The sequence below is a fragment of the Eptesicus fuscus genome, chromosome 1 (genome assembly GCF_027574615.1).
Source record: "Eptesicus fuscus isolate TK198812 chromosome 1, DD_ASM_mEF_20220401, whole genome shotgun sequence".
Lineage (NCBI taxonomy): Eukaryota > Metazoa > Chordata > Mammalia > Chiroptera > Vespertilionidae > Eptesicus > Eptesicus fuscus.
The window spans coordinates 59,616,460-59,688,548 of NC_072473.1; positions in this window are offsets into that span (position 1 = coordinate 59,616,460).

Here is a 72,089-nt window from a genome sequence, read left to right on the forward strand (position 1 = left end):
TCATGTGGCATTTATCTTTCACTGACTGGCTTATTTCACTTAGCATAATGCTCACCAGATCCATAGATGCTGTTGCAAATGGTAAAAATTCCTTCTTTTTTATAGCAGCATAGTATTCCATTGTGTAGATGTACCACAGTTTTCTAATCCGTTCATCTGCTGATGGGTATTTAGGCTGTTTACAAATCTTAGCGATTGCAAATTGCACTGCTATGAACATAGGGGTGCATATATCCTTTCTGATTGATGTTTCAGTTTTCCTGGGATATATTCCTAGAAGTGGTATTACTGGGTCAAATGGCAGTTCATTTTTAATTTCTTGAGGAAATGCTATACTGTTTTCTTCAAGTGGCTGCACCAGTCTGCATTCCCACCAGCAGTGAAGGAGGGTTCCTTTTTCTCTGCATCCTCTCCAGCACTTGTAATTTGTTGATTTTTTGATGATAGCCTTTCTGACAGGTGTGACATGTTACCTCATTGCTGTTTTGATTTGCATCTCTTGGATGATTAGTGACTTTGAGCATGTTTTCATATAACCCTTGGCTATCTGAATGTCCTCTTTAAAAAAAAGTGTTTATTTAGGTCATTTGCCCATTTTTTGATTGGGTTGTTTATCTTCCTTTTGTTAAGTTGTTTGAGTTCCTTGTAAATGTTGGAGATTAAAGCCTTATTGGAGATAACATTGGCAAATATATTCTCCCATGCAGTGGGCTTTCTTGTTGTTTTGTTGATGGTTTCTTTTGCTGTGCAGAAGCTTTATATTTTGATGTAGTCCCATTTGTTTATTTGCACCTTAGTTTATTTTTCCATTGCCCTAGGAGCTGTATTGGTAAAGATATTGCTAATACAAATGTCTTCTATTTTGTTACCTATGGATTCTTCTAAGATTTTTATGGTTTCCTGACTTACATTTAAGTCCTTTATCCTTTTTGAGGTGTTTTTTTTTTGTTTGTTTGTTTGTTTGCTTGTTTTTTTTGTGTGTGTGTATGGTGTAAGTTGCTGGTCTAGTTTCATTTTATTGCATGTATCTGTCCAATTTTCCCAAGACCATTTATTGAAGAGAACGTCTTGTCTCCAGTATATGCTCTTGCCTCCTTTGCCAAATATTAATTGAGCATAATGGCTTATGTCGATTTCTTGGTTCTCTGTTCTGTTCCACTGGTCTATGTCTGCTTTTGTGCCAGTACCAGGCAGTTTTGAAAACAGTGGCTTTGTAGTATAGCTTGAAATCTGGTATTGTGATCCCTCCAACTTTATTCTTCTTTCTCATGATTGCTGCAGCTATTCGGGGTCTTTTCTTATTCCAGATGAATTTTTGGAGAATTTGTTCTAGTTCTTTGAAGTATGCGGTTGGAATTTTAGTGGGGACTGCGATGAATTTATAGATTGCTTTGGGTAGTATGGACATTTTAATGATGTTGATTCTACCAAGCCATGAACATGGTATATTCGTCCATTTCTTCATGTCTTCCTCTATCTCTTTTTTTTAGCGTCCTGAAATTTTCTGAGTACAGGTCCTTTGTCTCCTTGATTAAGTGTATTCCTAGGTGTATTACTTTTTTTGTTGCAATGGTAAATGGAATTGCTTTTTTAATTTCTCTTTCTGTGAGTTCATTATTGGTGTATAGAAAAGCCATAGACTTCTGGGTGTTAATTTTGTATCCTGCAACATTGTCCAATTCATTTATTAAGACTAGTAGTTTTTTGATGGAGTCTTTGGGGTTTTCTATGTACAATATCATGTCATCTGCAAATAAGGACAGCTTTACTTCTTCTTTTCCAATTTGGATGCCTTTTATTTCTTCTTCTTCTCTGATCGCAATGGCTAGTACTTCCAGTACTATGCCGAAGAGGAGTGTTGAGAAATGGCATCCCTGTCTTGTTCTTAGGGGAAATAGTTTTAGTTTTTTCCCATTGAGTATGATGTTGGCTGTGGGTTTGTCATATATGGCTTTTATTATGTTGAGGTTTTATCCTTCTATTACCACATTGGTGAGAGTTTTTATTAATAAGGCTGTTGGATTTTGTCAAATGCTTTTTCTGCATCAATGGATATGATTATATGGTTTTTATCTCTCAGCTAGTGTATGTAGTGTATCACATTTATTGATTTTCGGATGTTGTACCATCCTTGCATCCCTGAGATAAATCCCATTTGGTCATGGTGTATGATCTTTCTGATGTACTGCTGGATTCTATTTGCTAGAATTTTATTGAGGATTTTGGCGTCTATGTTTATGAGGATTATTGGCCTGTAATTCTCTTTCTTTGTCTTTATCTGGTTCTGGGATTAGGGTAATACTGACTTCGTAAAAAGAGTTTGGAAGTGCTCCTTCCTCTTGAATTTTTCTGAATAGTCTGAGGAAGATTGGTTTTATTTCTTCTTTGAATGTTTGATAAAACTCCCCTGGGAAGCCGTCTGGTCCAGGGGTTTTGTTTGTTGAAAGTTTTTTTTTTTTTTATTACTGCTTCAATTTCCTCCATAGTTGTTGGCCTATTCAGATTTTATTATTCCTCCTGGTTAAGTTTTGGAAGGTTGTATATTCTTAGGAATATGTCCATTTCTTCTAGGTTGACCAGTTTGTTGGAGTAGAGTTGCTCATAGTATTTTTTATGATTCTTCGTATTTCTGTGGGTTCTGTTGTTATTTCTCCTCTTTCTTTTCTGATTTTGTTTATTTGGGTCCTCTCTCTTTGGTTGTTGTGAGGCTGGCTAGAGGTTCATCAACCTTGCTTATCCTTTCAAAGAACCAGCTCTTGGTTTCATTGATCTTTTGTATTGTTTTTTGGTCTCTATGTCATTTATTTCTGCTCAGATCTTTATTTTTTCCTTCCTTCTGATCACAAGGGGCTTTTCTTGTTGCTCTCCTTTTGTAATTCTTCATGTTGAGGTGTTAGATGGTTTATTACCAGATTTTTGTGTGTTTTTTTGAGGTAGGCCTGTAATGTTATGAACTTCCCTCTCAGGATTGCTTTCACTGTGTCCCAAAGGTATTGAATTGTTGTATTTCCATGGTCATTTGTTTCCAGGTTTTGTTTTATTTCTTCTTTGATCTCTTTGGCAACCCACACATTGTTTAATAGTGGGCTATACAGCCTCCAAGTGTTTGAATTTTTGTGATTGTTTTTACTGTAGTTGATTTCTAATTTTATGCCATTGTGATCTGAGAAGATGCTTGATATGATCTCAATCCTCTTGAATTTGGAAAGACTTTGCCTGTGCACCAATATGTGGTCTATCTTTGAAAATGTCCCATGTGCTCTTGAGAAGAATGTATATTCTGTAGTTTTGGGGTGGAATATTCTAAAGATGTCAATTGAATCCATCTTATCTAGTGAGTCATTTAAGATTGAAGTTTCTTTGCTCATTTTTTTGTCTAGAGGACTTATCCAGTGTTGTTAATGGGTATTAAAGTCTCCTACTATGATTGTGTTGCTGTCAATCTCTCCCCTGATATCTTCCAGAAGTTTTTTTTTATGTATTTGGGTGCTCCTGCACTAGGTACATAAATGTTTACCAGAGTTATATCCTGTTGTTGTATCAATCCCTTTAAATTATGAAGTGGCCTTCATTGTCTCTTGTTATGGTCTTCACTTTGAGGTATATTTTGTCAGATATAAGTATTGCTACCTCAGCTTTTGTTTCTTTTCCATTTGCCTGATAGATATTTTCCCATTTCTTCACTTTTAGTCTGTGTGAGTCCCTTGTTCTGAGGTGGGTCTCCTGTAGACAGCATATATATGGGTCATGTTTTCTTATCCATTCAGTCACTTGACGCATTTAATCTATTTACATTTAATGTTATTGACAGGTACTTGTTTATAGCCATTTCTGTACTTTATGCCTGTGTTTCTTCCTCCCTTTCTGTTTCTTCTTTTTAGAGCATTCCCTTTAGCATTTTCTTGCATTGATGGCTTGGTAGTGATATACTCCCTTAGCCTTTTTTTGTCTGTGAAGTTCCTGATTTCCCCTTCAATTTTGATTGATAGTCTTGCTGGATAGAGTATTCTTGGATTTAGTCCTTTGCTTTGTATCACGTTGTATACCTCCTTCAATTCCCTTTTAGCTTGATGTGTTTCTGTTGAGAAATCATTTGATAATCTAATGGGGGATCCTTTGTAGGTAACTCTGTCTCTCTCTTGCAGCCTTTAAGATTCTCTCTTTGTTGTTAATATTTGCCATTGTAATTATGATGTGTCTTGGTGTGGATCTTTTGGGATTCATCTTGCTTTGGACACTGTACTTGTGTAACCTTTTTCTTCCCCATATCCAAGAAGTTTTCTGTCATTATTTCTTCAAATAGATTTTCTAACCCTTGCTGCTCTTTTTTTGTAATATTTTATTGATTTTTTACAGAGAGGAAGAGAGAGGGATAGAGAGTTAGAAACACCGATGAGAGAGAAACATCGATCAGCTGCCTCTTGCACACCCCCTACTGGGGATGTGCCCGCAACCAAGGTACATGCCCTTGACCGGAATCGAACCTGGGACCCTTGAGTTCGCAGGCCGACGCTCTATCCACTGAGCCAAACCGGTTTCGGCACCCTTGCTGCTCTTCATGTCCTTCTGGCAGCCCTATTATATATATGTTATTTCATTTTGTGTTGTCCCAAAGCTCCCTTAGGCTCTCCTCCTGCTTTTTAAATTTTCTCCATTTGCTGTTCAGATTGAACTTGTTTCTCTACCTTATCTTATAACTCACTAATTCAGCCCTCTGCTTCTTCTAGTCTACTGTTGAAACTTTACATGGTGCTTTTGATTGTAGCTATATCACTTTAGATTTCTTCCTGACTTTTGCATAGGTTATTGATTTTCTCATCCATCCGGTGTATGATCTGTATGGCCATTACTCTGAATTCTTTTTCTGTCATCTTTCATGCTTCCATTTCACTTATTTCCTTTCTTGGCGATTCCTCATTTTCTTTCCTTTTGGAATTGTGTCATCTCCCCATTGTGACTATCACTAGAAAGTTCAAACGTCGAGTTGCATGTGTCTGGGCCCTGTGCAGTGGGAGCTTTGCACAACCCGGGTGTCACTGAATAGCTGAAACACCAAGATGTGTGGCTTCCTTGGGTTGGTGGGAGCCATGCTCACCCTGGATCAGAGTCACCGGCATTCAGTGTGGCCTCGTGCATGCACCTAGAATCAGGGACCCCGCCTGTGCCGTGCTGAAACTTAGACCCTGCTGGTCTGTGCCAAAAATCAGAGCCCCCTAGTGAGTTCCAGGAGTCAGAGTTCCCCTGTGCCCACACCAAAAATTGAGTATCAGAGTCTCTGTTGCTTGGTGTGGCCTCACACCAAGAATCAGGGTCCCTGTGTGTGCATGCACCAAGAATTGGAGTTACTGGCTCTTGGTGTGAATGCACTGGGAATTAGGGCTCCCTGCATACTTGATGAGAAATGAGTCAAGTCACTGGTGCTCAGTGCTGCCTCTTGCCCAGAGAATCAGGGTCTCTGGCTGCTTGGGGGACCGGGTTGCACAGTAGCACTGTGTCGGCAGGAGGTCCACTCCTGCACTGCGGAAAACAGACATCCTTGTGCGCCTGCCCAGAATCGAAGCCAGGTGGCACTGCCACCCTGCGTGGGCATGGGGTTTGGTTGCCAAATTGTTTTGCAGGGAACAGATTCCCAGTGTCCACGAGCACCCAGGTGTGCTCTCTGTGCCTGCGCTGGCTGCCCCCGGAATGTCTGCAGTGGCAATGGGGCTCTGCCATCTAAGACTGCCCATTTGGCAGCCCCTTGGAAGTCCTGCAGGATCTAACTGTCCCTAGCTCATACACACTCACACCACAAATGTCCACACACTCCTATATTGCTCCCTCACTCTCTCACACTCTTTCCCTCCCTACCTTCCTGCAGGTTGCCATCTTCCAGCCCAACTATTCCTACTCTCTGGTTCTATTTTTGTTCATCAGTTTATGTTGTTCATTATATTCCACAAATGAGTGAGATCATGTGGTATTTATCTTTCTCTGACGGGCTTATTTCACTTAGCATAATGCTCTCCATCTCCATCCATGTTGTTGCAAATAGTAAGAACTCCTTCTTTTTACTGCAGCATAGTATTCCATTGTGCAGATGTACCGCAGTTTTTAATCCAGTCATCTGCTGATGGGCACTTAGGCTTTTTCCAAATCTTAGCTATTGGAAATTGTGCTGCTATGAACATAGGGTGATTGGTGTTTCTGTTTTCTTGGGATACATTCCTAGAAGTGGTATTACTGGGCAAATGGAAGTTCCATTTTTAATTTTTTGAGGAAATGCCATACTGTTTTCTACAGTGGCTGCACCAGTCTGCATTCCCACCAGAAGTGCACAAGGGTTTCTTTTTCTCCACATCCTTGCTAGCACTTATCATTTGTTGATTTGTTGGTGATAGCCATTCTGACAGGTGTGAGATGGTACCTGATTGTTTTTTTGATTTTCATCTCTTGGATGAATAGTGACATTGAGCTTGTTTTCATATGCCTCTTTGCTTTCTGTATTTCCTCTTTCAGAAAGTGTCTATTTAGGTTCTTTGCCCCTTTCTTGACTGGATTGTTTATCTTCCTTTTGTTAAGTTGTATGAGTTCCCTGTAAATTTTAGAAATTAAACCTTTACGGTAGATGACATTGGTAAATATGTTCTCCCATGCAGTGGGCTTTCTTGTTGTTTTGTTGTTGGTTACTTTTGTTGTGCAGAAGCTTTTTATTTTAACGTAGTCCCATTTTTTTAATTTTCTCCTTAGTTTCCATTGCCTTAGGTGTTGTATTGTTAAAGATATTGCTACGAGCTATGTCTGATATTTTGCTGACTGTGGATTCTTCTAAGGTTTTTATGGTTTCCTGTCTTATATTTAAGTCCTTTATCCATTTTGAGTTTATGTTTGTGTATTAAGAAGTATTTTTAAATAGGAATTCATGAATGGCAAAAGTTTCAGGATAAGCATGTTATACACCCAAGTGAATGAATGTGTTATGTGTTGTTTTTTTAAGTATTTTTTATTGATGTCAGAGAGGAAGGGAGAGGGAGAGATTGAATCATCAATGATGAGAGAGAATCATTGATCAGCTGCCTCCTGCATGCCTCTCACTGGTGATAGAGCCTGCAACCTGGGCATGTCCCCTGACCCGGAATTGAACCATGACTTTCTGGTTTATAGGTTAATGCTCAACCACTGAGCCCTGCCTGCCAGACTGAATCTGTTATTTTAAACCCTGCCTGAATCCATCCAGCTTAAGTGCAATATTTTATGTTTTGTCACTCCTATTTTAAGGTGTATTATATTTTAGATATGATGACTAATGATCAGAAGATAATAGGACTACTATTGCCTTTGCCATAGTAACACATTTTTATTTAAAAATTATCATCTAGTAATAGTATATATGAACCTTTCATTTGCATCCATTTATTTAAAGAATATAGCCTTATGTAAAAATTATTTTTTTCTTTAATTTTAAGTTATAAAACTCAGTAGACTACTGCTAGACCTGTATTCTAATTTACTCTAAAACAATGAACAAATAAACAGTTCATAAATTTTTAGTCACAGGAGTTCATATTTCAAGAGTTCATATAATAGTGGCATTTTCTCAGGAAATTTGAAATATCTAAACTTGACAAAATATAAATACCATAAAGACACTAAAAAAGCAAACACATTCTGCTTATAAGATTTCATTTTAACACAATGTATTTTTTAATTTGGTTTGGTATGATTTATGTTTTTGTATCTAAAATTATGGAGTTAACTAGAATTTTTAGTTATCATTCCAATTAACACAGTTAACTGGAACTCTTCTTACAAGTTGAAATACTGTGCTACTTTGACTGGGAAAACTGGAAAACTGGGCCTATGAATGTACAACAAAAAAGACTAAAAAACATACAAAGTACAAGTTATTTTATTGATTTTTAAGTCTATAGTAAAGTGACAAAATTGTATTTTATTATAATAGAAAACATTTCAACAATGTCTTCTCAGCTATATTTGTTTTATTTTTTCTTTCTTTTATTGTTTAGAAACATCTATGTGATGAGTCATGAGAGTCCTTCCCTCCGCTATTTCAGAGGGGTTATTTAGTTTGCAAGGTTAAATATCAAATCTTAATCCCTTTGGTCACTCTAAGCATGCTGCACTGCCCAACCAAAACCCTAACAAATTATTACCTCTTTCCAATAAACAGGATGCTAGTTCTAAGAAGCATTTAATGACATTACCAATTAAAAGCCTCACCTAAAAATCTGTTTATGAAAGAATTAGCTTCATTTATGGGTTTGTCACAAAGTCACTCTTAATGATGTTCTCTGGAAGAGATTAGAGGTGAAAAAGGAAGTGAATTTAAAAAGGAAAACAAGCATAAGAACAAACAACCCTCTACCTTTGATTCAGTTTTTCAGGTCAGTAGTTGTCCTGACAATTGTCATAACTTTCCCTGAAAGCAAAGGTACTTGGAGATTCAAAAAGAAAAGCATAAGATTGTTCACTTCTCAGATTTTCCTCTGCTTTTAGGAAGAAGTAGGCATAAAGCTATAGAGGGAATTGCCACTAAGTCACAGTGGATCTCCATATATTTTTTTTAAAACAACTGCATTAGTTTTCTATTGCTATTATATCAAATTGTCACAATCTTAGAGGATTAAAAAAATCAACTTTTTATATTTTTATTTATTTCAGAGAAGAAGGGAGAGGGAGAGATAGAAATATCAATGATGAGAGAGGATCATTGATTGGCTGCCGCCTGAACACCCCCAACTGGTGATTAGATCCACAACCCGGGCATGAGCCCTTGACCGGAATGGAACCTGGGACCCTTCAATCTGCAAGCTGACTCTCTATCAACTGAGCCAAACCAGCTAGGGCAAAACATTAATTTTTATCTCATAGTTCTATAGGTCAGAAGTCCAAGTGGACATGACTGGATTCTCTACTCATGGTGTCACAGGGCTGAAGTCAAAGTGTTTGTAGATCTGTGCTCCTTTAGTGTATATTTTGGGGAAAAAATACACTTCTAAGCTCATTCAGTTTGTGGGCCAAATCCAGTTCCCTGTGGTTGTAAGACTGAGGTTTCTGGATGTTGGCTGGGGATTATCTGCATTCCTTTTCACATGATCTCCTCCATATTCAAAGTTGGAAAAGGGACATTGAATTCCAGGTGTACTTGGGATCTCTCACTTTCTCTTGATAGAGCCAAATTACTGTGCTGCCCCTCCCTGTAGACTGCAAGAATGTAACAGTTGCATGTACCTGCCAATAGGAATGTAGAGAGATAGACTCAGTCCATTTTAGGCAAGCTGCCCAGTGTGCCCCTGTGTAACTGGACCCCTCACCCTACCCCTGACCAATCATGGGGGTCATAAACACTCTCCCTGCCCACTACTCGAAACCCCCTTAAAGTCTTTGTGTTGGCGAGAGAAGTTCTCTTTGTCCCCGGTGAGCGCTGGAGATGAGAGCTCGTGCTAGCACGAATAAAGGTTCTCTTGCAGTTACAGCGGGTCTTGGCTCCTTCCTGGGGGGTTTTTGGGGATTCTGAACACTGGGCATTACACTCTCTTTTGTGACCAGCTGTAGAAAACTCCTTACTTTTAAATATGTCACATGATTAGGTTAGGCCTACCTAGATAATATCTGTATTTTATGGTCAACCGACCTGGGACATTAATTATATCTGCCAAACTCCTTCATGATAGTACCTAGATAAATGTTTGATTAAAAAACTGGGGCATGGAAATCGAACAGTTTAGAAGTGGAGGAATCTTTGAAATTCTGTCTGCTACAGGACTCCTTGTTCTAAGAAGCAAAACTTCCAAGATGCATAAGTTCAATTTAAGCCCCCAAATATAAATCCCTTATGCTGTGAACAACTGCACAATCATACACAGCACTATTGAGCTATATCTTCTAGGGGTCAAGAGCCTTTGTACTAACCCTTTGGTTTCTTTCTCTCCTTAAAACTTTTCCTGTCTCACCCAGACCTATTTCTTTCATTTTTTACAACATATTTCCTTCTCACCTTCTCCTAAACGCTAATTAATATTATCCTCTGTTTGAAATTTTTAATGTGAATTTAATAACAATTTGTACATAATTGTTGATCAGGAATACATCTCTAAGCATAATTTATTTCTACTTTGGGAGGAATATTTTTCTCCAATGGACTGTGTCATTCAAGTGGTCTTCTTCAATAATTTCTTATTTTAATTTCAACTAAATGAAAGGCCATAAGCTTATGAGAGTAGCTTATATGTTTCTTCATTTTTTACAGGCAAAAAACGTAGCTTTTCAATTCCAATATAGACAATGGTCAATTGAGGAATATATAATTGTGCTGCTAATGTTATTACCTGAGATCTATGAAATCACTTTTTTTGTTAATCCTCACCCGAAGATATTTTTCATTGGTTTTTAGAGAGAGTGCAAGGGAGGGGGAGAGACAGAGAGAGAGAAAAACATCAACGTGAGAGAGACATATCAATAAGTTGCCTCCAGCATGGGGCACAGACCCTCACCCCCCCAACATTGCAGGGGCCTGAACACTCACCCCTTCTGAGGGAGGTCTCCTGCCCCATGGCTGCTTCATGCTTCCCATGCCCAGCTCAGATCAGGACCCAGGTGACCAACAGAGACTTGGCCTACAACAGCTGCCCTCTTACTCCAACAAAAATTGTTTGAGTTGTCTTATACCCATGGTGTGGGGAAGTGGGTTTACGATATCTAAATCCAGCCTACCACCAGGAATGCTCAGGACCTACTCAAGAAGGCAAATAATCCCTTCCACTAATATCTACAGGGTAAAATAAGATTGTTGTTAGAGTAACAAATTTGACAGTAAAATAGTAGTCAAGTTTTCAGGCTAATTTAAATTGGCTAGTTGAAACAAGCGAATATTCTAGAAAAATTAATTGTACTGGACAAAAAGGTGTTCCTAAAGTGTTAACTAAAATTTTTATTGGTACTTCATCCCATGATAAAATTGTGCACCATGTAATGAACCTAAAACAGTAATACTATAGAGCAAAAAATTAAAATGTAAAAGCCATCAAGACTACACTATAAAATTTTCAAAAGCCTCCTAACATTTAAATCAAAAAAGGAGGGTATAGTAGAAGAATATCATGTAAGGAAAAATAACCTGTAAGTAAATTACATCTAGAAAATTATTACTTTAGAAAATTAATTTTAAGGCTAAAAGCAAGACACCCATGAAAAACACACAAGGTTACAAAACAAGCCAGAGGAAAATCATTTGGGCAAAATATGAAATAGGATCCCAAGTCAAATTTATAGAAAATATTCTTTTATTAACTTTTGGTCGAGTATATGTTTGTATATTTTCAGAAAACAACTCCGAGACCATGTGGATTCCAGCACAGAGAGGAATCGACAGGACTACTCCAGCCATGAAGACAGAAGAGAAGCAGTCCAGAGATGGAAGACGCTGACTTGGTCTTCCCATACTAGCAGTTAGCAGCTGTGCATCACTGCAGGTTGCCCAGGACCAAACCAGAGAGAATCGTACCTGCATTACCACCATTTCTTCACCATCCAGAACTGTAATGTCAGTGCTGACATGGACACATAAGGAACTGTTGGACATTGTAATTGGATCTCAAAAGAACTGTTGGCCCAGTAAGAAACTCACTACAGACTGATTCATTTCCTGTCATCATAACCATTATTGCTTGTCTCATTTTCGGTTCTTATAAGTGTATTTCTAATAGCACATGATCTCACTCATCTAGGGGAAATAATGAACAACATAGACTGATGAACAAGAACAGACCCAGAAACAAGGAGGCATGGATCAGACTGTCGGGCCTCAGAGGGAGGGTAGGGATGGTGGGGGTAAAGGGGAGAGATCAACCAAAGGACTTGTATGCAAGCAAATGCACCTAACCAGCGGTTGGGGACAACAGGGGGGTGAGGGCATGTGTGGGGAGGGGTGTGGGATGGGAATGGGGGCATGAGGACAAATATGTGATACCTTAATCAATAAAGAAATTAAAAAAAAATAAGTTGCCTCCAGCAAGCATCCAAGGTACATGCCTTTGACTGGAATTGAACCTGCTGAAATAGAACCTTCAGTCCACAAACCTACGCTCTATCCAGTGTGCCAAATCAGCTAGGTCACTAAATCACATTTATTTTGCAAGTGTAAGCTCTACCATTAAAAGGCATCAGATATGACAAAATAATAAAAATGGAGTACTGATTCTCAGTGTGAGGCCACACCAAGCAACAGAAACTTGGACAATCAATTCTCAGTGCAGGCACAGGGGAACATTGACTCCAGGAATGTGCTAGGGGACTCTGATTTATGGCACACGACAGCGGGGTCTCTTTATCAGCACAACACAGGTGGGGTTCCTGATTCTAGGTGCATGTATGAGGCTGCACTGAACACCAGTGACCCTGATCCTGGGCAAACATGGCTCACATCAACCAACTGCAGCCATATGTCTTGGTGTCAGAGGTCTTCAGTGACACTTGGGTGGCGCGAAGCTCCCACTGCACATGGCCCAGGCCCCCACAACTCAGTGATTGAACTTTCTGGTGATAGTCACAATGAGGAGACAATGAAACAATCCCTAGAGGAAAGAAAAATATGAATCACAAGAAAGAATACAAGTGAAACGGAGGCATGCAGCATGACAGAAAAGGAATTCAGAGTAATGGTTGTACAGTTCATACACCAGATGGACGAGAAAATCAACAACCTGTACAAAAATCAGGAAGAAATCAAAAGTGATACAGCTACAATCAAAACAGCATGGACAGTTTCAACAGTAGACTAGAAGAAGCAGACGACTAAATAAGTGAGTTAGAAGATAAGGTAGAGAAACAAGCCCAATCTGAACAGCAACTGGAGAAAAAAATTTAAAAGCAGAAGGAGAGCCTAAAGGAGTTTTGGGACAACACAAAATGAAGTAACATACATATCATAGGGCTGCCAGAAGGACAAGAAGAGCAGCAAGGGTTAGAAACTCTATTTGAAGAAATAATGACAGAAAACTTCCCTTGGAAAAGAAAAACGTTACACAAGGACAGAGAGTCCATGCAAGATGAATCCCAAAAGACCCACACCAAGACATGTTATAATTACAATGGCAAATGTTAACAACAAAGAGAGAATCTTGGAGAGGCAGAGAGTTACCTACAAAGGATCCCCCATCAGATTATCAAATGATTTCTCAACAGAAACTCATAAAGCTAGAAGGGAATGGAAGGAGGTATACAAAGTGATGCAAAGCAAAGGACTGAGTCCAAGAATACTCTATCCAGCAAGACTATCAATCAAAATTGAAGGGGAAATCAGGAGCTTCACGGACAAAAATACGCTAAGGGAGTTTATCACTACCAAGTCATTAATGCAAGAAATGCTAAACGGAATGCACTAAAAAGAAGAAACAGAAAGGGAGGAAGGAACACAGGCATAAAGCACAGAAATGGCTATAAACAAGTACATATCAATAGTAACATTAAATGTAATTGGATTAAATGCTCCAATCAAAACACATCAGTGACTGGATGGATAAGAAAACATGACCCATATATATGCTGTCTACAGGAGACCCACCTCAGAACAAGGGGCTCACACAGACTAAAAGTGAAGGGATGGAAAAAAAAATCTACCAGGCAAATTTAAATGAAAAAAAAAAAGCTGGGGTAGCAATACTTATGTCTGACAAAAGAGACCTCAAAGTGAAGACCATAACTAGAGACAAGATAGGCCACTTTAAAATTCTAAAAGTATCTATAAAACAAGAGGATATAACTCTGGTAAACATTTTATGTATTTGGGTGCTCCAATGCAAGCCGCCAAATACATCAAAAAACTTCTGGAAGATATCAGGGGAGAGTTTGACAGCAACACAATCATAGTAGGAGACTTTAATACCCCATTATCATCACTGGATCAATCCTCTAGACAAAAAATTAGCAAAGAAACATCAATCCTAAATGACTCACTAGACCAGATGGACTTAATCGACATATTTAGAACATTCCACCCCAAAACTATAGAATATGCAGTCTTCTCAAGTGCACATGGGACATTTTCAAAGATAGACCACATATTGGGACACAGGCAAAGTCTTTCCAAATTCAAGTGGATTGAAATCATATCAAGCATCTTCTCAGATCACAATGGCATAAAATTAGAAATCAACTACAGTAAAAACAATTACAAAAATTCAAACACTTGGAGGCTGAATCACATACTATTAAACAATGACTGGGTTACCAAAGAGATCAAAGAATAAATAAAACATATCCTGGAAACAAATGACAATGAAAACACAACAATCCAAAATCTTTGGGACACAGTGAAAGCAAACCTGAGAGGGAAGTTCATAGTTTTACATGCCTACCTCAAAAAAAGAAAAAAAAAATGGTAATAAACCATATCACTCCGCAACTTGAAGAATTAGAAAAAGAGAGCAACAAGAAAAGCCCAGTGAGATCAGAAGGAAGGAAATAATAAAAGATCAGGGTGGAAATAAATGACATAGAGACAAAAAAACAATACAAAATATCAATGAAACCAAAGGCTGGTTCTTTGAAAGTATAATCAAGATTGATGAACCTCTAGCCAAACTCACCAACAACAAAAGAGAGAGGACCCAAATAAACAAAATCAGAAAAGAAAGAGGTGAAATAACAATAAAACCCACAGAAATATGAAGAATCGTAAAAAAATAATATGAGCAACTCTACTTCAACAAACTGGTCAACCTAGAAGAAATGGATATATTCCTAGAGAAATATGACCTTCTAAAACTCTACTTAAAGGAATAAAAAAATCTGAATAGGCTGATAACTATGGAGGAAATTGAAGCAGTAATAAAAAAAATACTTCCGGAAAAAAAAGCCCTGGACGACACAGCTTCCCAGGGGAGTTTTATCAAACATTCAAAGAAGAAATAAAACCTATCTTCCTCAGACTATTCAGAAAAATTCAAGAGGAAGGAACACTTCCAAGCTTTTTCTGCAAAGCTAGCATTTCCCTAATCCCAAAACCAGATAAAGACAATACAAAAAAAGAGAATTACAGGCCAATATCCCTCATGAACAAAGAAGACACAATCCTCAACAAAATTCTAGCAAATATAATCCAGCATCACATTAGAAAGATCATACACCATGGGGTTGTAAGGATGGTACAATATCCACAAATCAATAAATGTGATATACCACATAAAAAAAACTGAGAAATAAAAACCATATCATCATATCCATTGATGCAGAAAAAACATTTGACAAAATCCAATACCTTTTCTTGATAAAAACTCTCAGCAAGGTGGGAATGGAAGGATCATACCTCACCATAATAAAAGCCAAATATAACAAACCCACAGCCAACATCATACTCAATGGGGAAAAAAACTAAAATCATTTCCCCTAAGAACAGGAACAAGACAGAGATGCCCACTCTCAGCACTCCTGTTCAACATAGTATTGGAAGTACTAGCGATCAGTAAAGACAAAGAAATAAAAGGCATACAAAAAACTGTTCTTATTCACAAATGACATGATATTATACATAGAAAACCCCAAAGAGTCCATCAAAAATCTACTAGACTTAATAAATGAATTTGGAAATGTAGCAGGATACAAAATTAACACCCAGAAGTCTATGACTTTTCTATACAGCATTGATGAAGTTACAGAAAGAGAAATTTAAAAAGCAATCCCATTTAACATTGCAACAAAAATATTAATATACCTAGGAATAAACTTAAGCAAGGAGACAAAGTACCTGTATTCAGAAAATTTCAGGATGCTAAAAAAAGAGATAAAGAAACCATAAACAAATGGAAGAATATACCATGTTCATGGATTGATAGAATCAACATCATTAAAATGTCCATACTACCCAAAGCAATCTATAAATTCAATGCAATCCTCATTAAAATACCAACAGCATACTTCAAAGACCTAGAACAAATTCTTCAAAAATTCATCTGGAATAAAAACAAACAAACAAACAAAAAAAAAACAACAACACCCCGAATAGCTGCAGCAATCTTGAGAAAGAAGAACAATGTGGGAGGGATCAAAATACCAGATATCCAGCTATACTACAAAGCCACTGTTCTCAAAACTGCCTAGTACTGGCACAAGAACAGACATCTAGACCAGTGGAACAGAACAGAGAATCCAGAAATCAATACAAGCCATTTTGCTCAATTAATATTTGACACAGGAGGCAAGAGCATACAATGGAGACAAGACAGTCTCTTCAATAAATGGTGTTGGGACAACTGGACAGATACTTGCAAAAAAAAAAAAAAAGAAACTGGACCACCAACTTACACCATACACAAAAATAAATTCAAAATGGATGAAAGACTTAAATATTCAATGGGAAACCATAAAAATCTTAGAAGAAGCCATCAGCAGCAAAATAACAGATATTTGTCATAACAATATATTTAACGATACAGCTCCTAGAGCAATGGAAAATAAAGAGAAGATAAACAAATGGGAGTACACAAAATAAAAAAGCTTCTGCACAGCAAAAGAACCCATCAGCAAAACAACAAGAAAGCCCACTGCATGGGAGAACATATTTGCCAATGCTCTCTCAGATTAGGGTTTAATCTCCAAAATTTACAGGGAACACAGACAACTTGACAAAAGGAAATAAACAATCGAATAAAAAAATGGGCAAAGGGCCTAAATAGACACTTTTTGAAAGAAGAAAGAAGGAAGGCCAAGAGACATGAAAACATCCTCAAAGTCACCAATCATCCAAGAGATGCAAATCAAAACAATAGTGAGGCACCATGTCACACCTGTCAGAAAGGCTATCATCAACAAACTATAAGTGCTGGAGAGGATGCTGAGAAAAAGGAACCCACCTTCACAGCTGGTGGGAATGCAGACTGATGCAGCCACTGTGGAAAACATAATGGCGTTTCCTCAAAAAATTCAAAATGGAACTGCCATTTGACCCAGTAATACCACTTCTAGTAATATAGCCCAAGAAAACAGAAACACTAATCAGAAGGGATATATACACCCCTATGTTTTTAACAGCACAATTTACAATAGCTAAGATTTGTAAACAGCCTAAATGCCCATCAGCAGATGAATGGATTAGAAAATTGCAGTACATCTACACAATGAAATAATACACTGCTGTAAAAAATAATTAGGAATTCTTACTATTTACAGCAGTATGGATGGATCTGGAGAGCATTATGCTAAGTGTAATAAACCAGTCAGTGAAAGAAAAATACCACATGATCTCACTCATTTATGGATAATAAAGAACATTATAAACTGATGAACAAAAATAGATACAGAGGCAAGAGAGAGGCAGAGAGTCAGCTACAAAGGATTCCCCATCAGATTATCAAATGATTTCTCAACAGAAACACATAAAGCTAGAAGGGAATAGAAGGAGATATACAAAGTGATGCAAAGCAAGGGACTGAATCCAAGAATACTCTATCCAGCAAGACTATCAATCAAAATTGAAAGGGTAATCAGGAGCTTCACAGACAAAAAAAGGCTAAGAGAGTTTATCACTACCAAGCCAGCAATGCAAGAAATGCTAAAGGGAATGCTCTAAAAAGAAGAAACAAAAAGGTAAGAAGGAACACAGCCTCAAAAAAAAAAAAAATGGCTACAAATACCTTTCAATAATAACTTTAAACGTAAATGGACTAAATGCTCCAATCAAAAGACATCGAGGGTCTGAATGGATAAAAAAAAAATGACCCATATATATGCTGTCTACAAGAGACCCACCTCAGAACAAGGGACTCACACAGACTCAAAGTGAAGTGATGGAAAAATATCTTTCAGGCAAATGGAAATGAAAAAAAAAGCTGGGGTAGCAATACTTATATCCGACAAAATAGACTTCAAAGTGAAGGCCATAACAAGAGATAAGGAAGGCCACTCCATAATACTAAAGGGATCCATACAACAAGAGGATATAACCCTGATAAACATATATGCACCCAATGCACGAGCACCCAAATACATAAAAAATCTCCTGGAAGATATCAAGAGAGAGATAGTCAACAATACCATCACAGTAGGGGACTTTAATACACCACTGACATCACTGGATAAATCCTCTAGACAAAAAATCAGCAAAGAAACATCAATCCTAAATGACTCACTAGATCAGATGGACTTAATTGACATCTTCAAAACATTTCATCTCACAGCCGCGGAATATACGTTCTTCTCAAGTGCACATGGGACATTTTCAAAAATAGACCACAAGCAAAGTCTCCCCAAATTGAAGAAGATTAAAATCATATCAAGCATTTTCTCAGACCACAATGGCATGATATTAGAAATAAACTACAATAAAAATAATCCAAAACACTCAAACACTTGAAAGTTGAATAGCATTTTATTAAATATTGATTGGGTTAACAATGCTATCAAAGAACAAATTAAAAAACATCTGGAAACTAATGACAATAAAAACACAACAATCCAAAATCCACGGCACACAATGAAAGCAGTCCTGAGAGGGAAGTTTATAGCTCTACAAGCCTACCCCAACCCCCCCCCAAAAAAAAGCTAATAAATCATCTAACACTAAAACTCAAAGAAGTAGAAAGAGAGCGACAAGAAAAGCCCAGATGAGCAGAAGGAAGGAGATAATAAAGATAAGAGCAGAAAGAAATGACATAGAGACCAAAAAAACAATACAAAAAATCAGTGAAACCAAGAGCTGGTTCTTTGAAAGGATAAACAAGATTGATCAACCTCTAGCCAGGTTCACCAAGAAGCAAAGAGAGAGGACTCAAATAAAGAAAATCAGAAATGATAGAGGCGAAATAACATACCCCACAGAAATACAAAGGATTGTTAAAAAATATTATGAACAACTATATTCCAACAAACTAGACAACCTGGAGGAAATGGACATATTCTTAGAAAAACACAACTTTCCAAAACTCAATCAGGAAGAGTCTAAAAATCTCAATAGGCCAATAACAATGGAAGAAATTAAAGCAGTCATCAAAAAGCTTCCAGCAAACAAAAGCCCAGGGCCAGACGGCTTCAGAGGAGATTTATACCAAACATTCAAGGAAGAACTAAAACCTATACTCCTCAGACTATTTAAAAAAAAATTTAAGAGGAAAGAACACTTCCAAACTCATTCTATGAAGCCAGCATCACCCTAATACCAAAACCAGATAAAGACAACACAATGAAAGAGAATTACAGGCAAATATCCCTCATGAACATAGATGCAAGAATCCTCAAAAAAATTCTAGCAAATTGGATCCAGCAGTACATCAGAAAGATCATGCACCATGACCAAGCAGGATTTATCCCAAGGATGCAAGGATGGTAAAATATCCACAAATCAAAAAATGTGATACATCACATAAACAAATTGAGGGAGAAAAATCACATTGTCATATCAATTGACTCAGAAAAAGCATTTGGCAAAATCCAAAACCCTTTCTTGATAAAATCTCTTAGCAAGGTGGGAATAGAAGGACCATACCTCAACATCATACAAGCCGTATATGACAAACCCACAGCCAACATCACACTAAATGGACAAAAACTAAAGCCATTTCTCCTAATAACAGGAACAAGACAGGGATGCCCTCTTTCACCACTTCTGTTCAACATAGTGTTAGAAATACTAGCCATTGCAATCAGACAAGAAGAAGAAATAAAAGGCATCCAAATTGGAAAAGAAGAAGTAAAACTGTCCGTATTCGCAGATGACATGATACTGTACATAGAAAACCCTAAAGACTCCATCAAAAATTATTAGACTTAATAAATGAATTTGGCAATGTAACAAGATACAAAATTAATGCCAAGAAATCTATGGCATTTCTATACACCAATAGTGAACTTACAGAAAGAGAGACTAAAAAAGCAATCCCATTTACCATCGTACCAAAAAAAATTAAAATACATAGGAATAAACTTAACTAAAGAGGTAAAAGACCTATATGCCAAAAACTACAGGACACTGAAAAAAGAGATAGAGGAAGATATAAACAGATTGAAGAACATACCGTGTTCATGGATTGGTAGAATCAACATCATTAAAATATCCATACTACCCAAAGCAATCTATAGATTCATTAAAATACCAATGGCATATTTCACAGACCTAGAAAGAGCTCTCCAAAAATTCATTTGGAATAAAAAAAGACTCCGAATAGCTGCAGCAATCCTGAGAAAGAAGAACAAAGTAGGTGGGATCTCAATACCAGATATCAAGTTGTATTACAAAGCCACTGTCATCAAAACAGTCTGGTACTGGCACAAGAACAGACATATGGATCAATGGAATACAATAGAGAACCCAGAAATCAACCCAAACCACTAAGCCCAATTAATATTCGACAAAGGAGGCATGAACATATAATGGAATCAAGACAGTCTCTTCAATAAATGGTGTTGGGAAAATTGGACAGATACATGCAAAAAAAAATGAAACTAGACCACCAACTTACACCATACACAAAAATAAACTCAAAATGGATAAAGGACTTAAACATAAGATGGGAAACCATAAAAATACTATAGGAATCTACAGGCTGAAAAATCTCAGACATATGCCGAAGGAACTTCTTCACTGATACTGCTCCTAGGATAATGGAAAATAGAGAAAATAAACAAATGGGACTACATCAAAATAAAAATCTTTTGCACAGCAAAAGAAACCATCAACAAGACAACAAGAAAGACCACTATATGAGAGAACATATTTTGCAATGTTATCACTGATAAGGGTTTAATCTCCAACATTTACAGGGAACTTATACAACTTAATAAAAGAAAGATAAACAATCCAATCAAGAAATGGGCCAGGCACCTAAATAGAAATTTTTGGGAAGAAGACAGAAGGAAGGCCAAGAGACATATGAAAACATGTTCATAGTCACTATTCATCAGAAAGATGTAAATCAAAACGACAATACAGTACCATCTCACACCTGTCAGAATGGCTATCATCAACAAATTAACAAACGACTAATGTTGGCGAGGATGCGGAGAAAAAGGAACTCTCATGCACTGCTGTTGGGAATGCAAATCGGTGCAGCCACTGTGGAGAACAGTATGGAGTTTCCTCAAAAAACTAAAAATGGAACTCCCATTCAACCCAGTAATACCACTTCTAGGAATATATCCCAAAAAGCTAGAAACATCAATCTGAAAGGATATATGCATCCCTATGTTCATAGCAGCACAATTCACCATAGCTAAGATTTGGAAACAGCCTAAGTGCCCATCAGCAGATGAGTGGATTAAAAAACTGTGGTACATCTACACAATGGAATACTATGCTGCACTAAAAAAGAAGGAATTCCTACCATTTGCAACAACATGGATGGAACTGGAAAGCATTATGCTAAGTGAAATAAGCCAATCAGAGAAAGATAAATACCACATGATCTCACTCATCTATGGGAAATAATGAACAACATAAACTAATGATCAAAAACAGATCCAGAGACAAGGAAGCATCGACCTGACTATCAAACCTCAGAGGGAAGGTAAGGAAGGGTGGGGATAAGGGGGAGAGATCAACCAAAGGACTTGTATGCATGCATATAAGCCTAACCAGTGGACACAGACAACAGTGGGGTGAGGGCAGGAGTGGCGTGGGGTGGGAAGTTTATGGGGGGAGTGAGGACAAATATGTAATACCTTAACCAATAAATAAATTAAAATGTAAAAAAAAAAAAGAATAAACTTAACCAATGAGGTAAAGGATCTGTACTACAGGATGTTGAAAAAAAAGGAGATAGAGGAAAACATACACAAGTGGAAGGATATACCATGTTCATGGATTGGTAGAATCAATATCATTAAAATAGCCATACTACCCAAAGCAATCTATAGATTCAATGCAATCCCTATTAAAACACCATGGCATATTTCACAGACCTAGAACAAACTCTCTAAAATTTAATATGGAATCAAAAAAAGACCCCAAATGCTGCATCAATCTTAAGAAAGAACAAAGTTGGAGGGATCACAATATCAGATTTCAAGCTATACTACAAAGCCACTGTATCCAAAACAGCCTGTTCCTGATACAGGAATAGGCATATAGACCAGTGAAACAACAGAGAATCCAGAAATTTACCCAAACCATTATGCTCAATTAATATTTGACAAAGGAGGCATGAACATACAATGGAGTCAAGACAATCTCTTCAATAAATGGTGTTGGGAAAATTGGACAGATACATGCAAAAAAATGAAACTAGACTACCAACTTACACCATACACAAAAATAAACTCAAAATGTATAAAAGACTTAAATGTATGACGTGAAACCATAAAAATCTTAGAAGAAAACAGGCAGCAAAATCTCAGACATCTCTCGTAGCAATATGTTTGCCAATAGATATGTCACATAGGATAATGGAAACTAATTTACCTAATAATAGAGAAATATGCAAATTGACTGTACCTTCGCTATGCCCGCGATTGGCCAGGAGGCCTGGGGGGGCGGGACTTGGGGTGGCCAGGGTAGCCGATTGGGCCGGCGGGATGCTGAGCTCGCATCGCCAGGGGCAGCTCGAGCTCAGTGTCTGCACCATGGCTGTGCTGCGGCACAGAAGGGGCCTCTGGGGCAGCGAGCTCACGTCCCACCACGGACCATCAAAAGCAGGGGAGCTGGGTGCCTGTCTGCTCTGGCACCAGGCCTTTTAGAAGCCTTCGCTGTGCTGGAGGCTTCTGAAAGGCCTGGTGCACCAGCAATCAAAAGCAAAAGCAGCCGAAACCGGTTTGGCTCAGTGGATAGAGCGTCGGCCTGCGAACTCAAGGGTCCCAGGTTCGATTCCGGTCAAGGGCATGTACCTTGGTTGCGGGCACATCCCCAGTAGGGGGTGTGCAGGAGGCAGCTGATCGATGTTTCTCTCTCATCGATGTTTCTAACTCTCTATCCCTCTCTCTTCCTCTCTGTAAAAAATCAATAAAATATATTTAAAAAAAAAGCAAAAGCGTGGGAGCTGGGTGCCTGTCCAGCGCTGCGGAGGCTTCTGAAAGGCCTGGTGTACCAGGGGACAGGCACCCAGCTCCCCCGCTAAACGTGCATGATTCAATCATGCACTGGGCCTCTAGTGAGAAAATAAACAAATGAGACTACATCAAAATAAAAAGCTTCTGCACAGCAAACAAACAAACAAACAAAAACCCAAAAAACACAAAACCATCAAAAAATAACAAGAGAGCCCACTGCATGGGAGAATATATTTGCCAATGATACATCAGGTAAGGGGTTAATCTCCAAAATTTATAGGGAATTCATAAAACTTAACAAAAAGAAGATAAACAATCCAATAAAAAGTGGTCAAAGGACCTAATTATACACTTCTCTAAAGTGGACACACAGAAGGCCAAAAGGCATATGAAAAAATGCTCAATGTCACTAATCATCCAAGAGATGCAAATCAAAATGACAATGTGGTACCACCTCATATCTATCAGAATGGCTATAATTAACAAGTCTACAAATGACATGTGTTGGCAAGGATGTGGAGAAAAGAGAACCCTAATACACTGCTGGTGTGAATGCAGACTGGTTCAGCCTCTGTGACTAACAGTATGGAGTTTCGTAAAAAAATTAAAAATGGAACTCTCACTTGACCCAGTGATCTCACATTTGGGAATATATCCTAAGAAATCAGAAACATGAATCAGAAAGAATATATGCACCCCTATGTTCATAGCAGTACAATTTATAATAGCTAGGATTTGGAAACAGCCTAAGTCCACTCGGCAGATGAGTGGATTAAAAACTTTGGTACATATATACCCTAGAATACTATGCTGCTGTAAAAAAAAAAAAAAAAAAAAAAGAACTGTAACCATTTGCAACAGCATGGATGGACCTGGAGAGCATTATGCTAAGGGAAATAAGCCAGTCAGAGAAAGATAATTATCACGTGATCTCATTCATATGTGGAACATAATGAAGAACATAAAACTGATGAACAAAAATAGATCCGGAGACATAGAAGCATCAAACAGACTGTCAAACCTTAGAGCAGTGGTTCTCAACCTTTTCTTTATTTATTGTTTAAAATATTACATATATTAGTACATATATCTCCTTTCCCCCCCATTGACCTTCCCCCAGCCTCCCCTACTCCCTGTAACATGCCCTCATCACACCCCCCAGTGTCTTGTGTCCATTGGTTGTGCTTATATGCATGCAAACAAGTCCTTTGGTTGATCTATTTCCCTCCCTCCCCAACACTCCCCAGCCTTCCCACTGTAATTTGACAGTCAGTTCGGTGCTGCCTCTGTATCTATCTTTATTCATCAGGTTATAATGTTCTTTATTTTCCAAAAAATGAGTGAGATCATGTGGTATTTTTCTTTCATTGCCTGGCGTATTTCACTTAACATAATGCTCTCCAGGTCCATCCATGCTGCTGTAAATGGTAAGAATTCCATCTTTTTTATGGCAGCTTAGTATGCCATTGTGTAGATGTACCATAGTTTTCTAATCCACTCATCTGCTGATGAGCATTTAGGCTGTTTCCAAACCTTAGCTATGGTGAATTGTGCTGCTATGAACATAGGGGTGCATATATCCTTTCTCATTGGTGTTTCTGGTTTCTTGGGATATATTCATGGAAGTGGGATTACTGGGTCAAATGGGAGCTCCATTTTTAGTTTTTTGAGAAAACTCCATACTGTTCTCCACAGTGGCTGCACCAGTCTGCATTCCCACCAGCAGTGCAGGAGGGTTCCTTTTTCTCAGCATCCTCGCCAGCACTTGTCGTTTGTTGATTTGCGGATGGTCGCATTTCTGACAGGTGTGAAATGGTACTGCATTGTCATTTTGATTTGCATCTCTCAGATAATTCGTGACTTTGAGCATGTTTTCATGTCTCTTGGCCTTCCTTCTGTCTTCTTTTTTTAAATTTTTTTATTGATTAAGGTATTATATATGTGTCCTTATTCCCCCATTACTCCCACCTCCCATTCATGCCCCCACCCTCCTGTTGTCTGTGTCCATTGATTAGACTTATATGCATGCATACAAGTCCTTTGGTTGATCTCTCCCCCTTACCCACACTGTCCCCTACCTTCCCTGAGGTTTGACGTTCTGATTGATGTTTCTCTGTCTCTGGATCTATTTTTGTTCATCAGTTTATGTTGTTCATTATATTCCACAAATTAGTGAGATCATGTGATATTAATCTTTCTCTGCCTGACTTATTTCACTAAGCATAATGCTCTCCATCTCCATCCATGTTGTTGCAAATGGTAAGAACTTCTTCTTTTTACTGCAGCATAGTATTCCATTGTGTAGATGTACCACAGTTTTTTAATCCACTCATCTGCTGATGGGCACTTACGCTGTTTCCAAATCTTAGCTATGGTGAATTGTGCTGCTATGAACATAGGGGTACATATATATTTTCTGGTTCGTGTTTCTAGTTTCTGGGGATATATTCTTAAAAGTGGGATCACTGGGTCAAATGGGAGTTCCATTTTTAGTTTCTTGAGGAAACTCCATACTGTTTTCCACAGTGGCTACACCAATTTGCATTCCCACCAGCAGTGCACGAGAGTTCTTTTTTCTCCGCATCCTCACCAGCACTTGTCATTTATTGACTTGTTGATAATAGACATTCTGACAGGTGTGAGATGATACCATATTGTCGTTTTGATTTGCATCTCTCTGATGAATAGTGACTATGAGCATGTTTTCATATGTCTCTTGGCCTTCCTTCTGTCTTCTTCCAAAAAATTTCTATTTAAGTACCTGGCCCATTTCTTGATTGGATTGTTTATCTTTCTTTTATTAAGTTGTATAAGTTCCCTGTAAATGTTGGAGAATAAACCCTTATCAGTGATAACATTGCGAAATATGTTCTCCCATGTAGTGGTCTTTCTTGTTGTTTTGTTGATGGTTTCTTTTGCTGTGCAAAAGATTTTTATTTTGATGTAGTCCCATTTGTTTATTTTCTCTTTATTTTCCATTGCCCTAGGAGCAGTATCAGTGAAGAAGTTCCTTCGGCATATGTCTGCGATTTTTCAGCCTGTAGATTCCTATAGTATTTTTATGGTTTCCCATCTTATGTTTAAGTCCTTTATCCATTTTGAGTTTATTTTTGTGTATGGTGTAAGTTGGTGGTCTAGTTTCATTTTTTTTGCATGTATCTGTCCAATTTTCCCAACACCATTTATTGAAGAGACTGTCTTGATTCCATTGTATGTTCATGCCTCCTTTGTCGAATATTAATTGGGCTTAGTGGTTTGGGTTGATTTCTGGGTTCTCTATTGTATTCCCTTGATCTATATGTCTGTTCTTGTGCCAGTACCAGGCTGTTTTGATGACAGTGGCTTTGTAATACAACTTGATATCTGGTATTGAGATCCCACCTACTTTGTTCTTCTTTCTCAGGATTGCTGCAGCTATTCAGGGTCTTTTTTTATTCCAGATGAATTTTTGGAGAGCTCTTTCTAGGTCTGTGAAATATGCCATTGGTATTTTAATGAGGAGTGCATTGAATCTATAGATTGCTTTGGGTAGTATGGACATTTTAATGATGTTGATTCTACCAATCCATGAACATGGTATGTTCTTCCATCTGTTTCCGTCTTCCTCTATCTCTTTTTTCAGTGTCCTGTAGTTTTCCACATATAGGTATTTTACCTCCGTAGTTAAGTTTATTCCTAGGTATCTTAATTTTTTTTGGTGCAATGGTAAATGTGATTGCTTTTTTAGTCTCTCTTTCTGTAAGTTCACTATTGGTGTATAGAAATGCCATAGATTTCTTGGCATTAATTTTGTATCCTGCTACATTGCCAAATTCATTTATTAAATCTATTAGTTTTTTGATGGAGTGTTTCGGGTTTTTTAAGTACAATATCATGTCATCTGCAAATAAGGACAGCTTTGCTTCTTCTTTTCCAATTTGGATGCCTTTTATTTCTTCTTCTTGTCTAATTGCAATGGCTAATATTTCCAGTACTATGTGGAACAGGAGTGGTGAATTGTAATGTAAATATCTGTGTTTTCCGATAGTCTTAGGCGACCCTGGTAGCAGTTCTCAACCTGTGGGTCTTGACCCACAGGTTGAGAACCACTGCTATAGAGCCTAAGACCATCGGAAAACATAGATATTTACATTATGTTTCATTAACATTAGCAAAATTATAGTTATGAAGTAGCAAGGAAAATAATTTTATGGTTGGGGGTCACCACAACATGCGGAACTGTATTAAAGTGTCGCAGCATTAGAAAGGTTGAGAACCACTGCCTTAGAGGGAAGGCAGGGTAAGGTGGGTGCGTAGGAAGAGACCAACCAATGAACTTGTATGCATATATGTACTACCCATGGACACAGGCAATAGGGTGATGAAGGCCTGGCATGGGGGACACGCCTGGGCTGGGAGAAGTCAATGGGGGTAGAGGGGAACATATGTAATACTTTCAACAATAAAGATTTTTTAAAAATTGAAAAAATAAATAAACCATATTATTTTTAAAAAATTGATTAAAAATGAAAACAAGGCTGCTGAAACTTTGACAGGAATATGTATTTTTACTCTTTACTGTATGTTTACAAACTAAAATGCAATGCATCTTGTTAGGGAACACATTGACTTGAATTTAGGGTATGTGAATTGTAACTCTAGCTCTGCCTCTAACTATAAGTGCTTTTTTAAAAATTAAGTCTACGTTTCAATTTCCTCTTCAGTAAAATGGGAATGCAGGCCTTCATATATTTTTCAGATATCAGTGAGTTCTGAGAATCTATAATGATTGCATAAAGGACTTCTGGTAAGTATTTCACAAATGCATATGCCACATCTGTGTAGATTGCCACTTTCTAGGCAAGCAATTATTAGAAGAATCTATGATGCAACACAAGCTCCTGAGGGTCAAGAGAACTTGATTTTCATCCTGATTCTACAAATATGTGGTGTAACACTGGTGGCTTTATCTCTTTCAACCTCATCTTCTTATTTCTAAAATTGAGCTAATAATTTCTATAACCACTTAAAAGTGCTATTTCCTGAGGATCAAATAACACACATGAAGTGTTTGAAAATCACAAAATCATATAGAAATATAAGAGATAATAAATATATCCTGACAATTTACTGTGATGAACAATTTATTCTGCTAATCAGTAAATGGGTATGCTTTGAATAAGTTATTGAAATCCACTGAGCCTCAGTGTTTTCAAAGGTAAAATGAGGATGATCATCTAGATCAGTGATTTTTAAAAGTAGTTTTCGTTTTTTAGCAGAAGAATTGACTTCATAGAAATTATTAAGTGAAACCCCACGTATATATTGGGAGAAAAACAGAGCAGTTCTAACTGAGGATGACCCAGGGACTTATCCACCCAGCCTCCTTCTCATTGCACCTCCATACCATAGCTTTTAAGGCACCTCTATGAAATCTTAGGACTCTGGGGAGTACAGTTTGAAAATGTCTGGAATAGATGATTTTTAATATTTTCTCTAGTTTCAAATATGTGTTGAAAATTGTGACAACTGAAAAGATCTATTCACTTGCTTTTTAATTGAGTTTTTATTATCTAAGCAATAGGAAGTGAATGCAACACTTTTATAGCAACTTTCTTTTCATTTCTGTTGTTTGTACTTTGATTTTCATATTTTAAAAAACCACAATGTCTTCCCAATTATGAAACAAAGTTTGTTGTCATAAATGTGTTTACTATTTCTACTTCATTGGTTAGAGATTAAGGCAGATTAATCTTCCATTTAAAACATCATTAGAAAACATTAACTTCTAGTGTTCTCATCATACAATGTAGTTATTACCAGCTCCAAAAATGACTATGAAATTTATATAGCAGTATAGATTAATTCCATAGTAAACACTCACAAAGAAAAACAATAGCCTACTAATGTTATTAGATCCATAGGAAGACCTAGATCCCATTAAATTAACACATTTCAGAACACAATATTTTACTTATTTTCAAATAATAAAAACTAAGTTTGTGACCATGCAATTATAAGGCATTATGATGCTATTCTAAAAAAGGTATAAAAATAGATGGTTATAAGTGAGCTAAAAAAACAGGTAGTGCCACTATTCTAACAAGGTATGTAATTAATGAATAAGCCCTTACTGTGGACTCAGTACATATATCTAATGAATTCAGAATTCAACTTTAAAAAGAACTGCAATTGTCTTAAACTTATTATGAAGTTTACCACAGGAGCATCCATTTACAGCTGAGGGATATATTCTGCTATACAATTAGAAACATAATTTTAATACTAATGGAAAGCCTACTGTATATCTCAGCAAGATTAATTTTAGAAAAGCATATGTCTGATGGTTTAAATAAGAACATAAATAGAAATTACAAAGTTATTACTATAAATTCCTATTATTTTTCAAAAACAAATTTGGTAAACAGAATGAAATTACAAATGTCATTGATCTAAAAGGTATATTATTTCCTGTGGAGAGTTTAATAAAAATACTAAAAATAAGTGTTTTACTTTTAATATCTCCTATGTTGAACACTATTATATAAACATCAATGATGAGAGAGAATCATTGGTTGGCTGCCTCCTGCATGCTCCACACTGGTGATCAAGCCCAGAACCCGGGCATGTGCCCTGACCAGAAATAGAACAGTGACCTCGTGGTTTATAGTTGACGCTAAACCACTGAGCTGCGCCGACTGGGCTTGAACACTATTTTTAATCTTAACCAAAGAAACTGATTTACATATGTGGCTTTAGTGTCCATGGTTGTGCAGTGCCAAAACTGATGTCACACCATAATCATCAAACATATCAATAATGTATAAAGTGAAATTAGTCTGTGAGAAATCATTGAGTTGATCTGCTGAATTACATACATTGGAATATTTCCAATTTCTCTTTCATGAAACAAATTAATCTCTTAATGAAATAAAGACAAAATGAAATTAACAAAGCAACTGTTATCACATCAAATGATTCAATTATATTGTGACTACCATCGGAATTCACTTTTCAAAGTAATATATCAGTCATCTCAGGGGTGCTACTTAGCAACTAACATAGCACAACATAACAGATTTTTGAGGCAGGAAGTGAGAGAAAACTACATGCAATAGATGTTATAAGAGTGTTTTTAATTGGCAGAATGTAATTTAGCAGAAACTATTCTTTGACCAAGGAGCTGATATTATTCTAAGGAATGTTTTAATATATAATAAAGACAGTCTAATCCAAAGGCTTAGAATTTAAAGAACTGCTACTTAAAATTTATTAATTTGATTTTCATAATTTAAATATTATATTGCATAATTTTATCATGAAAATATAAAAATGTAAAATTTAAAGTCATAAGTAATTCTAAATGAATTGAGCCTCAGTTTCTCTATTGTGATATTTCTTCAATATCCAAGTAACTTTATCTCTTTTTGTAAAAAATATATTTTATTGATTTTTTTACAGAGAGGAAGGGCGAGGGATAGAGAGTTAGAAACATTGATCAGCCACTTCCTGCACACCTCCTACTGGGGATGTGCCCACAACCAAGGTACATGCCCTTGACCGGAATCGAACCTGGTACCCTTCAGTCTGCAGACAGACACTCTATCCACTAAGCCAAACCAGTTAGGGCACTTTATCTCTTTTTTATATGCTTTCTCAGTAGAAATATAAGTACATTATAAGTCACCGTTTCTCAAAATTTGTTCAACAGACAATAATAGATGTCATTGATAAAAAGAAAGAAAAAATAAAGACTCCATAGGCAATACATTTGGGAAATTCTGGGCTAGAAAATGTTAAACATATTTCCTTTTTTAAATTGTATTTATTGATTTTTAGAAAGAGAGAGAGAAACATCCATTTGTTATTCCACAAATTTATGCATTCATTGGTTGATTCTTGTATGTGCCCTGACTGGAGTTCAAACCCACAACCTTGATGTATCTCGACGGCTCTCTAATCAACTAAACTACCTGGCCAGGTCTTAGAACCTATTTCTTTGCTACACTATATCGTAGACTCTTTAAAGTTAATATTAATTACAAATACAATGAACATGCTTTGGAAAACATCAAGCTAAGTATCACTTAGCTAAATACTAATAAGTATTTGCCAAAGGTTATATCATTGTCGGACTGGAATCTTTAGGAAGCTTAATAAGCAAACTGATGTATCTGCTGTAGTCCTCTTCACTGGGCATTAGGATCATCAAAATGATCAGTGAACCAAATTATTTGCTCAATTTCGAATTTGTGATTCCCCCAATACTGAATTTAGTGGTACTAGTACATGGCCTCTGATTCAACACCAACTGGTTCAGAATAGAAAACGTAGACTTCTTAGGTATCCATTTTTGTGTGACCATGAATGCATAATATATTAGCAATAGGAATAATTTGTGATCTCTGTTTTCTTTATTTTTTGAGTTCTACCTATCATCTTTTATATTTTTTAGTATTATCAACACATGACTAGTAGATTACTGAGAGCTAATATATGGCATTCTGTGCATATATAACAAATACCAGAAGGAAAAAGAGCAAAAGACAATTCTTTCTCCCTATTATCATTGTGATTTCAGAAAGTGTTAGCACATTCTTTGGCATCCTTGCTTAATAGCCTGCATCCGTTTTAACAAGCCAAGTTAAAGAAGAATCTTATTCTTTCAAACTTAGGATTTGTCATTATTTTGAAATTCATTAGTTTAATTAGTACAGGATTGAGCTAATGAGTCCAAGGCCATGGAATTGAGTCACATATAGGCCAGTTAACTTTGTACAGAAAAAAAAAATTTTTTTTTCACCTACACTAGGCCCTTTATCATTAACTAACCCTCTAACAAATGTCTATTTTTATCATACAGGAAACCTCACCACTTCTATTTTTTTTAAAGAGCAGGCAGGATCATATGCATATGTGAGCAGAAAGCTTGTTCATCATTAATTAATCGAGCTTCAGCCATACCTCTAAACACACATTTATTAAAAGGAAATTTCACAAGGGAGAAAATTCAAAATTCAATCACATTTTAAATAACAATTCTCCAACAAAATTGCAACAGACTCCTAGATACAGAGAACAGACTGGTGATAGCCAGAGAGTCAGGAGGTTGGAGTACTGGGTAAAAAACTGAAAGGATTAAGAAGTACAAATTGGTTAGTTATGCAATAGTCATAAGATGTAGAGTATAGCATAGGGAATATAGTCAATAGTATTGCAATAACTACTAGTATGTAGGGAGATAGGTGGGTACTGGAAATAATGGGGAGAACACTTTGTTAGTTATATAAATGTTTACCTCTGCACACCTAAAACTAATAAAATATTGAATGTAAACTATAATTGAAAAATAAATAAATAAATAACAATGTTCCATTTTAACTAATATATTTCAGGTTGCTCTTTCTCTTTTACAAGTATCAGTGTTTGTTTAATTGTAAAATACTATGTGCTCTATTACAACAAGTAAAAATAATTAAGAGACTCATGGGCTATTATTATCTGCTAAAATCGAATTAGTCTTTATCGTATTTTCATAAAAGAATCCCATTCACTTCAATTTAGTCTGTCAATTATGACTCCATTTTTTCTTCTGAGTGCATATTGTATATAATAGCACAGAATTTCAATTGCAGTAGATAAAATCATTTCATTGCTTTATATCCCCTGCCACTGAAAAATAACAAAAATGACAACTGGTCTGAAGAAAAGTTTTAAAGTTTGGCTAATGCTCCTTTTGTGTGAAATATAATATACTTAGCAGTTCAAAGTGGAAAAAATCCAATCTGAGAGAACTGTCATCATAGAACTTGAAAGAAAGATTGATTTTATAGTTTTCTATTTTATGTTCAATACAAAATTCCATTTCATTTGATTTGTCAGGAATTTCATATATCCTTTAAACATGACAGATTATTATCTGAGAAGAAAAATGTCTTCTGACCAAAAGTCCAACACTTGAACAAATTCTATAATTTCTAAGATGACAAGGGCCACTCCTAGTTTATAGAGTTCCATATTGTATATATTTAATGCTTTTTCTCCTTTAATTAAATAAATGACATCTATTCCACAAGTGGATGAAGGTTTTTATTTTATTTTCCTGTTTTGTGCTGATTTGGTTAAGAATCATAGTCCAGAAGACAAAAAAAAAAAAAAAAAAAGAAATTTTTTTCATAATTAAAAATTAAGCCATTGTGTAGGCCTAAATTAATGCACACAGTAAAGACTCAAGCTTATAAGTTAAATTTTATTTTTGAATATATTTTTAAAAAAATTTTCTGGGATAAATAAAGGGGGATTTTTACATGGACAAATAGGGGGTGAATTGTGGTTTTTGTATAGTCTACAGCTTATACATAGGAGCTCCCTTTAACAAAAGGATACAAAATTACTCATATGAAATTTGGTTTGAACAAACTATTAACTTATAGAAAACAAAGAATCACAATAAATAACACATACACTGAGTGGCCAGATTATTATGATCTCTGAACGCATAATAATCTGGCCACTCAGTGTGTGTATGTTTATGAATTCGTGCATGGATGGGGTCTGGCCAGCCTGGCCAGGGGGAGGGGAAATGGGCAGTTGGCTGGCCTGCCCGCTGGTCAAACTCCTGGTCAAGGGGACAATTTGCTTATAAGTCTTTTATTATATAGGACTAGTGGCCCGGTGCACAAAATTAGTGCACGGGGGAGGGGTGTTCCTCAGCCCGGCCAGCACCCTCTCCAATCTGGGACCCCTCAAAGGATGTCCTACTGCTGGTTTACAGGGATAGGGCCTAAACCAGCAGTTGGACATCCCTTTCGTAATCCGGGACTGCTGGCTCCTAACTGCTTACCTGCCTGCCTGCCTGCCTGATTGCCCCTAACCACTTTGCCTGCTGGCCTGCTTGCCCCCAACTGCCCCCGCCACTGGCCTGCTTGCCCCCAACTGCCCCCCTGCTGGCCTGCTCACTCCAAACTGCCCCCCACTGTCCTGATCACCTCCAACTGACCCCCACTGATGGCCTGCTCACCCCCACTGGACCCCTGCTGGTCTGCTTATCACCAATGGCCCTGCCCCCCACCAGCCTGATCACCCACAACTGCGGTCCCGTCCTGGCCTGATAACCCACAACTGCCCTCCCCTCCTGGCTTCTAACCGCCTTTACCTCAGCCCTGCCACCATGACTTTGTCCAGAAGAACGTCTGGAAGGTCTCCTGGAAGGTCTCCCAGTCTAATTAGCATATTACCATTTTATTAGTATAGATAGAGGCCTGGTGCACGGGTGGGGGCCGGCTGGTTTGCCCTGAAGAGTGTCCTGGATCAGAGTGGGGGTCCCGCTGGCATGCCTGGCCAGCCTGGGTGAGGGGCTGAGGGCTGTTTTCAGGCTGGCCACCCCCCTTTCAGGGTGGGGGTCCCCACTGGGGGGCCTGGCCAGCCTGGGTGAGGGGCTGAGGGCTGTTTTCAGGCTGGCCACCCCCCTTTCAGGGTGGGGGTCCCCACTGGGGTGCCTGGCCAGCCTGGGTGAGGGGCTGATGGCTGTTTGCAGGCTAGCCATGACCCCTGCGACCCAAGCTCCCAGCCCCTCCTTTTTTTTTTTCTTCAGTGCCTCCTTGAGTGGAGGCCAGGGCTGGCTGGAAGCAGGTATCTGGGATTTATTTATCTTCTATAATTGAAACTTTGTAGCCTTGAGTGGAGGCCAGGGCCAGCCAGGGAGAGCGGGAAGCTTGGCTTCCTCGATCGCCAGGGGCAACCCAAGCCTCCTACTCACTCCAGCTCCTTGGCCACTGCCATCTTGGTTGGGTTAATTTGCATACTCACTCTAATTGGCTAGTGGGCATAGCGGAGGTATGGTCAATTTGCATGTTTCTCTTTTATTAGATAGGATATACACCAAGTGGCCAGATTATTATGCATTCAGAGATCATAATAATCTGGCCACTCAGTGAATTTTAAAGCTGATATCACAAAATTAAAGAGAATGGCATATGTGTATTAATAAACTGCTTGACATATCTCTGTAATACTTTTTCAACGTTTTTGGTTGCATATCATTTGACTGTCTCTTCATATGACAATTATTTTCTAATATCAGGCCTCAGAGAGACCTATGCAAGTGAGGGGCTTAAGCAAAAACTTCATTAGCTTCTGTTAATATCAATCATTTGATCACTATGTGGTTGTTCAAATGATCTAAAGTAGTGACAACCTGCTATTTCAAAATATGTATTTATATATATATATCTGTATTTATCTATTTATACATATACATTCACACATATATAATACACAGCATTAATTTTAATTTTGGAATGTATTTAAAGGCAAATGACTCCTCAAAGAAGATATGTTATATGGTTGGAGGTGAGGTAAAAAGGGATATTAATTTTCTACAAATAAATTGAGATTACCAATACCTTCTCCCTGCCTCCTTCAATGAATGGGGGTTGTACTTAGCATTATACAACTCACCATCTAGATCTCTAAAATACATGTGAAATGGAAAGCCGATTTACAAAATTTACCTTAAAATCTGCTTTGAGCCCAATCGGCAGGGCTCAGTGGTTGAGCATCAACCTGCGAACCAAGAGGTCATGGTTAGATTCCCTGTCAGGGCACATGCCTGGTTGTGGACTCAATCCCCAGTGGGCAGCGGGGGGTTTGCAGAGGCAGCCAATCAGCCAGTGAATGATCTCTCTCACCACTGATATGTTTCTCTCTCTCCCTTTCTCTCTGAAATCAATAAAAATATATTTAATGTGCTTTGAATATATAGTTATTCATTAAGCTTTTTTAATGAATAAATAAACAAACTAACAAATGAGTAGGTGAATAATACAGCTATCTTGACCTCCCATTTTCTTTTACCTCCATGACTACTTTAGGTGTTGAATGAAGTATAAATTTATTGGTCTATTAAAATATTCAACTACATTAAAATGTATCAAGTGCTTCATTAGCAGTATTTATGCTCATTATATTTCATTTATTCTCCATAACAATTCTTGAGGTAATTATATTTCTCAATAGAGAGTTATTAAAATTGGAATATAGAGAATTAAGTAACTTATCAAATGTTCTACAGCTAGAATGCCATAGAATCACAAATTGAATTCAGGTTTTCTAGACTCTTAGGTAAAATACAGCATAGCTGATTCTGTTTCCTTCATGCTATACTATAAAAATATGGCCCCAAAAGCCTACTAAATTAAAATTGTGTTCCAGACAAGATCTACATAAAAATGTAATGTATTTTGACAAAAATAGTTACTATGGGATCCCTTGTTGTTGTATTACAATGTACAGATTTCTTCAATTTATTCCCTTTCATTTCCATATCCATACATTACTCTTCCTATCTATAGTTTTGAAAGGGTGTTTGGTCTGCTTTGGGTAGTAGCATGTCAAGGGTAACAGAATATTAATAGCATGACATAGTTATATGCAGAAGAATTAATGTCATCATGATGGGGCAGACAAGTTTGAATAGCCCAGAAAGGTGCTTTTAAAGCTGCCTAGCAGCATATTTCATATTATTTCAAAAGGATTCTCTGGTTGAATAAACTCCTCATACACCCCTGCTGGAGAGTCACCACATATATTTGCATATTAAAGACCCAGAGATCCTACTCTAAATAAAGCTCTTTCCACTCTGGGCAGCTCCCTTACCTTACTCAACTCCAACATGTTTCTCTACTGCCTCCTAGAGGGCCTCACACACAGCACACACACCATTACTGCCCTCTCATCCTCTGAGTTTTTTTCTATTGCAGACTACACTGCTGGAACTAGCACCTGGAGAGCTCAAAGTAAAGAGGTTAGAGATTCAAGGACAGGGTCTGAACATTGACTTGTATCTCTCCACGATTGCTAACTGAAATCTACCTACCTTTCCTTCCTTCCTGGATTGCAATATGAAAGTCATTGTGAAGAGAATGATGACTTCAATTCCTTCTGTAGTACCCCTCCCTTTTTCCCACTCAAACCTCCATAAGAGCATTTTACTCTGCTGTAATACTTGTTGAAATGTTGAAAGTATCATAGAATAAAATTTAAAAGTGATGGTAGTAAAGTTGAAGGAGAAATAAAAGAAAATAGGTTTAGAAGGAAAAAGGACCTGTACTGCCTTCCCTTTTCAGGACCCTAAAGGTTGTCTATTCTTCATACCCCTCCACTCCTTGTCTTCCTCCTTCTCCTTGAGACCCAGTCTAGGTTCCTAGTTCCCACTCATGCCTTGGAGACAAAAAAGACTATCATCTAGTTTTCTAATTTCTTTCCATTCATTATTATTTGAATAGAACTCTAAGTCAAGTTAATTTTGTTTATTGATCTATAATTTATAATTCCTTGGTAGGGCAAATCTAATCTAATATATATATATACACATAAAAGCCTAAGTGACCAAACAACCAAACGACTGGAACAACCGGTCAACCAGTCACTATGAGGCACACTGACCACCATGGGGCAGACGCTCAATGCAGGAGCTGCCCCCTCGTGGTCATTGTGCTCCCACAGCCTACCTGCCATGGCCCCTCCACCCACTCCCGCCAACCAATCTTTCTCCGCCCCTCTTCCCCCACACATCCCGCCGACCCGGGACTGGGTGAGATGACCCGAATTGGCCCTGATCGCTGGCCAGGCTGAGGAACCCCACCTGTTCATGAATTTGTGCACTGGGCCTCTAGTGTAACAATAAAAGTATTGTTGATCTGACAATTTTGCCATTAGACTGCATCTCATGCCATAATTGTTATATAAAGTATAAGAAGCAGGCACTATGTTCAAAGAAAATTTTTATTGATATCATTTTTATGCATTATTAACTCAGAAAGATTTTGAAGATACTAGAATGATACAGAGATAAAAATAAGTTAATTTAGTACAAATGATAGTAGTATTTAATTTTCCATAAAACGTTAGTTTATGACAATAGGTGACAAATACAATTTAATACTTACAGTATAAGTACAAAATTCTTGAGATCCTTAACTAACTTTAAAGATAGAAATTTCATTATTATTGTCACTTATTGATATACTAGAGGCCTGGTGCACGAAATTCGTGAATGAGGGGGTTCCCTCAGCCCGGCCTCCACCCTCTCCAATCCGGGAGCCCTCGGGGGATGTCCACCTGCCGGTCAGACATCCCTCTCGCAATCCGGGACTGCTAGCTCCTAACCGCTCACCTGCCTGCTTGACTGATTGCCTCTAACCACTCTGCCTGCCTGATTGCCCCTAACCCCTCTGCCTTCCTGCCTGATTGCCCCTAGCCACCTCTAATGCCTGCATGATTGCCCCTAACTGCCCTACCCTGCTGGCCTGATCACCCCTAACCACCTCTGCCTCGGCCCCCGCCACCATGGCTTTGTCCAGAAGGATGACCGGGCAACCGGAAGATGTCTGGTCAACCCAGTCTAATTAGCATATTACCCTTTTATTAGTATAAATACTTCAAAGTTACTACACATCTTGTAAATGTGTTTTTAAAACATTATTGTTTTTAAAGAAATCCAGCCATGCTCCCTACCTCAAGTGATGCTTGTAAAAAAGGGGCAATTTTAATAATTCATGGGACTTTTGGAAACCTCTGTCATTTAACAAGTTTCTGACAAAGTTAATTTACATTTTCTGATACTTTGTTTGTAAATTTTCTCTAATTGTTATATCCCTATGCTTATTTTTTGGAGAATACTTAATAACCAATGAGAGTGGAAGTGGGGGTGGTAATTGATTCAGTTGCACTGTTCAAGAATTATAAACATCTTTGAATAAGACATTATTACTGATTGTTATAAATTGCAAAAAGCTTACCAGCATAGCCTACACACTTTGACACCTTCCATAGAATAAATGACCAAGAATATAAAACCTAAAATGTGTGATTAGAGTCATAAGTTACTTTGGTATTTATAGGACAGTTCTAAGAAAGTTGTATGTTGGGATCATGACCCTCAGCCAAGTAGGTAATATTTCACTGTCAATGAGCATTTCATTGCTAATTTTGTGTTACATTTTTTCCTTTAAAGGAAAATCCTTCTAAGCTCCAAATCTTTTCCTTCCCTATGTAGCCTGTCAAAAAAGATAACCACAATAGAATCAATAGTGTGCCAAACTGCATCTGTGGTTTCAATTTATCTAGAAGTTAGTCAAGAAAAAACAATTGATTGAGGAATTCAAGACACCTTTTTTGTGTGTTTTTTTTCTTGAAAGTAAAATTTATCACCATTCTTCACCTTATGTGAAAGGAAATCTAAAAGGAATAGTTGAGACTATCTGCATTTTGGCAACTGAGAAGAATTCTTAGTTTTTATATTTTACCCAAAGACAGAAACTGACACTCACATAAGTTTCAATAATGGTGAAATAAATACTATTCAATTTTAAAAGACAACAGAAACCCTGTATAGGCTGATCCCCTGACTAACGTAGTCACCAATAATACCAAACACCTTGGTTATCCAGGAGGTCCATGGGGGGGGGCAAGAAAGTATAAATACACAGGGGTCTCCACCCAGCTTCCCTTTTGTATGACACAAAATCAAAACAATGCCCCTTTGTGTGTAAAATTAAAGAGAGGTTTCTGGCTTGTGTGGACACCAAAGAAAGGGTGTCACTACTATCACTACTTGCCCGTGGTAGAAGTGCAGAAAATGTAACCAAGACCTTGTCTATACAAAAAGAAATAGACAGCCAGTTTGAAAGGGTATTGCCATGGACTAGAACAAAGAATATCCTTACATGATATTATTCTATACTGTCATTAAAAATTTTCCCAGACTTGGATCACCCCCATTACATACAATAATTCCTCACACCCATGGGGGGGGGGGAATCATCTGTTTGGTGCTTGGAGACAAACGTAACACATCTCTAGATATTTTAGAATTACAACAGCATATTATATAATTACCCCAAACAAACTTACAAACTAATTCTTTGAATGTCTGGCAGCAATTTAAAAAGGACATGAAAGGGTTTAATCCCTTCCACTATGTAGAGGGCCCCCTGGGAAGGCACCTGAGCATTCTAAATTGGCCCCTCCTGCCCTTTTAGCCAAGAGGGACCTGCTTCTCACAATCCAATTGTCCACAGCTGTTGCCTGAGCTTCTGTTCATGCCAAGGGTGAAACCTCATGATGGCTGGTACCATGGATGTGTCTCTCGCCCAGTGGGGTGAGCTGGGCCTCCTTGGAGAAGAAACCTGGGTTCCACAAGATATGTGATCAGTGCTGGGACCCTGCCAGCAGGCGAGGGGATCCCAAGACAGGTGCTGGGCACGGAGGCCATGGGGCATAGGCGACCAAGGAGACAGAACTAAACCTCACATCACCCTGCTTGGCCCCGGAGGATGGCTGGTTAGCCAGAGACGGGTAAGATTCCACAGGGAAGGAACAACCTAAGACAGGCACAGTCGCACAGAGGCCATCAGGAGAGAACTTGGGGGTCAACAGAGGTGGGGCACAGACCTTCACCCCCCCCAAGTTTGCAGGGGCCTGAACCCTCACCCCTGCTGAAGGAGATCTCCTGCCCCCATGGCTGCTCAGCTTCACATGCCCAGCTCAAATCGGGACCCAGGTAACATAGACTTGGCCGACAGCAGATGCCCTCTCACCGCAACAAGACTTGATGGAGATGTCTTGCACCCATGATCCGGGGAACTGGGTTCTTTGATATCTAAATCCAGCCTAGCACCAGGAATGCTCAGGGCCTACTCAAGAAGGCAAATAATCCTCTCCACTAATAATTACAGGGTAAAACAAGATGGTTGTTAGAGTATTAAATTTGACAGTAAAATAGTAGTCAAGTTTTCAGACTAATTTAAATTGGCCAGTCAAAATAAGCAAATACTCTAGAAAAATCAATTGTACTGGACAAAAAAGCTGTTACTAAAGTGTTAACTAAAATTTTTATTGGTAGTTCATCTCATGGTAAAATTGCATAACATATAATGAACCTAAAGCAGTCACATTTTAGTGCAAAAAAGTAAAATTTAAAAGCTATCAAGATTACAGCATAAAATTTCCAAAAGCCTCCCAATATTTAAACCAAAAAAGGGGGGATAGTAGAAGAATATCATGTAAGGAAAAATATCCTGCAAATAAATTACATCTAGAAAATTTTTACTTTAGAAAATTAACTTTCATTTGTAATGCTAACAGCAAGTCACCCAGGTAAAACATACATGGTGTCAAAACAAGCCAAAGGAAAATCATTTGGGCAAAAAAATGAAAAAGGATAGCAAGTCAAATTTATAGAAAATATTCCTTTATTAACTTTTGGTCGAGAATATGTTTGTATATTTTCAGAAAACAACTCTAAGACCATGTGGATTCCTGCAACAGAGAGGAATTGACAGGAGTGCTCCAGACATGAAGACAGGAGAGAAGCAGTCCAGAGATGTAAGACACTGATGATGCCTTGCCATACTAGCAGTCAGCAGATATGCGTCACTGCAGATTTCCCAGGACCAAACCAGAGAGGGTCAGACCTGCAATACCACCATTTGTCCACCATCCAGAACTGAAATATCATTGCTGTTATGAACACATTAACAACTGTTGGACATAGAAACCGGGACTCAAAAGAACTGTTGGCCCAGAAAGAAACTCACTACAGACTGATTCATTTGCCTCTCAGCATAACCATTATTGCTTGTCTCATTTTCAGTTCCTATAAGTGTATTCCTAGTATCACATGAGCTCACTTATCTAGGGGAAAAGATGAACAACATAGACTGAAGAACAAGAACAGCATCCATCAGACTGTCAGACCTCAGAGGGAAAGTAGGGGAGGGTGGGGACAAGGGAGATAGATCAACCAAAGGACTTGTGTGCTTACATATGAGCCTAACCAGTGATCACGGACAACAGGGGGAGGGGGGCTTGCGTGTGGGGGGGATTGGGAAGGGAACGGGGGGAGGGGGTTGATGACAAATATGTGATACCTTAATCAATAAAGTAATTTAAAAAAAAAACAGAAACCCTGTGTTGATTATCTTAATGTATATCTAATCATTTGAAATCAGATGTCTGCAGTAAATCAGTCAATGAAAAATGGATCAAAGTAGCCATTCATTAAACACAATGTTGACTAAACCACGGCATGATTGTTGTTGTTTTTTTAAGTATAACAGTTGATACTTATTTTCTCACATTTCAATGAAATGCACAGTATACTTATAATCATAAATCAGAAAATGTAACTGATTTTCACAAATATTATAAAAGTTAAATCTACTTAGCTCACAGTCATACTTATAATAGAAATAAAGAGGCTTAAAAAGTAAAAGAAGGCTCAGTGTAACATAGGATTAGCCCAAGAATCTTTAAAAATGTGTTTTTGCTTGGCTGGTGTTGCCCAGTGGTTGAGCATCGACCTATGAATCAGGAGGTCAAGGTTCGATTCCCAATCTGGGCACATACCCAGGTTGCAGGCTCCATTCCCAGTAAGGGGGTGTGCAGGAGGTAGCTGGTCGATGTTCCTCTCTCTCATCTATGTTTCTATTGATCTCTCCCTCTCCCTTCCTCTCTCTGAAATAAATAAAAACATATTTTAAATGCATGTTTTTATCGTCCCAATATATTGCTTTGTAAAAAATTATGTGATTGTTTTCATATGTGCGTTCAATTTCTTAAATTTAAAGCAATAGTTGATACCTATTTCCTGAAGAGATGACCACATAGAAGTTTTGGTAGTATGAAAAAAAATTTAATCTCAATTTTGAAAGACTCAAGAAAAAAAGATTTTGTTTCCCTCAGCAAACAAAACCTTTTTGAATATTTCACCTCACCAGGCAACATCTGGAGAATTCAAGCTAAAGCCTGTCCTAAGGAAACAAGAAGTCTAGAGACTGTTAATAACATTCTGATCCTTCTACAGTTTAAAAAGCATAATAACATTCCATGCTCCCATGCTTCCATCACACTACAGGCAAATAACACAGATGAAAAGCTTCATCCAGTACAATTTGCAACTACTCATCAGTAGAAAAATGAGAGTACAGTAGGGGAAACTCATTCTTTATTAGGAAACAGCAACATTGAAGACACCACATACCTTTACTCATTTATTTGCATTAATGAGAGCTCAGTGCTTCAGCAAAGTTCACCACACAAGGCTATGATTCCCAGGTTCCTGTGAGAGAAATTCAGCTGCAGTTTCTATTTACTGCATGTATGTAGCTATTCAAACCCAGAGAGAGAGAGAAACAGAGAGAGACTTATATGGCATGATTAGCAAATAATTGTCCCATCCCTACTTAATGAATCTGTTCTTCATTGAAAGCCCTTTCTTAGGTATTTATATATATCATCCTCACCTCCTTGGGCTCCTCAGATCAGGAAACCATTTCAAATTTTACCCAATTATTTCCCCAAGCTCTATAGCAAACTTCTAATATTTTATTATTTTGGCAATGTTGTAAAGTCAGTCCCAGGATGGAATACAAACAAACAAACAAAAAATACCCTTGAAGGTCAAGTCCTGGAGGGAATAAAGAAATGTTAGTTTCATTCCAGAGATATGCCCTTTTCAAATTCTTATGATCTGTAGTGGTGGAGCGGGGGAAGGGTGTTAGAAGACTTTATTTTAAGCTCTCACTAATAGTACCCTCTAGTGTCTTTATTTGAATTATGCAATTTCTCATCAGCTAGGTATAGTGTTTCTGCAGCAGTTAAACTACTGAAGACATAAAGCTCTGTAACTACCAAACTTTCTTCATTTTCTGTATTTTTAGCTTATACAGAAACTCATGTGTCTTCTGTGTACTTAGCACCAGTTGCAGCCTTATTTTCTTTTGTGATTCGAATGCCTCAACATTAGAATTGTCTACCAGTTATATGTAAAAGTTTATGTACAAATTATGAATAGTAAAAATGCTTAGAATTGAGGAAGTACTTTTAACTCTTCAAAGCACTGGCATACACATCATTTTTGTATGTCACAATAATGCCCCTCCTCCCACCACCACATATGTATATTTTTTGGTTTTAGAGAGAGAAGTAAAATGATTTCACTTGGTATAAAGAAAATTAATTCTTAACAAAAGCTTTATTTTTTAAGTAGTCCCTAACCCATTAGGATTTAAGTGGTTGTTTTAAATTTTACTTAATATATTTATTTCCTAACCTTTTGATTAATGTCAGACAGTGTACTAAGCATTTTAGGTACATTATATTATTTAAATATCACTATAATTATTTGAGGTGAACAAGGCTATTATACCCATTCGTTGATAAAGAGACTGAAGCTTTTTAGCATAGCTCTGTGCAAAAAGTATAATTCAAGCCACATATGCAATTTAAAATTGTCTAATAGCCACATTAGAAATATTGAAAACAAATAGGTGAAATGATTCTAATAATATGTTTATCTAGTCAAAATATTATCATTTCATCATGCAATTTAGAAAATAATAATGATATACTTTACAAATTTGTGTATGTGCATGTGCTAATTCTTCAAAATAAGGCATGTATTTTACACTCAGCACATCTCAATTTGAGTTAGCTAGATTTCAATTGCTTAATAGCCACATGTGGTGAGTGACTATCTTATTATACAGTATAGATCTGGAGGTTAACTTGCCCACTGCCACACAGCCAGAAATGCCAGAGCTAGAACTCCAAATCTGGCCTAAAACCAAAGCCCTTTCCCTAACCACTGGGGCATCACTGCTTCCTACTAAGTGCAATTGTTGCTGATGTAATATTAAATAAAAAGTATAATGGAAAATGCAATTTACCAGTATTACAGTTTTGTGCTCACACACCCACCTACTTTTTCAATAACAATGATGATTTATAGATTGTAACATTTATGTGCAAAGTAGAGTGAAAATGAATTTAATGCAAAATAAGTGCCATATGACACAAAAATACACATTCTCATACATCTGCATGACCCCTGCATTCTCTCTGCAGACAGAGAAGGCAAATCACAATCTGATAACAGACTGCTTAAATAAGGGGTGTTTCAATGCAAGGACAATTGAAATTTCAGAATATTTTATTGTCTTAATTAATCTCTTATCAAGGGCACTTTTTCCAGTGAAGTGAAAATGTACATAGATAGAAGCTACCAATGCACACCTCTTTGAGTCTTCTTTTAATAGGCCTCCAGGGCTGATCAACCTTTTTTCAGATAAACATGTTATTTCTCAGTTTTAATCAATTCTTACTGGCCTGAGAAACATCCTTACTTAAAGTATTTTAAATCACTTATAGATCAATTCTACAATTATATAATGGTTTTATAGTTTAGTCCTCACAGATTAGACATATTTCCATGTTTATAGGGAAGACATCACCATAATTTTCCTTTGCTGGAATATTGAACAAACAAAATGCAATAAATATCACAGTTCCTTCATGGCATTTCCTCCCAAAAATAAATTTCTAAAGTTCCCTTTTAACTTTTGAGGGCTTTTGTTAATTATAAGATATTTGATACAATGTAAATTCTGAAAATATGTAAGTAACCATACAATCTGAGGACCACATGCTAAGGATCAGCACAATGGGCAGGAAATTACATGTGTTTGAATTTATAAACTATATACTTTACAGCTATGTTACCTTAGATGTTTTACCTGGTTTCTGTGAATCTCCATTTTCTCATTTGTTTAAAAATTTGAATAATAGCTATCTCATAGAGTGACTTTGAAGATTAATAGGACAATGTATATAATACAGATGGTGCACAAAAGGCAAGAAGTCTTTCAGTAAGTAAGCAGAATATAGTTCTCATCAGTCCTTTTAGAGTTAGAACACCTAGAGGAGAGTTTTATCAGGTGTCCTAGCTTTTGGTTATTCCATTGCTCATTGGTGCCACCATCAGACAGAACAGAGGAAAAGAGAAAATGAGAAAACTTTTTTTTTTCTTCATTATTTTCAGATGTGTGTTACTGTCAGTCTTACCAACAAACTGAATTTTTCAGATAATTTTCTGGGTTACTTAGTTCGAGTAGTAGTCTCCTTGGTCTGTAAGTAATGTTTCTGTTCTACAAATATCATTTTCTACTGGACTATATACACTTAAAATAAAATGCTGTGCTATATGTTGTAGAGAAGAATCCTGATCATCTGTAAAGGTAGCTGAATTTAGAAGCTGTACACTCTGAATGGAATTCCAGAGTCTGTTACTCTCCATTTTCATGGCCTTGTGCAAATCACCTGTCTTGTGTGAGCTTCAGTTTCAGGAATTGTAAAAGATGGATAACAATATTAACCACATGAGTCCATCATGATGGTAACTTTAAATACTTCATAACAGTCACTGAATAGTTCTCTCCCCCTGCCTTGGGTTTAGATGGAAATCTTAAGAAATTAACCTTTTGCACTCGCTTGCTTTTTTCTCAATTCCTTTATTCTAGTCGAGATTTAATTTTTTAAATACCCCAGATTTTACAAAGTGCGGCAGTAGAATAAAAAACTGGAGTTTCTTTTCATACAAACTTATTTATTTGGATTTTTTTATATTTCAAATTATTGATACATTCAAAGAGTATAAAAAGAGCTGCTACCGATGCTAACCGTGTTGAGTCACACTTGACATTCGAGTGCAAAATGTTTTAATTAATTGGGGATGTTATGAATGACTTGATTATTAGTGCTCTGAGATTGCCTCCATGGCATTGTTTTTGCCACACTGTCCTGGATCAGTCAGTGATTTTTTTCTTTGAGTTCCTGCCATCCCCTATGACAGAGTCTCATTCAGCAGTGCAACCCCTGAGAGTCAGAACTGTAATAATTTGACAGTTTCTGATTTCATCTCCAAGACATTTCCTAGCTCCGAGGAAGAGGACAATGCATGTGCTGGATTCAGTGAATAATGGAGGCAGAGTTACAGGAGGAGTAAAATGCAATAGTAAATACTTCCTTGTGTCCCCTTTCATGAAGACCATGCTGAAAGGCAGGCTAATGTCTCTGTTGCTCTCAGAAGTGGCTTTAGGTGGGAAAAGAAAGACAGAAAGATAAAGAGAGAAGATGAAAGAAAAGAAAAGAAAAGAAAAGAAAAGAAAAGAAAAGAAAAGAAAAGGAAAGAAAAGAAAAGAAAAGAAAAGAAAAGAAAAGAAAAGAAAAGAAAAAGGAAAAAGAAGTGATGTGAGGATTATTTGAACCAAGATTTTAACCTTTCAAAATAACAGGAATTGAAAAGATGGCACTTATGAAGATGGAGAGGGAATACTGAAAAAATAAGATTTGCCCTTCAATAATAATAATAATAATAATAATAATAATCTTCCCATGAAAAATCTATTGGAGAAAACCAACTCATGAAAATTGGCAAATTTTTTCTTTCTTGGTGTTCTATCCCTGTGCAGATATATTCCCCCTTTTATTTAGCAGAAAAAAACAAAAATGAATATTGGCACCCGAAAACATTATCTAATTTTTCTTCTTTTATTTCAGGAAATAGAGTCTCCTTCCAAAAACAAAGCAAAGTACAAGAAAGATAAGTTTTTGTTTTTGTTTTTTCCTGTGGGTTAAGCACGTAAAATGCAATTTCCCCTAAAGCCCTGTACCTTTCTGGAGAGGAATTTAGAGAATTCACCTAGTTCATTTTCTGGCCGCTGGGTAAATTTAAGGACTTACACCTTGGGGAAAGAATCAAAGTGGACAAAGTCAGAAGGTTTTAGTTGTCCTTGCTTTTTGCCTTTAATCCCATGACAGGGACAGGGGAATTGCCCCTGCTTCTAGTTTACCCACCACCTATCCGAGCCATAAACCAGGCACATTGCCCCTGGTTGCTTCAGTGGCCTTTTGAGACCAGGTCCACTGATGTTCCAGGGCCTCACCAACTAGGCAGCTGGAGCGCGCTGGCAAGCACTAGTCTTGCGGCTCTTGGCTGGGTTCCTGCCCCCTGCATCCTTTCCTACCTTAGAAACGCGCTGTCCGCACCCGCGACGCAGCTGGATCCACTAAAGCAGTCCTAGCCACCGACCTGCTTTAAGGCTTTCTCCGGTAGCCAAATGCTAGATCTCCCTCTTACCAAGCTCCCCGCCATCCCCGGACGATCAATCTGAAAGGCAAGCGAGGTACCAGACCTGGCTCACAGTTGAGTATGATATATGCAGCAGACACAGTCTCTCTGCTCTGACTGCGGCTTTGCTGGGCTCCTGCCCTGACTTCCACTAGTCTGCCTTGAGTATCCTTTGTATGAGAAAATGGAGCTCCTGGATGTTCATTCTCTAGCTGGAGTCAGGGTGATCGGCGGGATCACAAGGAAAGGACATATAATAAGAAAAATAAAACTTCTGTAAGATAATGTGAGTGAGTTAAACTTAAAGGGAAGCCTAAGAGAGCAGTCAGGGGAGGACCGAGCAGAGCAAGCATACCATCGCTTTTTCTTGGCAGAACGGACATCCCGAAAGCCACACGTTTCCCTGGTAGCGGGTCCAGCACCAAGCGTGCCGCCAGCACGCATTCTGCCTGCCCCCTTCACGAGCAAGGAACTGTAACTTCCTCAGCTTACCTCCATCTAGCCCCCGCCCTTCTCCCCGGTTCCCCATCAGCCAGGAGGGGCCGCCCCCGGAGCAGTGGGGGATGTGAGGTGCAGGGAGTGGGGACCAGAGGGGGGTACCCAGCAGTTGGTGCTGCGCCATCCCCTCCCAGCAGGCAGCCCAGGCACTGACTGGTTCACTTCTCTCTCCCACCCTCCACCCCCGCGCTCCACTCGCTCACCCCCCTTCCTTCCCCCCTTCTCCCCCTCTATCTAGTCCCTCCCACTCGCCATTGAAAAGGGCTGGCTCGGCACTGGCTCCTTGCAGTCGGCGAACTGTCTGGGCGGGAGGAGCTGTAAGTCTGAGCTGCCTGTAGCGGCCCGCGCGCGCGCGGCAAAGCAGAAAGAAAGCTGAACAGAGTGAGCTGAGTGTCAGTGGTAGAGGCGACACCAGAGACACAGGCAGCCCAGGCAATCCGGGCGGCCCAAACAACCTCAAGAGCAACCTCCACAACTGCTCCGCGGACTGCGAGCTGTGGCGGTAGAGCCCGCCACAGTAATCGCAGTCTCCGTGGAGCCGGCGCAAGCCTTTTTTCTTTTTTTCTTCTTCTTCCCACTTCATTCTACTATAGAGGCTACAATCACAGGGTGAGTATTGGGTCGGGTGTAGAACAGACTGCGGCGTGTGAGGCTGAGTCCTGTACTTAGTGCTCAGAGGCTTCCTACTGCCTGCACCTGGGGTCTTGACTATAACCACAGAGTGGTTTCAAAGGCGCTTCTGGTAGTCCTCCCTTCCCCCGACACCAACTCTTTCCTGGAGGTAAAAGAAAGAGCAAACCTCGGAAATGAGCACAGATAGAATAGATTTTTGGCATTACCACCGTTTGGCTTGGGTTATTACTTTGCAAAAACTCTCGTTTCTCTCAGAAAAGTATACGCGCATGAATTTCCCCGACAATGGCCGTGCAAAAAGGTATTGGACTTTAAGGGATACAGCCAGATTCAGTGAGGCTAAGACAAACGCTAAAATTGGGGCAGGTGCTAAGAAAAGATCACATCCTCCTTGGACTAGCCTGGCAGAATGGTCAGAGCTACGGTGCAATGCCCTGAGTCCAGCGCCTGCCTCAGACCTCGCGCAGCTGAATCCCGCTGTGCTCGCCTCTCTGGGGGCTTGGGGTTTGGATCTTTGCCAGGCTGCCTCTAATCCTTGGGGACCCGACCCCTGTCACAGAGCGATGGAGAGCGCAGAGCGCCAAGGAGCACGCCGTGTCCCCAGGGCCCTTCTGCTTGGCCTCAGCCTCCCCGCCCTTCCTTCCCGCCCTACTTACTGGGCTCTGCTCAGCCAGCACCTGCTGGATGTGGAGGTGGTAAGTGTGAGAAATTCTGCTTAATTTTTATAAAAGGAACTCCTTATCATGCGTAACTGAAAAAGAAAAGCACCCTTTTCTCATTGACAAAAAGAAAAAAAAAGATACTTTCTAAGAGCATTGTGGAACGTAAGAGGGTTCCTCTTTCTCTAAAGAAATTACTTTTAATCCTTTTGTCATAAATGCCTACCTATCCCATAAGTGAATGGCGTTTGCTGACACAGAACTGAAAAACAGTTCGTCTCCACAAAGAATTATTTTTAAAGCGCGTAGCCATAAAACAGCCGCCGTTCTGGAAGAGTGGTCTCTGAATGCGCCCTTGGAAAAGGTGACTTTTTAAAAGCACATAGCGAGTGGGTCCTTTTCTTTAGAATTTAGAAAATCAGAGCAGCAGTCTGTCCTTGGCTGGAGACAAGGCTTGCATAAAAGCGCTTATCTGAAACTTGTGTTCCTACCCTAGGGGAAAAAAAAGAAAAGAAAAGAAACACGGAGGCGAGGAGGGGTGCACTTTCCAAAAGTATGTAGTTGGAACCACTTGCTTTCCTTCCCCCAGGAAAGAATTTTAGAGCTCAACTGGAAATGATCTTTTGGCTTCCAGAATAAATTATTTCACGCTCGCTACTTTGGCCGCCTTTTTGGTTTGCGGTGCAGCGTGTGGGATGCCAGGATGCCTGTGTGGAGGGCCTGTGAGCGCGCATCTGCGGGCAGCCCCCTGAACCTGGTGCCCTTCCGAAATAGGGCTGGGAATCAAAACTTGAGCCACTGCAGCACACACCCACAAAGGAAGGATCAGAGGGCAAAGGGGACTAAGACAAAATAATACAGAAAATTAAAAAGAAAGAACAAAACCAAAGCAAGTTCTTGTGTGGGAACATCCCAAGATGGGATTTAAACCTCGCGTGGGACCTGTTTATATAAGAAGGAAAGTGTGGGAAAGAAAGTGCTTAACATCTGGATAGGCAGGAAGGGGGCATGAAATATGGGGAAGGGTGATAGTGTTAAAGAGCCGCTTGCAAACTCTTAGCGCTGCAACAAGGAAACAACCAGAGGAGCTGCTGAGAAGAATTTTAAACACCCAGCACAACACCTGAGAAGGTAGCGTCCCTTTAGTTCTAAAGCGACTCGCCCCTCTCCCATAAAAGGTTAAAACAGGTGTGACTCAAAAAAGATACTTGCCGGTACCTTATGAACTTGGTACAAACTAGATGATATTCCACTCTCAATCTTGTTTGAAATAAACTCCCACAATCACGGGCAGAATATTAGCCTCAGGGCTGCCCTTTGGTGTGTGTGTGCCTGTGTGTGTGTGTGTGTGTGTGTGTGTGTGTGTGCGCGCGCGCGCGTGCGCGCGCGAGCCCCCAGTGGTGTGTGTTGGGGGGACATTTGAAAGCAAGTCGAAGTAATAGTATTTGTACATGTTTCCATGTTTTCCCCTTTCTTGTCTTTGTCTGGTTCCTCCGAGGAAGCGCAGACGGTGTGCGGGCGGTTTTGACAAATGAACTCTGATGGACCCGCTAAGGTCTAAAGATTCCTTTCTCCCTCTGCTAAATTAAGAATTGTCCCGCGTAGCTCACGCAGTCTGAGTCCTGCTGCCACTGCCACCGCGCTGAGGTTGCCCTAGCGGCGAAGCAGCGCCTCCACGAGCGAGGCCCCAGAACCCAGTTCTCTAGTTCCCTTTACACGGTCAGCCCCTCCTTCTGGCAATGATGTCAGCCCCTGAGTGGCTTTTCCGGCTAAGGGGAGGAGGTCAGGTGGCTAGCCCGGGCTGGCAGCGCGAGCAGCCTTGCCTGGCGCGCTCCCTGTGCGCAGCCGCCCTTGTTGTCTTTGGCCTCCTTCCCGAGCTCGCACCCTCCGCCCCCCTTCCAGTTCCTTAGCCTCCCTGGAGGCGCGCGATCGCGCTGGAGCTGGGGAGGCCACTTCGGGCCAGGTCGTGGCTGGTTTTGAACCTGAGCATCAAGCACAGATTCAGGTCTTCCCGAACCCTTTTCCTCCTTTTCTCCGTCCCCATTCTCTTCCCTTTTCATCTTGCACTTCCACTATTCACTGTGAATTTACTTAGTGTCATTTTAGAGGGCAAGTTCGTCAGATGAAATAATAGCTACCAGTATTAAATTTCCGTTGTTTTCTCTACTCCCCTGGTAATAAAGAAGGGGAATGTGAAGACTGGCATTTTTAAAATCCCTTGGCTGCCTCTTTGCCTGCAACAGAAAGCTCCCTAGAAGCCAGAGATGGTGCTTTGGGGGATGGGATCAGTCGAAGGAGATTTCGCAGTGTGAGTAGTCCCCTTAACTGAAAGAAGGGACTTAAAATTGGGAGTTTCAGAAAAAAAGATTCTAGGAGCTGCTGCTGCAGGGGAGAGGCCACCGCGTCCTTTATTGTAAGGCTGCGCAGTCCCTCCTAGAGTCCTAGAGACTGGCGCGCCAAATTGGGAAGATTCAGAAATGGGATTTTACAAGACCAAAGCCTCCTTCGGTTTCCCTTCTAAGTTTGCTCTATGTGTTTTAAGGAACAACCCCTACTTTCCCGAACTGGAGGCTAATTCATTGCCCTGATTGTGAAGGATTCTTTTTTTTTTTTTTTTTTTTTTTTTTTTACTTTTTTTCCCCCTTTCCTTTCCTTTTCTTTTTTTAGCTCTGGGAGAAGGACCAGAGCGCGCTGTTGGAGGTTTTACAGGGTTAGAGGAAGGGACTGGAGGAAGGACTTGTGGAGGCAACTGGGCCTCGGAACTGACTGACTTTCCTAAGGAAATAACATTCAGAGGGGATCGCAATGAACAGCTTTCCTATTGTGTTTTGATTTGGAGGCAGGTGGGGGATTTGAGGAAAAGGGAGCTGGAGCAAAGAATTCTTCCAATTTGTAAATTTAAGGTTTTATTTTCTTCTCTTTGATGGAAGGAAGCAAAGGCAGCAAGCTTTAAGTTGCTCTGCGTTTGAATTATAGGAATGGGGAGGAAACTCAGACCACATTCATTTTCTAGAGTTTAATCATTTGGTAAAGGTTGAAATAAGTCCCTTTTTATTTTAATCACCAGACTGAGATTCTGATGGACGCCCAAGTAATGGTGGGTTTTGTCACCTTGGAGCCCTGGCAGAACAGCTTGCAGGTTTCATACTAAAAACTGTGGTTTTTTTGCAAGATAGAAATTCCTGATAGCTTACAGACTGCTGGTGGCAGGAAGAAATCTGGTAAAAGATTTAGAAAGCAGAACATTTTCCTTCTCTCTATGCAAACAGTCCCACAACAGCCTTTAGCCAGGATTTATAAGGTTCTTGGGGAAAGGGAGGCACACTGACAAGGAGACTTTATATGAACCACTGGCTTTAAGCTGCATTGATGAAATAGTGTATGGCTGCCAGGGTTTCTTATTAGTGGGAAGGAATAGTATTCAGAGGCTGACAATTTGAAACCATTTTCTCCAATCTTCACATATTTTAAAGGTGTCATCCATTTATTCACCAAAGAGAATTCACCAACACTAATTAGGCACCTACTGTGCCAGACAATGTGCTAGGCTCCAGGAATACCAAAGAGAATATAAAACGTGGCTTAGGCCTCTGTGACCAGGAGACTTTTACAAGTTCATGATACAGTGTATAAGAGGTCTAAATGAGCATAATGTAGGGAGGAATTAATTTGTGCTAAGAGGTTGAGAAAAGATTCATAAAGAAGAGGTGTGTCTTAGGCTTTGAAAAATAGGCATCCCTAGGTCATGGCTAGCCAGGAAGTAGATCTGGAAGAGTCTGACACAATTAAGTAAGGAAAGGTATTGCGGATGGAGGCCTGATCCCACTATGGAGTTTAGCGGTATGTGTTAATTTAGTGGACATAGGCCACCTGTGAAATTTTAACAAGCAGATATCTTAAAAATAACAATAAAATAAGTTGAGAAAATTTGGCAGTTGGTGGCACACAACATAAAAAATGTGTTGTTGCATATCTTTAAGTGAATATTTGAATAAACTAATGCATTGCAATAGAGAGTAGCAGCTAATATGGTAAGTTAAAAAGATACTGTAACATCCAGAAAAAAAGGACAAATGAATAAAGAGGGCCTAAAGTAAATCAGTAGAACTAAGAAAGAAAAGAATACTATTCTGGGGAAGAAATTTTATTTTAGTCATAATCATTAACTCATTTATTTCTTTATACTCTACTCATCTCACCTTCCCCATTCAGCCTGCAAATTCCCAATCTTCTACCATCAGAGTAAAAGCCTTCAGCCACTTGCAAGCACACTTATCTCCACTGCACTCCATTTTCCACACACCTCCCTGAATCATCTCTGTGTCCTATATCATCTCCCCACCCTTACCCACTTCAGCTCTCTGTACAACTATTAGAGGCCCTTAATCTTGGCTTTTTCCTTCCCTTACACACTAGCAAATCACCTCTATTTTTATTGTTTTTCCTCTTGACAGTTTTCTCTCCCTGCTTCTTCCCTGCATTACCAATGTCGGTAATTTCTCCACTCATTTCCATTTTATTTCATATTTTCCAATAACCACCTTGGACTATCACCCCTTCAGTAACCTCAAAGAAGCCAAAAAACAAAATAAAACAATACAGCAACAATCAAGAACTGAGGAACCTCCACTACTTCAAACTCATTTACAGATTTGTCATACAAGATTTTATAGTGGAATTTCTCAGATTTGTTATAGTTTATTAAGCCTGCAAATGTCTGTTTTTCTTCAGATACAACTAAGGATTTAAATATTGTACTTCAGGGAGTATTTCCAACTTTTCTGAATTTCTTACCACACACTCCTGAATCTGTTTCTCTGCACCCCATTCTTCCTGGTATGTCTTCTTCCCATGGGTCATTTCTGTTATGTTTTCAGTAAAAGGTTTTTTTTATTCCCCTTTCCTTTTTGCTTTGTGGGATTGTCATCATGACTCATATTTAAATATTTTTAGAGGGTGTTCCCCTTAGACAGACTTTTCCACACACAAGATTTTAAGGCCTTGTCAGAGCATGTTCACACCAACATACACTGTTACTATGTCAATGTTCGGAGGCAAAGGAACCCTTTTTTTTATTTTTTTACTGCATTCTTAGAAAGTTATATTTTTGGGTGTAGAAAAGGGCAATTCTCAGATTGTCCATATTTCCACATGTAGTGGAGTTGTTTGAACAACTCTGGGAATTGGGGAGGGAAGAAAGACTATACTATAAGCACAGGCAATACATTCTTTTATCAATGACACATGTATAGTTTACCTTTGGGAAAAATAAAATATATAAGTACACTTAGTCTAATTTACTTTGTGTTATAACATTCCAAATTACATGTCACTATCTGAGCAGAGTTCTATTATCTGAAGACTTTATTGACCATTCAATATCCAGAAGGAAGAAAACTAGGTAAGATGCCTTGATATTTCTGACTGGCTTACAAAGTTTAAATTAATCCAATCCTATCTGAAATAGCGTCAATTTTCAATGGAAAATCATCCACAAGGCCTGTCCCTAAAATCTGCTCATCTTTTTGTTAGGAGAAAACATCAAATGACCTATATGGCGTGGTCCTTCAATATTCATGCCCTGTGCCAAATTGATTGTAAAGCTCAGGTTTATCACACGGAGAAAGCTCTTTTATGGTGAAAGGTGTCTTTTAAGATTTGGTTACACCTGCAGAAGTATTGCATTCTCATTATCAAACAGAAAAAAATGAAAAAAACTCTTTCAATTATGGTTTTTGAATTAAAAGAGTGACTTGGCAGAAATAATAAATGCTGCTATTATCTTTTGCACTCCAAAACTCTTCAGGTGATCAAAGACTTCAGCTGTCCCTTTAATCATCTTTAGCACATTAAGCATCAAGTCATTATAATAAAACTTGAAAATGAGAGAAATAATGGCTATGTTTGTTATTTCCAGTCCAGATCTGAAATAGTGATTTTTTTCTGACCTAATCTCCTTATTGTGGATGTATAGATTTGGGAAAATAAAAAGAGGAGAAAAAGGATACTAAATCCTGGGAGAGGATTTTTCTCTCTCAATACAAAATATTAATGTAAGATATAGAGAAGCATGGATCAGACCATCAAACCTCAGAGGGAAGGTAGAGGAGGGTGGGGGTAAGGAGGAGAGATTAACCAAAGGACTTGTATGCATGTATATAAGCATAACAAATGGACACAGACACCAGGGGTGTGAGGGCATGAGTGCAGGGGTGGGGGAGCAATGGGGGGGATAAGGACACATATGTAATACCTTAATCAATAAAGAAAAAAAGAAACTAATTTATTGATGGATTTTAATTAAACTATGTGGAAATTAATTTCTCTTTTAAATCCTTAAGTGATTAGAATGCAAACTGAGATTTATATTGATTTTACAATTAACTTTTTGTCATCATAGGTAATGAAAACAAAAATTAAGTTTTCTGCCACTTATATAATTTTAAAAGTAAATATATTATTTTAGTCTCATGAAAATTTTGAGTAGAAAAAGAAGACATAGCTATACCTATGTTTTAATGGGGAAACTGAAGGTCAGATGGGTAAAAGCAGATCTCTAAGGCTGTCAGTAAGACTGGAAGCTTACACAGGATTGTTGGTTTTCAGTCTCCACACCAGGGCTTTTCCAAACACTCTGCCTTACCTCTCTTTTATTTCTTTGAGTATATTTTCTGAAAGTTCTGAATGTAAAAAAATGCTTCTTGGATGAAAAAAAATCAAAATCTCAAAGATGTGTATATTCAAGAATATTTAAGTTTATTAGTTAACTAGCTACTTGTGTCATATTTCCCTCTTATTTAGTCTTTTTTTGCACTAACCCTGTAAAAAATTACATGATAAAATAGAAGGACTATTGAAATTTAACAGTGCAGGATTATAGACGCTCATCCACTTCCTCTGTTTTATTTATAGGAATAATTCAAATTATGACCCATCATAATGACACTCCATAAAGCTTAAGTTTACTTAATGTGGCAAATATTTAGTGTTATAACCTAATTCATTTTTATTTTAGGACATCTATATAGGTATATATGATTTATTTTAAGGGATATTTGCCAGTGATTTTTAAATATTTGTCAGATTTTCTTCTGACATACCATCGTTGAAGCAACTTGTTTTTGAAAATCCATTGCATGTAGGTGTGTATCATATCGACCCAAATGAAATTAAGCTCCCACTATGTCAATCTTTATTTATTGTTCCTAGGTTTATAAACTCCTTTATCCAGTGGTTTTTGGTACGGGGGTGTGAGAGCAGAAGGTTTATTTAAATTGTGTGAACACAAAGTGTTTTATGATTTATATTTTATTAGTATCTAGAGAATTATCCTGGACAAATAACTTCATTTTTCTGGAGTACCGTTTTCCCAAAAGTGAAATGAAGAAATTGTAAATTATTTCAAGGCACTTTCAAATGGAAAAAAAAAAAAAAAAAACATGCGATGTTTTACAAAATGCAGTAGAGATCTAAAGCATTTCTTCCTTTTCCCTTGGCTCTGCAGGTATATCAGTTTCACTGCATTGCTCCATGAACCACTAATAACTAAGAACCTATTGCTTGTCTAGCATGACAATACTTTAGATATGGAAGTTAGACTAGGTTGTGAAGGGTAGTCCTTAAAGAAATTTAAAGGAATACTTGCATTGCTAAACTTACATTCTGATTGGGCAAAAAGAATGAACAACAAAGTAATATATAGTCACATTAAATGAAATTCAACAAATACTATGCCAGGTAGTATATTATAGTACACTGAGTACGGTCCAGGTTTCATAAACTCTGGAAGTGGAAGGGACCAGAAAGACCTAGCCCAACCCTTCATTTTACAAAGAAGATAATAAGGCTTAGAGATGTGAAATTAACTCTACAGGACCTCATGTAAGGTATTAGGTGATAGCATTAATTAACTCCACGATCTTAATTTTTCCCTACTTTGTTTAAATACAATAGTAGTTTTGTAACTTATCAGAAAGTTAAACATATCCAAGAGTTTTTAATTTATTTGGCTTTATTGACATGGAAAATTTCCCAATCTGACTCAGATATAGAAAATACTATGTTTTCCACACTTTGTTTTTAATTTAGATTATTACAAACACCTCTCTCATGCATATTATGTTATAAAACATGCAAAATGCAGTATTGATATGAACACCAAGAGAATAAACCAAAGTATGAAGGCATTACATTTTATAAATAGTTTAGCACTTTAAAAATGACATGAAAAGCCTATTACTTAAGATGGCAAGAAATATATATTTCTTGAAGGATGGTTTTATTTTTATAAATGCATATTTAACTAAAGCCTAAAATGTGCATTTCCTGAAGGCTTAATATAATTTGGGAAAAATTTAAAATTAATTTCTTAAACTTTGATCTGTCTGCTGCATGATCTTATTGCCCATGTTGAGATGTGTGTGTGTGCGTTAGGAAGTATGAGTCAGGCAAAGGTAAGCACACAGAATATGCCAAAGCAAAGCTTTCCTTCATTCCCTAAATACTGATTTATTTTGCTTTTTGTCAAGTGGGAAGTAAGGGAGAAAAAGGGGTAATTAAGTAGAGAAGAGCACTGACAGAGTGGTGATAGGGTCTGATTTTCAGTTTAGTGCAAAATTTGCAACAGTTTTTGAAACTGCTTAAGCTTAAGCTGGCTTCTCTCTCTCACTTCTAATATTGTATATTTGAAACATCTTAACTGTTATTTAATAGTTGTTTCCTAGTTTTACTAGCAAAATAATTAAAAACTTGTAAATACATTACAGCAGTTTCCATATATGCTGGTTATTTTATAAAGTGATGAAAGTAAAGCAAGATTATTTGAGGGAGGGAGTTTGAATCCATTAAATAGCATATGTATTCTAAAGGAATGCCTTATAAGCATACAAGAGTAAACAAACAGGGGAATATAAAGCCATTGAGATATATATATATATATATATATATATATATATATATATATATATATATACAGAATCAGAGCACTTTAGAAAGAAATAGAGTCAATACACAATTTCTAATCAATCACCATCACTGCTAATAACTTACTTTAAAATTCAGTTTCTAGGAAGTTATATTCTATCCCTGTGGGTCTAAAACTTTAATGTGCATACCAATCATTTGGGAATCTTGTTAAAATATAAATTTCGATGCAGAATATTCTAGGTGGGGCCTGAAATTCAGCATTTCTGACAAATTTCTGAGGATATAGATGCTACTGCCTCTCAAACCATACTGAGCCACAATGGTGAATTCCTAGTCTGGTAACCAAGCTTGAAAAAGATGAAATAAGCTAAAAGTAGCAAGGTAAAGAAAAATAATTTCATGTAATTATTTTGCAAAGGATTACATTTTGAAAATTAAAAATTATTGCACTTGGATATTAAAAGTGAATTTAAACTTTGGTATGACTAGATCAGTTGAAACTGTAGTTCAGAATAAAAAATAAGTTACTTGTCATTATATAGTCAAATTTATTTTACAAGAACCATATACCTATATTTGTACCATTTCAAAAAGAACACTATTGGCCACACAATATCAATGCCTTACCAATGTTTTAAAAACATCTTCCGCCGAAACCGGTTTGGCTCAGTGGATAGAGCTTCGGCCTGCAGACTCAAGGGTCCCAGGTTCGATTCTGGTCAAAGGGCATGTACCTTGGTTGTGGGCACATCCCCAGTAGGGGGTGTGCAAGAGGCAGCTGATCGATGTTTCTCTCTCATCGATGTTTCTAACTCTCTATCCCTCTCTCTTCCTCTCTGTAAAAATCAATAAAATATATTTTTAAAAAATAAATAAATAAATAAAAACATCTTCCATATTAATCCAAGAATTCTGAGCAATTTAATCTACTATAGATCCTTGAAAATATTAGTTTGTGAAATACTGAAAATGAACATATCAATTAATCATTTATATTTCAGAATAAAATGACCAACTGAAGTTTTATTTGTCTAATTTGAAGCCATCGTTTTTATTTTATGTTTAGCATGTGGCATTTTTTAGGGAAACAACACCACTATCAATAAAAGAGACTTGGTAGAGGTTATTTTATATTTGCTATCCCCAAAACTCCACTCAAAGCAGGAAAAAAATGTTAAATTAGACACTATGCTGCCTATTTTCTTCACACCTAGCCTTTTAGATTGCAGCAGACTAGCCACTTAATGTAAATGAATTTTTCATTCATAATCAGTCTAAGAAATCTTCATACCTCCATTTATTTATACAGTTCATCTTGACATGGAACCAATTAAAACAAACAACTTTGAAAGCAGCTTCTGAAATAAGTCAAGTTTAAGTTTTTAAACTGTGTTTGTTAGAAGGCACAATGTATTTCTGGCAAGGTTAGGGTAGTAACTGAAAAAGTTGTCACTTGGAAGCTGGGATTCATGTCTTAACTGTGACACTGAGATTCTTAAGCCACCACTTTCCCAATGAAACTATTAGTATTTTCTAAGCTCCTATGCCTTAAATGGCAACAGCAGAGCTTGTTTGGTAGCAACTTGAAGATCGCAGTGAACAAAAGGGCCGATTGGATTAAAATGTTTTTTGTAAGTGCTAAATGAACTTGGGTGTCTGCCAGAATTGCCTTGGATTTCATTACTGTTAATAATGTTAGGCATAGACAGTTTCCATATACCTTAGGAGGCATGTATAGCAGCCAAAATATCATATATTTTTTCAGAGAGGGAAATTCCAAAGTATACAAAAAAGAAAAAAATACAAAAAGAAAACCCAACCAAAAACATGTCAAAAATAACAGGCCTCTTCAATTTTTATTTATTTTCAAAGACTAGAAATGGAAGCTCACTCTATAGAAAGAAGAAATATCAGTTCTATGGAAATATGTTCAGGCCTTAAGACAAAATGAGGAAAAATGGAGTTAATTTGCAATGGCATTATAACTAAAAATTTATATAAAATTGAGTACAAAGTAAAAAAAATCAGACTATTTCAGGATCATGACAATTGGAAGAAACAATTTCTTGGACTAATCTGACTAATATTAGAAATGCTAAAATATTAAACAAAACTGTCAATTAGAGTAATGAAATCCAACTACATAACTTTGAGTCAGTTCTCCTTTTTCCTGTTTTAGAGGCAATATAAATAAATCTTAATAGAATGAGATTTTTTAAATATTGAAAATATTAAGTAGAGCAAAATATTGTTTATAACTTTAAAAACTTTAATCAGAAATCATATAATTTTAGTAATTATTTTAAAGAGATGGCAATAAAGGCAGCCACTAGATAATGCCCTATAATGTACTTTAAATTTTGAAGTACTTGTGATTGCTAATAATAAAATAAGATGACAAAAATTAGTAATAGCATTAATAGGTTGATTATATTCAATAGAAAAAAATTAGAATTCCAAGGGAAAATTAGGTTCCAGGATGAATATTGACAAATTAAGTAAGCATACCCATTCAAAGAATAGGAAGACACTCTGAGAACATGTTTAATATTTCCTTTGAAAACATTTTATATCTTCCTTATACCATACACTAATGATAGCAACTCAATTACCCAAGAACATGCTTTAGTAGTAGCTGAAATAACTGAGTTCCTGAAAATAAAACACACAAAAAAAACCCACAACACAACAATTTTAAAAACAAAGATTTATCATGAGTGCATTAAATTTAAAGAAATTACCTGAAATAGAACCTTTCGGTAACTGTGAAAGGCACTTCTACCAGGTTTTAACTGTGTGAGTGGCTACACTAACATTTTAAAATTGTTTTTGTTACATTTTAGGGTATTACAGACTTTATCTCATTGGAATCTAACAACAGTGCTGTGAAATAGGTACTCCATCATTTTGACAGGAGAAGAGAGACACAGACAAGTTTTGATTTGTTTTTTATTTTTTAAGATCATATATCTATTAAGTGCCAGGCAACCCTATGTGCTTTTTCTTAGGATATTCCAAAATATTAATTCCATTAGCCAATGTGTACACTACAATTTTAGATACAAATACTATTAAGGAAATTTTATTTTAACAATGTATTTATTATGTTTAATCTTTCAAGGGTTTTGAATTTGTAATAGGAAGTTTTGGTGAGCACTCATTGGATCTCATTAGGCACAAGTAGGATAATATCTCTGGCCTTAGTAACTTCAAACACTTGATAACATAAATATACAATGATAGGATAGTTATAGTAGACAAAAAATAAGGATGTGAATAAGGTCAACAAGAGAGGAGTATTAGAATGGATAAATCAATAAACCTCTATAGGCAAAACAAAAAGATTTGGTTCTAATATAAAATAGGCTCAGAAACAAGAGCCAAATTTCTAAGAGATTTCTTTCTCTGAAGATAAAAACCAACCAACCAAACAAACAAACAAAAAAACACTAGAGGGAATAGGTCTGAAGGGGCAGTATTTGAGAGAAAAAAGGAAAATTTATTACAGCTATGGGTTAGCTTACATATAGAATGTTAAGTAATAAATTAAGGTGTATTGCTCTGGCTAAGTCCTGGCAATGCTTGCAATCCAAAACTTTGGGAGGTCTTAGATTTCTCATTTTGTTTGAATTTCATTCAAGCATTTACATAAGATAAATTTTTGTAATAGTTGTTAACCACATTGGCTGACTAGTTTTACCCACTGGGAGATCACACTTTGTTTTCCCTTGGAAGAACTAGATTATTAGAAGGTATTACAAAAATATTTTTTGTTGTCAGAAAAGCAAACCCTGTTTAGCTTCTTTAATGAATCTCATGAGAAAATTAGTATACTTAAAAATATAAACGATGACACATATTATGCGAAAGTGCTGCTTAATATAAAAGGCAAACACTATCCTTATTGTGATGTTTCTTTAAAATTGCAGTTCTTCTACATAAGCTTTATGTTTGTTTGTGACTTTGTATTTGACAAAAGGCTTCACACAAAAGACTTCAAACACTCCAAACAACCCTGTGAGTTAGGTGGGGCAGTTATTTTTAATCTCTTTCTCTTTCTTTTTTTAATTTTTTTTTATTCCAAATGTAGAAGCAAACTAGTCCAGAATTAGCTAAGTAGCTTGCCTAATGTCATCAAGTTAGTTAAGAGTAGCTTCAAGTTCCATGAGCTTTTCACTATGCTATATAAATGGGAACACTGGTGTAGATAACTTAACCTAAAAATTATGCAGTGATTTTAATTATTTTTAATAAAGGAAGAAAGAGAAAAAGAGGTATTTCTTAGCTATGGAATCTAGGTTTGGGTTAATGTTTCTCTGCAGAAAAAATGCAAATTGTGATAAGATACTCAGTTTGACTGAAATAGCACTATGCTGAGGTAATTCTTAACTACCAATGTTTTGATGAAAATACTTAATTTGTCTGCTTTTAATATTTTCCTTCTGTTCTCATTATTATTGTCTCCAAATAGAGTAAGGATATTTCAGTGAAACGCATGTTCGTAGACATGTAATATCCTTGGATCTCTAGTGTACTAAGTTTTGTTTTGTTTTCCTGTGTCATTCGGGAAAATATGTCTTTTTGTATAACATGCACTTATTTTTAAGTAACTTAATAAAACGACAGATACTATTTAAGTGAACTGTGATCAATTACACCAACCTAAGATTTGTTGTTTTTCAGAAGGGACCATTCATTTGAAGTGACCTGCTCAAGGTCACAAGAATTAGTTAGTGACAGTTGGAATATAATTTGCATCTTTCTGGAGAGTGTGCTTTTCACTGTAGCACACAGTCACAATTTTACAATTGTAAAAGGACTCATGGAAATACTAAAAAATTAGATGTATGGTGGTCATATAGCCTGAACTGTTTCAAAGTGCTACAACTAATGTGGGTTATATACTTGGATAGTAAAGACCAAACAAAAGTGTACTAACTAGCAAAAATGGTGACTCATTTTGAACAAATCAAAGACATTAGCTGTTTGAAAAATGTTCTGATTAAAACCTAAATTTTAAAAGGCAGTATTAAATATTTTAAATAATTTTCCATCTTGGAAATTAGATATATCTTCTACATAAATTTTGTATGTTGCAATTTAAACTACTGAAATTTCACTATAACACTCTGCTGTATTTAAATATAGATTTGTTTTGAATCCAAGAATTTTGATTTGAAGAAATAAGAACAGTATTATAGACATCTTCATTTTAGTAGTGTGTGTCTGTTACTTAGGACCCCAAAATGCATTAATATAAAGTTTTGATGTTCCATAAACACTGTGAATATGAAACTTATGTTTTTATTATTTACAGAAAATTAAATATTCCCTTTGTTTATTTTAAAGGTGTTTTCTCTCCTGCTAAAAATGTCTAACACATTAGGCTTATAATAGATTAATGGAACAGAATTGCAAACTTTAGCTTAGCAAACACACCTTGAAAGGTCATGCTGATCTTCCAAAATATAAATTAACAAGTTTGGTTAAATGCAGGGAAATCATCTGAAAGCCAGCAACCTCCATTGTATTTTGCTCTAGTTGTATTTGTTTGAATGAAATATTTTTGCATAACTAAAATTGTCTTTTTAAAAATATGTTTTTATTGATTTTAGAGAGAAAGGGAGAGGGAGAGAGCGATAGAAACATTAATGATGAGAGAGAAACATCGATCAGCTGGCTCCTGCATGCCCCCTACTTGGGATCGAGCCTGCAACCATGACAGGTACCCTGACCAGGAATTGAACTGAACCGTGACCTCCTACTTCATGGGTCGAGGCTCAACCACTGAGCAACACCGGCTAGGCTATATCGTTTATTTCAACACTTAAAGTGTTTTCATTGTGAACAGACAGCATTTTATCTTCCATAGTTATTGGTCTACATTTTTTTTCTTTTTTACCTGAGCCATATATTCCTTCTGCACAGCTTAAATTCTTTTAAGAAATAATTTGAATATCTTTAACTTATTTTGATTTCCAGAGAAGATTTCTTGGGATACACTATTTTAACAGCATGACTGTTTTGATGTATACAGATACATTTTGAAATGTTAGCTATGTAGCAAAAAGGTAAGACTAGAAAAATCTCCTCCTTTCAGAAGCTACTGAAGATAAATTGGCAAAGTTGCAAACCGTAAAAGACTAAAAAGAAACAAAAATGAATCTTAGCTCTTCTTCTAGAAAAGACTTACTTGATAACTGATTCTCAAAACTGAACACATTCACAATAAATGAAAAAATCCAGATTCAATCATTTAACTGAAGATTATGGTTCAAATATAAAGGCACATTTACCCACAATAATTATTTTTGCACACTTGATAATCACTACACACACACACACACACACACACACACACATATTATTTTTATTTGGTGCAAATTAATCAAGGCCTCCTTTGTTCGTTAGTTATTTTTACCATAGATATGCACAACTGTACCCCTGTGAGGTAGGAGGTATTCTGATTATCTCACATTATAAATATGGAAATTGAAACTTGCCCAAAGTTATGCAGATATTAAATAGCCATGTCAGGAACCAAATTCAGATTTTTTTTTTATTTCACAGCCCAGGTTTTTAGCCACAGTGATAAATAGAAGTTTAGTTTTGTCTACATTTTTAAAATATAATTTAACTATATTAATAATGACTTTGCACATGTACATGTTTATATCTCTTTAGACAAATGTTTTACATATATATTTCTCAGCTTTATTAACAATTAGAACAGCTGAACACTATGCCTTGAGGAAACAAAAACCTCCATCAGTTAAACTAAGTATTAAGGTATTGTTTTCTACTAGACACCCTACTGGTAGGAGAAAAATTCAATCTATAAAGCCACTGTCATTAACAATTCAGTCACAGCCTGGAAAATGTGAACACCTACACTTTACAGGTCTAAGTTAAACCTTAAGTTTTTTCTTTTGATAATTGCATTTTTGTTGTAGATTATATAATCAGTTTAAGGAAATTAAAATTATAGTAGACTTGTTATCTTTTTCATCAAAGATTGGTTCATTTTTATATCATTTCTATACAAATTTGACAGGTATGACTATAGGCAAACCTGGAGCAATTTTTTATTTTTAATGAATTTGCTTGGACAATCCAAAGTTTAAATAATGACTTTTAGTTCTAGTCACTGTTCAGAATCCTGATACATAACACTGGGATAAATACCAGGAGGATAAAATGTCTCCCAGTATTAAACTAAGTCACTAACATTCTCTTGAACCACAAAGGGATACTGGAATTTACTTACAGTTCCATCTGCATAGTATCACATCTCATTGAATCAATCAATTATTTTAACTGAATTTTTTTCCAAATTAACTTCTAGTTTTAATTTTATGTGGACATTAATCTTTTTTCAATATTAATCATTCTATTGCTGTAAACATAACTCTTTGGAAACTACAGACCAACTTAAAATAAGCAACAGCTTGCCAAACAAAGAACTAGCACCCAAATAATCTAAGAACTTGGACATTAGACTTATTGTCTAAATAACTCAATCAGTAGTTCTATGTCAGACAAATAAAATACAGTGATTTTTTATTCTTTAATCATATTTTTAGGGCTTATCAGCCAGGAAGGAAGACTATGAGTTAATAATATCGACCAAAGATTAGTCAGAAGTTAAAATATCTTCACTTGAATTTATTTTTTAAATAAATGAAATTATTGTAATGCACAATGATGTGAATACAGTGCAAAAATAAACCTGATGAATACGGATGCCTCTGCTTAGTAAGTACAACAAGGGAAGCTTAGCATAGTGGAATTTTGCCTAAGGAGGTTCTCATTTTAGTAGGCAAACATTATGCATTTTTAATCATAGTGACATATTTAAATCTTGAAAAAGTAGAAGCACTTTTTAAAAATACAAGTACATGCCCTAACTCCGTGGTCGGCAAACTGTGGCTCGTGAGCCACATGCGGCTCTTTGGCCCCTTGTGTGTGGCTCTTCCACAAAATACCACAGCCTGGGCAAGTCTATTTTGAAAAAGTGGCATTAGAAGAAGTTTAAGTTTAAAAAATTTGGCTCTCAAAAGAAATTTCAATCGTTGTACTGTTGATATTTGGCTTTGCTGACTAATGAGTTTGCCGACCACTGCCCTAACTGGTTTGGCTCAGTGGATAGAGCATCCGCCTGCAGACTGAAGGGTCTCAGGTTCGATTCTGGTCAAGGGCATGTACTTTGGTTGCGGGCACATCTCCAGTAGGGAGTGTGCAGGAGGCAACTGATCAATGTTTCTAACTCTCTATCCCTCTCCCTTCCTCTCTGTAAAATAAATCAATAAAATATATTTAAAAAATACAAGTACACACACCTTCTAAAATTGATAATACATAGCAGCCTTCAAATTAGATATAGACAAATATAAATAAATCTTTAATAATTCCCCCAAATTGTATTTCTCTTACTAATGTTCATGGCTACTTTGTTACTTGAGATTCTCCTGTTCACAGTAAAGAAACTATTTTGTAGCACTTAGGTTGTCTTCCTGATATTAGGATATATTACCAGCAGATAGCAGTGGTGCTGTAAGAATTCAGTTCCTATTGGTATGTATTTTACTCAGACATGGATTATTTCTTCTTTAATAGATGTAATATCTGAAATTGGATAATAAAACATATTTATGCAAATATTCAAAACATTAAAAATAAATATTTAGGCCAAACTTATATTTTCCTTATCATATTTTACTAATTAATTCTTTTTTTTTTTCAATTTTTCCTTTCCTTTTTTTTCCCCATTTTTTTTATTAAGGTATTTTTATGTGTGCCGCGCGAGCATAGCCAAGGGTTCAGCGAGCCTGAGCGGGGGCGACAAAGGATGGAGAAATGATAGACAAAGAGAATAAGCTGGGTCTAGGTGGATCTTCTGTGCCTTGCTGAGGCCACAGAACAGATCCATACTGCAAAGTTGAGGCTTTATTTATAGTCAGGGACAAACAAGGTAATTTACAATGTTGTTGTAAGTTTCACTTGTTTTGGCAGCACTTGCTGCCCTTCCCACAACCCACTAGCTACCCAGGAAAGATCTAGGGAGCAGTCAAAAGATCAAGCTTAATTATGCTTAGAGGACTGTGCCCTCCAAGCAGGGACTTATTTGCGACTTTGCCAGCAGGTCAGTCTGAGGCTTAACCCTATAACCACTTCCTACATCTTACCCTTTCTTTTAAATTTAAGCTACTAATAATGGAAGTAAAATTTAAACATCAAGAACAAATTTCTGACTATTAAAACATTAAGAAAACAATGCCAATGCAAAACTCAATAACAAAACAATGCCAGTGCAAAATCTAGACATGGCTATTAATAAAACAATGCCAATGCAATACAACAATAATGCCAATGCAACACAACAATAAACATTTTCCTACTAAATGAAAGTTTCTTTTGCTGATTTACTCAAGAGTACTCAGACTTGGCTGTGCAAGAGTTTGCAGAAGACTGGCAGCTAACCAATGCTAGCATGGCCAGAAACATGGTTGAGGGAGTAGCTTCTTTTTTTTAAATTACTTTATTGATTAAGGTATCACATATTTGTCCTCAAACCCCCGCCCTCATTCCCATCCCAAACCCCTCCACACGCATGCCCCCACTCCCCTGTTATCCGTGATCACTGGTTAGGCTCATATACAAGCACACAACTCCTTTGGTTGATCTATCTCCCTTATCCCGACCCTCCCCTCCCTTCCCTCTGAGGTCTGACAGTCTGATCAATGCTGTTCTTGTTCAGTCTATGTTGTTCATCTTTTCCCCTAGATGAGTGAGCTCATGTGATACTAGGAGTACACTTTTAGGAACCGAAAATGAGACAAGCAATAATGGTTATGCTGAGAGGCAAATGAATGAGTCTATAGTGAGTTTCTTTCTGGGCCAACAGATCTTTTGAGTCCCAATTTCTATGTCCAACAGTTCTTTATGTGTACATAAAAGCAATGATATTTCAGTTCTGGATGGTGGACAAATGGTGGTAATGCAGGTCCGACCCTCTCTGATTTAGTCCTGGGCAACCTGCAGTGATGCACATCTGCTGACTGCTAGTATGGCAAGGCATCGTCTGCATCTTCCATCTCAGGACTGTTTTTCTTCTATATTCATGGTTGGAACACTCCTGTCAATTCCTCTCTGTTGCAGGAATCCACATGGTCTTAGAGTTGTTTTCTGAAAATATACAAACATATTCTCGACCAAAAATTAATAAATGAATCTTTTCTATAAATTTGACTTGCGATCCTATTTTATTTTTTGCCCAAACTATTTTCCTTTGGCTTGTTTTGACACCATGTATGTTTTACCTGGGTGTCTTGCTGTTAGCATTACAAATGAAAGTTAATTTTCTAAAGTAAAAATTTTCTAGATGTAATTTATTTACAGGATATTTTTCCTTACATGATATTATTCTACTATCCCCCCTTTTTTGGTTTAAATATTAGGAGGCTTTTGGAAATTTTATGCTGTAATCTTGATAGTTTTTAAATTTTACTTTTTTGCACTAAAATGTGACTGATTTAGGTTCATTATATGTTACACAATTTTACCATGAGATGAACTACCAATAAAAATTTTAGTTAACACTTTAGTAACAACTTTTTTCTCCAGTACAATTTTTTTTCTAGAATATTCACTTCTTTCGATTGGCCAATTTAAATTAGTCTGAAAACTTGACTACTATTTTACTGTCAAATTTAATACTCTAACAACCATCTTATTTTACCCTGTAAATATTAGTGGAGAGGATTATTTGCCTTCTTGAGTAGGCCCTGAGCATTCCTGGTGCTAGGCTGGATTTAGATATCAAAGAACCCAGTTCCCTGCATCATGGGTGCAAGACATCTCCATCAAGTCTTGTTGCAGTGAGAGGGCATCTGCTGTCAGCCAAGTCTCTGTTACCTGGGTCCTGATTTGAGCTGGGCATGGGAAGCTAAGCAGCCATGGGGGCAGGAGACGTCCCCTAGCAGGAGTGAGGGTTCAGGTTCCTGCAAACTTGGGAGGGGTGAAGGTCTGTGCCCCACCTCTGTTGACCCCCAAGTTCTCTCCTGATGGCCCCTTTGCGACTGTGCCTGTCTTAGGTTGTTCCTTCCCTGTGGAATCTTACCTGTCTCTGGCTAATCAGCCATCCTCTGGGGCCAAGCAGGGTGATGTGAGGTTTAGTTCTGTCTCCTTGGTCGCCTATGCCCCCATGGCCTCCATGCCCAGCACCTGCCTTGGGATCCCCTCGCCTGCTGGTGGGGTCCCAGCACTGATCACATATCTTGTGGAAAACAGGTTTCTTCTCCAAGGAGGCCCAGCTCACCCCACTGGGCGAGAGACAGATCCTTGGTACCAGCCATCACGAGGCTTCAACCTTGGCATGAACAGAAGCTCAGGCAACAGCTGTGGACAATTGGATTGTGAGAAGAGGGTCCCTCTTGGCCAAAAGGGCAAGAGGGTCCAATTTAGAATGCTCAAGTGCCTTCCCAGGGGGCCCTCTACACAGTGGAAGGGATTAAACCCTTTCATGTACTTTTTAAATTGCTGCCAGACATTCAAAGTATTAGTTAGTAAGTTTGTTTGGGATAATTGTATACTATGCTGTTGTAATTCTAAATTATCTAGAGATGTGTTACCTTTGTCTCCAAGCACCAAAAAGATGATTTTTTTATTGATCCTCAAGGGTGCGAGGTACTATTATAAGTAATGGGGGTAATACAAATCTGGGAAAAATTATAATGACATTGTATAATAATATCATGTAAGGATATTCTTTGCTCTAGACCATGGCATTTCCATTTGAAACTGGCTGCCAGTTTCTTTTTGTATAGACAAGGTCTTAGCTACATTTTCTACACCTCTCCCAGGAGCAAGTAGTGGTAGTCCCTTTCTTTGGTATCCACACAAGCCAAAAACCTCTCTTTAATTTTACATGCAAAGGAGCAATGGTTTGATTTGGTGTCATACAAAAGGGAAGTTGGGTGGAGACCCCTGTGTAATTATACTTCCTTGCCCCACCCAAGGCCCTCCTGGATGACCAAAGTGTTTGGTATTATTGTTGACTACATTAGGAGGGGGATCAGCCCTCGTAAGGGCTCTTACCCATGAACAGTCAGGAATATAAATACAAAATACTTCCCCATTTGCCCCAGGTAATCTTACCGTACAGCTGATGACTGCTAGCCTGGCAAGAAAGATGTTCTCAGGCATTCTTGGGGTTCTGGTTACCTGACAATTTCTTTTTTATTTTTATTTTTTAAATTTTTTATTTTTATTATTATTATTTTTTATGTGTCCTTATCCCCCCATTACCCCCCATCCCCAATTCATGCCTCAACCCCTGTTGTCTGTGTCCATTGATTAGGCTTATTGCATGTTAACAAGTCCCTTGGTTGATATCTCACCCTTTCTCCCTCAAACCCCCTCCTTCCCTGAGGTTTGAAATTCTGATCGATGTTTCTCAGTCTCTGGGTCTGTTCTTGTTCATCAGTCTATGCCATTCATTATATTCCACAAATGAGTGAGATCATGTGATATTTATCTTTCTCAGCCTGGCTTATTTCGCTTAGCATAATGCTCTCCATCTCCAACCATGTTGTTGCAAATGGTAGGAGCTCCTTCTTTTTTACTGCAGCATAGTATTCCATTGTGTAGATATACCACAGGTTTTAATACACTCATCTGCTGATGGGCATTTGGGATGTTTCCAAACCTTAGCTATGGTGAATTGTGCTGCTATGAACATAGGGGTATATATATCTTTTCTGGTAAATGTTTCTAGTTTCTTGGGATATATTCCTAGGAGTGGGACACTGGGTCAAATGGGAGTTTTATTTTTAGTTTTTTGAGGAAACTCCATACTGTTCTCCACAGTGGCTGCACCAAACTGCATTCGCACCAGTAGTGCAAAAGAGTTCCTTTTTCTCCACATCCTAGCCAACACTTGTTGTTTGTTGACTTGTTGATGATACCCATTCTGACAGGTGAGAGATGGTACCTCATTGTTGTTGTTTTTTTTTTTTAAATATATTTTATTGATTTTTTACAGAGAGGAAGGGAGAGGGATAGAGAGCTAGAAACATCGATGAGAGAGAATCATCGACCAGCTGCCTCCTGCACACCCCCTACCAAGGATGTGCCCGCAGCCAATGTACATGCCCTTGACTGGAATCGAACCTGGGACCTTTCAGTCCGAAGACCGACGCTCTATCCATTGAGCCAAACCGGTTTTGGCTCATTGTTTTGATTTGCATCTCTCTGATGATTAGTGACTTTGAGCAGGTTTTCATATGTCTCTTGGCCTTCCTTCTGTCTTCTTTCGAAAAGTGTCTATTTAGATCAGTTGCCCATTTTTTGATTGGGTTGTTTATCTTCTTTTTGTTAAGCTGTATGAGTTCTCTGTAAATGTTGGAGATTAAACACTTATCGTTGATATCATTGGCAAATATGTTCTCCCATGCAGT